The sequence below is a fragment of the Cataglyphis hispanica genome, chromosome 9, assembly GCF_021464435.1.
Source record: "Cataglyphis hispanica isolate Lineage 1 chromosome 9, ULB_Chis1_1.0, whole genome shotgun sequence".
Classification (NCBI taxonomy): domain Eukaryota; kingdom Metazoa; phylum Arthropoda; class Insecta; order Hymenoptera; family Formicidae; genus Cataglyphis; species Cataglyphis hispanica.
In genome coordinates this window covers 131,435-203,523 of record NC_065962.1, presented here as the reverse complement: position 1 = coordinate 203,523, position 72,089 = coordinate 131,435, and the positions used below count along the sequence as shown (strand labels likewise).

Genomic DNA, 72,089 nt, shown 5'->3' with positions numbered 1-72,089 from the left:
CCGAAGGTGGTGAATTCATCCCAGATTTTTGTTAAAGTGTTGCTATAGATTTTATTCAATGAATTTTTATCTAATAGATTTTGGAGAGAAACTGTGTCTGATTGGAATTCTTGACCTGTGAAGCCTCGAGCGATGGTATGTAATACTGCAATCTTTACTGCCGGAAACATTATGTGATCTCTTAAACTATCTAAATCTTGTTGCGTATATATTCTACTTGTGACTAAGATTTTAGAAGCTAGATATTTCCATGATAATTTGATCATTGGTTTAATTTCATGAGGGGGAATTTGCCATGGAAGAGGTAGGGTTAAACTGGAGCCAAGTACCATCTATGTTGTACAGGATCGGTAACAAAGGGTTGCAGTCTTTGAGTGTTCCGTGTCTAATTACTATGTGAGATTTTGGTGTCATGTGTGTTGACACCTCAATGAGGTGTTGCGAAATGTAATCGGCAACTCGATATAACATGTGTTAGTTTTCCTTAATGAGATCTTTATAGGAATACGTTTAACAATATGTATTCCTTCTCTAGACGTGACGGCCATATAGCCGGGCGATTTCGTGATCCGATAAGCTAATTCATCTGATAGTATTGCTGCGAGGGACAAGGTATTTTGAATTATTTGCTTTTAAAGTTCACATTTTTGCATTATTATGTCCTTATATAATGATGTGATCTGATTTCTAATATACCTCTCCACGTACACAAACTTAGAGTTTACATAGGTGAAGAGATTCAAATTTGTCACTGCAGTTTTCGTTTTTTCCTTAAAAATATTTCCTTTTTGGGTCTCAAAGATAAACAGCTTTGGGTGTTCGATGCTATACAGTGTGTATCCGCAGATGGTATGTCTGCGTGTAAGTGTGAGAGAGAAAGTAGTATCTTGGGATTCTAAGGTAAAAATAGTGGTATTTTGGGAATTTAGGAAACCTTGGAATTTTGTTGCTGTGCCTTCGCACAATACGTCATAGTTATTAAATTCACAAGCAGTGTTTGGCATGCTATTCCAGAAAGTGTAACCATCATTCGAGTCTACACAAGTTTCATCAATAAGATTGCAAACCGTTCCCGATTTTAATATTATTTTTCCTGTATTTAGATTTATTGGTACATAAGAGGATCTCAAAGATATTTTTGCAGTTGTTTGTACTATGACTTCGTCCCATGTACCATAGTAATCAGAATACTGTATGCCCTTACACGTACCATCTACATTTATTCTTCCAGCGAGGGTAAAGCTCCTATAATATGTATGATTCGGTTGTAGTCCGTCTATTATTTTGGACTCCCCGATTTTTAGTAATCCTTTATGCATTTGCAAGCATCTAAGGCGTGACGTTTCTTGCAAATAGCTTGCATATCCGTTTTGTACTGCCGATGTGAGTGCATACCACAATAGCTAACTGTTCTCATAATTTCTATCTTGCATTGAATTACTTCCGTGTGTGTATATGTTGACAATTGTAATAATTGAATATAGGTGTTAGTGACGATTGGGGTTTCAATGCTCAAATCGCATTCTCTGGAGCGCAAAAGTGAAACTGTTGTTATGTTGAGGTAAGTTCCTCCACAATCGTATGCAATAATCGCTGTCGTGCTAGAAAGTAATGTAGTGAATATCAGTATGTGATAAACCTACTAACATAAAAATACATAATTAAAACTTATGCTACATATAATGTCATGAGATGTAACGGTTTTCTTTGTTAGCGTTCAATTAATACTTAAAGTTTGTCAGTGTATGAATGTGTAAAATAAGTTTACATATATATATATATATATATATATATATATATATATATAATATAACTTAATAATCTAACGTAATTCTAATCTACCGGATCCAGGGGTCCAGGTCAGGTTACAATGCAATGTGGTTCCACTTTCCTTCATCCTGGGTCCATTTGTAGTGGTGTTTTTACGTGTTTTAACTTATTCACATGCACCATTCTAGGCTTTCCTTTGAAATTTAGTTTGACATTATTCATAGGTAAGGTTTCAATTATTGTGTAAGGACCTGAATATTGATCTCTAAATTTTCTTTTAAATGGTTCTTTTAGTAAAAGGACTTTATCTCCTACTTCAAATCTATTAATATTTATTTTTTTGTCATAGTATTTTTTTGATTTTTCTTTTGCTTTAATTAAATTTTGTCTAGCTAAACTTTGAGATATTTTAAATATGTCGAAGAGTTTTGTTAAGTAATCCTGATATGGTTGTTCAGTAGATAGTTAGATAGATATATATAGATAGATATAAATTTATTGACTCCCTTTAGGGTTACAATTTCTTACATTTAACACTTACCACTATCTTAACTCTAGCTTACTACTACTTATCTCTACCTTATCTTAACTTAATCCCTATCAATTCCTAACCTACCTACACACACACAACGCTATTACCCTACTCTTATTTGGGACCTCCGCTTTCGGTTCATATCATGTTTCTCCTCCTCTCATACATCTCAATCCCACATCCACAACACTCCTCTCCCACTCGCTCACTCTCTCTCTCTCTCTCCCTCTCTCACTCCTCCTTCCTTCCCTTCCATCTCCTCTCATTCTCCATTCTCCATTCCCTCCTCCATTCCCTCCATTTCCTATCCTTCCATCCCATCTTTCCATTTCCTCCATTCCATTCCTTCCATTCCATCCTACCTTCCATTCCATTCCTTCCATCTCCATTTCCCCATTCATTCTTCAAGTACTCTGGAATCCCACTCTCCTTGATTTTTCCATAGTACCTATTGTATCTCGACCTTTCTATCCTTTCCCATCGTTCCTTCCTATCCCTCTCTATATCCTTCTCCACAACTCACTCCTTCCTCCTTTCTCCTTCCTCCCTCATTCCCTACCTCTATCTTCCATTCCACATCTTTCCTCTTCCCTTCATCATCCCTCTCTCTTCGCTCCTCTCCCTCACTCTTCCCCACTTCCTCCATCCACTTTCTCCCTACCTTCCTCCTACCTTCTCTGCAATTCCTTCCTCACCATATCCACTGACGTTCCATTCCTTCTACCCATCTTAGATATCTTTCCTGTAACCCCTAAAACTTCTTCCTCTCTCTCCATCCCCAAATTTCTACCCCATACCACATCACCATCCACACCAATTTATCGAAGAGCCATAATCTTCTTCCCCAATCGTTCTTAAATTTCCTTTTTCCCAATCTCCATACCTGACCCATTACAGCCGCCCATACTCCTCATCCCGTTCTCCTCCTTCGCTATCAAAACCACATCATCCGCGTATGCCAAGGTAAAAATCTTCATCCCCCTAAATTGACCCCTCCCCACCCTCCTCTTCTCATTACATCCTCCAAATCGGCCGTTACCAAATTGAATAGGTAAGGGCTCAGTGGCCATCCCTGCCTTACTCCTCTCCCTGTCCAAAAACCTGTTCCTAAATCCTCTCCCCTCCTCACTTTGTTCCTAGTCTCCCTTAAAACATCCTCGCTCCTTCTGACCAGTCCTTCCTTCACCCCCCTCTCCCTCATCGCTTCCATCAATTTCCTCCTATCTACCGAGTCAAATCTATGCTTTCAAATCTATAAAAAATGCCACCAGTTTCCCTTTTTTTTTCCCTAACTGTCTATTCACTAAATAGTTTAGTATGAAAATGTTGTCCATTGTCCCTAACCCTTTCCTAAACCCAGTCTGATTCTGCGGTACCAAACTCTTCTTCTCCACCTCCTCACTTAGTCTACTTGCCAGCACCGAAGCATACACCTTATAGAGCGTCGAGGTCAACGACACCCCCCTATATTCTTCCACTCTTTCCCCCTCTCCCTTCTTTAATATCGGCACAATTGCTCCCTCACTCCATTCCTCTATCCATCCTTCTCCCTTCCAAACCCTATTGCATATTTTCCATACCCATTCCTCCAGGCCCTCTCCTCCATATTTCCACCTCCGCCGAAATTCCAGACCTACCGCTTTATTATCCTTCAATCTTCCTATCGCTGATCTTATCTCATTTCTATGTCCATCTCCTCATCTATCCAAGGTCCTGCTCTCTGCCCCATTACCACTCTGCCATCTACCCCCATCTGACTTCTTCCATTCCACTCTTCCATTCTTCTTCCCTTCCTTCTCCTTCTTCCCTTCCATTCTTCATTTCTTCCATTCTCTCCATCTTTCCTCTCTTCTTTCTTTTCTCCTCTATCAACTTTATATTTCCTTTCCTTCTCTGTCTATCTCATCCCCTTCCCTCCATCTCCTCCTCTCTTCCACCCTATTCTTTCCTCCTTCACTCTATCCATCCACCTCCTTCTATCTTGTCTCATATTTCCATACCTCCATCTTCATCCATTTCCTTCCATTCCCTCTTCATCCATCTCTGTCCATCTTCCTCCTTCTTTCTTTCTCCTTTTGTCCATACTATGATTGGATGGTGATCCAGTCCATTATCCACCCACTTATCACATCTTCACCTCTTCGTCCTCCATCCACATCCATCCATTCCCTCCATGTCCCCATTGCATCCATTCCACTGTCCATCCACTTCCATCCATCCTTCCTTTCCTCCTTATTCATTCTCATCCTTGACCTTCTCCCAATCCCTCCCCTTCCCTTACTTAATCCCCCTCCTCCATTCTCTGTCCCCAATCCATGTTCTATCATTTTCTCCTATTTCCATCCATTCCATTCCACTTCCTCTCCATTCCATTCCATTCTCCTCTATTCCATTCCATTTCCATTCCATTCCTTCCATTCCTATCCCATTCCTTCCATTGCCCTCCCTCCTTATTCTTCTTCTCCCTATTACCTCCCATTCTATCCTTCTCATTCCATTCCTCCATCCATCCATGTTTCCATCCATTTCCACTCCATTCCATCCATTTCCTCATTCCATCCACTCCATTCCACTCCTCATCCTCTCCTTATCTCTTCCCCCTTTTTCACATTTCCATTTCCATCCTTTAACACTTCTTCCTCCTCATCCCATCTCCACCATTTTCCATCTATCATTATCTTCCCATACCCTATCCACACCTTCCTTCCCTTCTTCTCCTCCTCCTTTGCTATCCTTTCTAAACTCCATCTCATTCTCCTTTCCTTCCACGTCCAATCCTCCAAAATTCTTTCCTTCCTACCTTTCAACAGTTTCTTTTTATTCCAAACCTCCCATCTTTGCTCCTCATTTTTCAGCTCAACTACCATTTCCCTTCCTCCCTCCACCTCCACCTATCCTTCTTACTTCTTCGATCTCTCCTTGCTCCAATTCTTCACTACCATCCTTCCTTCTATCCTTCCTTCCTTCCTCTCTCCTTTCCATTCCTCCTTCCATTCCTCCATTCCATTCCCTTCCATTCCTTCCATTCCATTCTTTCCATCTTTCCATTTCCCTCCTTCCATTCCATTTCTCTTCCATCTTTCCATCCTTCCTTCCTTCTACCTCCTCCATCCATTCCATGCTCCTCCTTCCATCCTTCCTCCTCCATTTCCAATCTCTTCCCTCCACCCCTCCCTTCCTCCTTCCATCCTTCCATCCTTCCTCCATCCTTCCACTCCTTCCATTTCTATTCCAACCTTCACCTTCTTTGCTCCCCTTCTCCTTCTATCCATCCTAACCCTACCTCTTTCATTAATCCTGACTTTTTCCTGCTTCTTAACAGCTCTTCTTCCTCCTTCCCTAGAATCGACTCCTCTCTCTTCCTTTTCATGAGCTCCTCCACATTCCCGTAACTCCCTCTCCTTTCTTTACCTTCTTTACAGGCGAACTGTGCCATCTTAATTCCCCGCGCCCTCTATGCCGACTCCTGTCACATCTCACTAGTCCGCTCTACGCTCTCCGATATCTATATTCTATGGCCTAATTGCCACTGCTCCACACCCCCCTTTATGCTCTTATATCCGCCCTTACACCGCGCCTCCACTTTTGCTCTTCACTTTCCCGCGCTCTCTCTCACAGACGCTTTCCCACCAACACACTCACTCCTCTTTCCCTCCTCACTCTAACTCCTTACTACCTAAGATACACACGTCAACAACTTCTCCACACGCCACTCGACACCGGAAACGGAAGTTCTATGGTTGTACAGTAGTTTCTTCGATTATAGGAATTGAGGATGGGATTCGAGGAAGATGTCCGAAGACAAGGGAATAAGGAGTATAACTGATACCCTCGTGAACCAAAGTATTATACGCGAACATGGCTGGTTTAATGGTTTGCCCCATTCGCTGGTACTAGTGATGTGCATTTTTAAGTATTCCGTTAGGACATGGTGCGAACGTTCAATAGAGCCGTTAGATTGAGGGTAATAAGCAGTGGTTTTATATTGTCTGATTTTAAAATATGAGGCAATAGTTTTCATTAATGAAGTAAAGAAGGTCGGAGCTTGATAAGTTAATATGGCTCTTGGAGCGCCATAAATGCAGATAAATTCTTTGATGAAAGCTTCGGCAATAGAGAGAGAGTCAGCGATTTGCATAGGTACCGCTACAAAATATTTTGTCAAAAGGTCTTGGATAGTTAATATATAAGAGTTATTACTTTTTGTTATGGGTAATGGTCCTACAACATCTATTGATACTTTATCAAAAACAGCTCCAGGCGTATCAGTGATAAGCATGGGCTGTTTAGTCTTTACTCTTGTTAATTTTTTTTATTTGGCAATTTTGACAAGTTTTTATATTAGGTTGTCCCATAAGTTTCTTCCCTTTTTTTGATGCGAAATGAATACACGATATTTGTTGTTTGAGGTTGATTTATTGTGTTATATATGAACCGTTCTGTTCTATAACCTTCTTCCATCTCTCAGGAAGCCTCATTATGCCCTCTTTCCAAAATTGTTGAGGCTTACTTGCAAAATATTCATCTGTGTGCGTTTTTATTTCGCTTATGGATTTGAAAGATTTACCACGGAGAGAATTTTTAAGGAGAGGAACAAGTAATAATCGGAAGGAGCAAGGTCTGGGGAGTACGGAGGATGAGGTAGAACGTCCCAATCGAACTGTAATAATTTTTGTCTCACGACCATTGCAACATGCGGTCTTGCGTTGTCGTGATGGAAAACGACTCCTCGTCGGTTCGCCAGTTCTGGCCGTTTCTCTGCTATGGCGGCTTTCAGTTGATCAAGTTGATTACAATATTTGTCAGCATTGATCGTTTCACCTTGAGGAAGGAGCTCGTAGTACACTACACCTTTCCAGTCCCACCAAATGGATAAAAGAACCTTCTTCGGATGAAGTCCAGACTTCGCAACAGTTGAAGGTCTATTTTCCTTGGACCAAGTGCGTTTTCGAGAAACATTTTGATACAAAATCCAAGTCTCGTCTCCAGTGACAAGATTCTTTAAGAAAGGATTTCTTTCATGTCGCTGAAGAAGCAAATCGCACGTAGAGACGCGGTTCATAAGGCCGATATCCGTCAATAGGTGTGGAACCCAAACTTCATACCGATTTGCATATCCCATCTTGATCAAATGCTTATGTACCGTTGTCTTGGGAATGTTAGTGTCATCCACTATCTCGCGCACACTATATCGCGGATTTTCAGCGAGCACAGTCTTGATAAGGTCCGCATCCGTCGTTACTGGGCGGCCGCTGCGGTCTTCATCTTGCAAATCGAAATTGCCGGCTCTAAATTTCTTAAACCAATTGCGGACGGTCCTAATGGTCGTAGTACCACTCCCGTAAACGGTGCAAATCTCGTCTACAGTGTCCTTTGCACTATTGCCTTTTTAAAGCAATGAAGCATAACATGCCGTAAATGCTTCTTTTGGTTCTCCATATTGAACAGGGCAGAAAAAATTTAAAAGAGACTTTGTCACCAACGAAACGTACTTTGAAAGAGCTCTGGGACGACTGAAACCGATGCCATAAACGGCTAAGAGATAAGCCTGCATGTTTATATAAACATAGCTAGTCAGACTCATTCATAGCGTGGCGCGGAAGAAACTTATGGGACACCCTTATATATTCTTGTATATCCCTTTCCATTGTGGGCCAGTAAAAGTTTTGTCTTAGCCTGTTATACGTCTTATTAACTCCTTTATGTCCTCCGATTTTTGTTGCATGCTTTTCATATATTAATTGAGCTCTTTCCTCAGGGTTTGGATTTCGCACTAGGGATTTGAAAATAGTCAATTTCAAAGGTAAGTCTGAAAGAAATCTTTTCAAATTTTTGTACAGGAAGTTCCACGATATAGTATCATAGGAATCATTTTGAGACATGCTAATTGAGGTTATTCTAAGTTCTATTATTACATCTCGTAAAGATCTTATGCTATTCATTACATCGTCGGATCTAATTAAAGTCTTTTCATCTTGTTTAATAGATATGGAGATTGAAATTTTTTGTTGTTTATCCTCGATATCCGTGCTCTAGTAAAGGTAAAGTCAGTGTATTGGGGTAGTTTGTTTTCTTTTTGGTAATCTTTAGCGCCTTTATCTATTGGTGTTCCGTTTAAGTCGATGAAAATGAGGTGATGATCTTTTTTAGCTAATAAGGATTCTCGAGTTTCATTCAAATTAAAAGAAATATCGTCCTCTAATTGTAGACTGACTGAAGCATTATCCGATTCATTTCCTAAGCTCTCATCTATTGATTCATTTTCGCTAAAATCTTCCATGTCAACTTCGTTTAGGTTTTGGTTTGTTCCGTCATTATTACCTGGGCTTGTTGGTTCAGTGTTTTCAATGAACGTGAATCTTTGTTCATTATCATTGTCGATAACTGGTGGTGTTAATAGAGCGTCTTCGGTTAAATTTTGGATTGCTGCTTTAAAATTCACTGAGTTTGTTTCGTCAGTAAAGGAGGTTATAGGGAGATGCGACTGTTGGGTTGCTGTTTGATATGAAAACAGGGATTCGTCAGAGTTTCCGTCAGAAATGGTTAGCGGTAATAAGGTAACGCAAGGAGGGTTTCTAGATAAAGCATCAGTTACGAGGTTAGTTTTTCCTGATTGATAGCGGATTTCAAAATCATACTCTAATATTTTCAGCCTCCATTTCCATAATCGGGAGCTTGGATCCTTGATAGAATGTAGCCAAAGGTAACCAGAGGTTTGTGGTCCGTTTGTATTATAAACCGTCGTCCATATAAATAGTGTCTAAACTGAGTTATTCCATTTACGATAGTGTTACGTCTCAACGTTAGTACACAATAAAAAAATTATTTCTATTAAAATGAATTATATTATTTTATCTTTGCTTTAATAGTTATTATGTTTACTTTTGGGTCACTCTGCCTTCACCGAGTTTACTCTGGGATTCAGAAGGATTCTCAAGCAGTCAGATCATTAGATATTTAAAAATAAATGTATTAACTTACGTAAGATTTATTTTACTTAATATTTAGTCCTTTCTCCTTAGTTCCTTAGCTTCAAGGTTCCCGTGCGGGATGTGGAATCCAGATGGATATTAACAAAATAGTAATACACTTAATAATTGATTATAAAAATCGTTTATTACTATTTAATGTAACTTATACAATGAAAAGACACCTTGCGCGTGCCTTATAAAATCAGAGTTTGTTAAGCTACAATGAATAATTCTAAGACCTTATTGGTCGTAATGCAGAGTAGAAAATTCTAAGTCTTTAATGACTTTAAAGTTTGACGACGCGAACGCCGGATTACTATGTTCAAAGTAGAAAATTATAAGACCGCTCAGGCCGGAGACTCTACTAGTTAGCTTATGACCACTCTGATCGAAGAATCGCACAGTAATGAATGCTGCTGCTGCTGCATCGGACTCCCTCGGTATTGCCGGGAGTCGGTTGGGGTATCCAGCGTGGAGAAATTCTCCGTTGTGGGGACGTTGCATGGGCCTTAGCTGTATTGCATCAAGCTCTTTGTTCTGCTTGACTCACGCCTTTGTCTCCGGGCTGGGTCTTATCAGCGGGTGGATAAAAGTATTGATCGGCGCGCTCGCCTGACTTTTACAATGTATAGGGTGTGTCGTTCCGAAATAATTATTATAATAATGAATAAAATATTATAAGTCTAAATCCTTAATCTTATATATATATATATATATATATATATATATATATATATATGTGTGTGTGTGTGTGTGTGTGTGTGTGTGTGTATACATAATAATGATAATTTGTTAATAGCTTTCCACACCCAAGGTGTTCCACACCCACTATTATCGATGCGTTTTTTTTTAGGTGGTTTCTCCAGTAGGCCTATTCCATTAAAAGATTTTGAAAATTATTAAATATGCAAGGGGTATTGATATCTTCGAAGCTGTTAATCAAACTCTTAATAAATTTGATGTAGATTTCTCAAAATGTTCAGCTATCGTAACTGATGGCGCAAGAGCAATGATAGGGTCAAAAATGGATTCTTTGGTCAGTTAAAGCAGCGAGATTTAAAGATCCCTGTCATTCATTGCGTTATTCATCAAAAAGCGTTATATAGGAAAGTTATTTATATTAATAATTTTTGTGACGTTTTGCATTGCTGTGCATAGTTGTGGAACTCAAAAATTATTGTCGTCACAAAAATTATTAATATAATTAAAGGCGGTCAAAAATTTCTTTCTAATTGAAAGTTTTTACTCTTTCTCGAAGAACATAACACAACTTATACAGATATGCTTCTGTATTGTGAAGTTCGGTAGCTCAGTGCAGGAAAATGTTTAGAAAAGTTCTTTGCAATAAGAAAAGAGATCTTCCTTTTCTTGCAAGAACAATTTTTTTGCAAAATATGATGAATTTAAATTTTTTTTCGAAGATTTAGACTCGCTTTGTGAGTTTGCTCTAGTAAATGATATAACAAATCATTTAAATATTTTAAATTTAAAGCTACAAAAGACCAATCAAGTTATTTCACAATTAATTAGTCATGTCAATTCTTTTTGTAGGAAACTGCAATTGTTTAAAAATCATTTAGAAAATAACATTTTTCATTTTTTCTTCTCAGATTTTTTTTGAAGAATACAGCATAAATTGTCAAAAACAAATTAATATTATTGATTCTTTAATAAATCAATTTAATTCGCATTTCAGAGATTTCGAAACGCTACGAAAAGATTTAATACTTTTCGAGAATTTTCGAGAAAAAACTGTCACAGTATAAATCGAGGAACAAAGCTTAAAACTTCAGGCTAAACTTTGCGATTTGCAATGTCATCTTTCTTTAAAGACACGACTAGAAAAGGGAGTTGAATTCTTTAAAATTTTAAATGTATCGTGTTATCCAAATGTATCGTGTTATCTTACAAATTTCAGTCTTCAAATTTTCTCCATGTTTGGGTCCACAAATTTATGTGAATGTTCTTTTTCAAAAATGAAATTTATCAAAACAGAAAAACGTTCTTCCTTAAACGATACATCATTATCCTCGCTGATGCGAGTTAATTCATCGAAAATTTCTGTGGATATATTATTCCTAGTAGAATCGTACAAACGACCCAGAATATCAAATAAAAATTTTGATATAAATTAATTTTCAGAATTTTTTTCTGCTTTTTTATTTTAATTTAATATCTTATGTTTAAAAATATTATTTTTTTGTCGCGCCACATATTTAATAATTTTCAAAATCTTTTAGTGGAATAGGCCTACTGGAGAAACCACCTAAAAAAAATGCATCGATAATAGTGGGTGTGGAACACCTCATGTGGAAGACTATTAACAAATTATCATTATTATGTACACACACACACACACACACACACACACACACATATATATATATATATATATATATATATATATATATATATATATATGTCAATTGACTATTTTGACGACAGCAAAAAACTTAACATTTTATTGTATACATAAGAGTACATTGATGCTCTGACATATACATTATTTTTAATTTTGTGATAAAATGCGCAGGTACGTATGTATAAGGAATTAAGTATAGATCGGTTAGTACAGTGACAGTACAAAACTATGTACAATACATTATACTATTCGGCTATTATGGCGACACCACTATTTTTCATAAGACGGTTATTTTAATGACATTCCAAAAATAAATAAGGAAATTTTTCTTTTGAATAGCGGTTGTTTATTGAATAAACAGACAATTAAGAGGAAAAATCTAAAAATATTTATTTTGAAAATCCAATCAAATGAATGAGTTTTACTAAAAAAAAATTATTTATTTATTGCTGTAGCAGTATTGATTAGAAAAAGAAAACGAATAATCAAAACAAACAACAACAATAAATAACGCGTTTTTTGCTTCTTCTTCTTCATTTCATTTGCTCTGGAGATTTACCGGAGATGTAAGATGGGAATTCTGGAGATTCAAGATGGGGGAGTTACATGGAGCATACGGCATACCGTACAGGATGTAGATGTAAAGTCCTTAAAAGTCAGAAACTGACATATGTTCTAGTTTGTCCAAAATATACTATATATACTTACTACTATATTTGTATTTACCAATACTCATGTACTTGACATAAATTATTGGTTAATTTTTTAAAACATCATCACTGATTGGTGCCATCATTTCATATCAAGCCAATCAAAACATTGGACAACATATACCAGATTCTTTTACTTTTAGTCCAAATAAAAGATTTTCTACTTTAGTATATCAAATTGTCTTTCTTTTTCTAGATTGTATTAGATTACATAAATGTACATATCACAAATATATAAGTATATTTATATAGATATACGTAAATAAAAATAATTACATAAGTTATATAATAAATATAGATAGTATATATTATTAAAGTTCTATCTAAATTTTATTAAATATTTCTTTTCTAATATATTATAAATTACATAAAAATAATCAGAAAAAATTATATTAAAACTATAAATAAACTATAAACAAAGTGTTAAATGCTTTCCTGTTTCAAAATTTTATTTTGGATGTGGCTATGCCTAAAGGCTCTCTTCTCTCACTTTAAAAAAGATAACTTAAATACAACTTTTCTGATATATACATATAAATATATCTCTATTCCAGATTGCAATTTTTAAAGACTATGATGTAATGATTCTGATAAATTGTAAATGTATTATTAATATCAACTCAATATAGTATTCTAGTAAACATTATTTATTATAAAGAGATTATTAGATTACCTATTAGAAGCTTATATTATAAGAAAGAATTTTTCTATATTAAATTCAGTTTCATCAAGCACACAATAGTCATTTCTGGAAATACAGATGCTATACGATTCAAGGAAAGCTTTGTGAAGGCGTTCAACTCAAAATTAATGGATCTGTATTAATGCATCTGTGAATCATCTCATCATATGTCTAATAGCTAGAAAACCTGTACAATTAAAATGTGAATTATTTACTTTAAAACATAAAAAGTATTATTATTAGAAAACTATGTTATATATACTTTATATATCTTATAGACCTTATATATTTATCATACTTTTATATTTATTTTTTTATTTATTATTGAAAGGCCGGTTTTACAGTAAGTTGTATGTCATTAGTCGTAAACAAATTGATCAACCACAGTCAACTTTTTTAAATTATTGACTTAATTAATTGAGATTTATTTAAAAACACATGTATTGGATAAACTAAAGATAATCACTGACAAAGAAAGAAAAGATGTAATAATATTTTTCTCTTAGGCCAATTCTACAATAAGTTGTCATTAGTCGTAAACAAATTGATCAACCACAGTCAATAATTTAAAAAAAAGTTGATTGTGGTTGATCAATTTGTTTACGACTAACGACAACTTATTGTAGAATTGGCCTAAGAGAAAAATATTATTACATTTTTTTCTTTTTTTTCTTTGTCAGTGATTATCTTTTAGTTTATCCAATACATGTGTTTTTTTTAAATAAATCTCAATTAATTTCGATTGTGTATATGTCACATGAATATATTAGTTTATATATTCATCTTTATTTAGATAGTCTAATAAGAAATTTATTCTAAAAAAAAATATATATTTTATTATAACTATTTTTTAATATACTTTATATTAATAAAAATAAATTTAAATAAGTGTATACTCACAGTACATAATATATAATATTGGTACATATCCTTGAGACGCATAAAATAAACAATTTTCCTTTTTTTCTTTCTGTTACCTTCTTCGTTTCTGATACTGGATGGCTAGTACGATCCATTCAGATGGCCATAAACTGATTTAAACCAATCGCATTGCTTAATTCGGCTCTTCATAACAACGCGACAGCCAAATTAAGCAATGCGATTGATCGAATCCTTATGTCACGGTTACGATTATGGAAAATGTGTTTGATCGGCTTTTCTTTATATTTTCGATTGTTGGGAAACCTCTTGCATAATGCGAGGTGATAACGGTAGGAACAAGGGAATAACGATAAACAATATCCAATGAGAACACTGCATTTTCAAAAAAGCAGATCTCTCAATGGATATCGTCTAACCTAATCTAATCAAAGGTGGTGAAATTAGCCCTAAATCAGATATAAACTACGCACTACTGCAAGGACTTTTTGTCACTAGATTTTCAAGATATCTTACGGCACATTCGAATGAATGCGTTAATCCAATTTGAATCAATTAATCACTATATTTTATTAGGAATTTAAGCTTTTTATTGGCAGAGACAATGTAATGATGTCATTAATCGACATATATGTAATACTACTATACTGGCCTAGTTTACACCGATAAACTTTAAGACGTATTAAATACTGCACGGACCAATAGTCATTGCTCTAAAGAATGGAATAATTACGATTGGTCGGTATAGTATTTAGTACATATTAAAATATATCGGTGTAAACTAGGCCATTGCTAGTCAGTATCTTCCAAATAAACGGCATTAGCGAAAACATTACGGTGAAGATGTATATCAACTTCTCTCTTCTACAATTTGCGTACTGGACAATGCGCATGCGTGAATTTCGTTCAATCGAGCCAATAGTATAATGGCCTTTACGTATGCTAGCGCATGCGCATTACGTCAAGTACGCAAATTGTGGAAGCGAGAGTTTGCTACATATCTGCACCTTAATGTTTTCGCTAATGCCATTCATTGGAAAGATATGTGACTAGCAATATAGTATTATTACATGTATGAGTATTACATATATGTAGTTTCAGCCAGTTCAGCTATAAAGAACAAAACTCTAACATTTAGATATATCATAAATGTAATCCCAACAATCTAACTATAAATTTTATATGAAAATCTGCTTTGTTTCCTAATAAATATTAAGAAGAGGAGAAAGTAATATATAAATAATAACAATAATGAAATTGATACATACAATCCTATCTCTGATTGTTGAGATTACATTTGTGAATCTTGAATCTCAATCTTTAATGTGTAGTCTGATATGGGTTTTACGGATATCAATTTTAATATATACCGGGTGTCCGGCGTCAATCGCATCACCCGTCGTATGCAAATAGAGGTAAAGGAGAAAAGTCATATATCATTTTTTTTATAATGCTTAATAAGAGAGTTATTATTGAGTAAAGTCTGGCCAATCATTATCGATCTTTAGATCAGACGCACGTCAGTGAGGTGCTGTAAACAGCTGAGCGCTCACGCACACATGCCAGGCGCGCGGCTCTTTGACGTGCGTCCAGCTAAAGGTCGGTGTTGAATTGCCAGACTTCACTCAATAATAACTCTTTTATTAAGAGTTATCGAAAAAAATGGTACAGGACTTTTCTTCTCAGTTTTGCCTACTCTACCTGCACACGACGGGCGATTGACGCCGGACACCCTATATATTTATACTTGATTGAGTATAGATTTTTTTTCTCGAGATATAAACACATTTATATTAATAATTATATCCATATTTTTTAATAATTATATCTAAAAATTCCATCCATATACTCATGTATATTTACGTCAAACTTAATTTAAACAAAATCTACCGTTTAATATATTAAAAGATCTCTGATACGTTTAAATATTCATTGTCAGTAAAAAAGAAACAAATGTCTCTCATAGAACATTTTGCTGTACATTAAATTGATATTTGCGACGTAAAATCAAGAACAAAACTAGTCTTTTTTGTCATTTTGACCTGAATCCTCTCTGTTGTTTAAGCAAAAAATCATTACATCAAATTAGAAAGTTTACGTCATTATGACATTGGAAAATAAAATAATAATCTCGTGAAATTTCAATGCACGTTTTTAACAACAAATTTCAAAAGATTCCATAAACGTTACAAGTAAACGGATAATCTAGATAGAAAACAGAAACATAGTAGTAAATAGTTTTTCTTATTTATTTCCAATTTATGATGATTTACTATACGAGTTTCAATAATACAAGCTTCTTTTTCTTATAATAGTTCTATAACTCTTTCTATAATAATAGTTCATTTTTAAAAAATATATCTTATTTATATTTTTAACATATCTCTAACATTTTATATCTAACAAGTACGTGCATATAATTAGAAATAAAAATTTAATTTTATCTTTCAACTTTAATTTTACTGCCCCAGGAAAGCTTAGTGAAAACACAACTTAGAATTAAAATTAATTCAATTAATACAATTATATTCAATTAATTCAATTAATACATTTGAATTAAAATTAATTCAAATTAATAGAATTACATAAAATTTTATTGAAATCAAAGAGAATGTACGTATTTCACATATTTACTATCTTTTGTAATATTTGTATATATGAATTATTGTTGTTCCATTATTTAATTATATGTACATATATATGTGTATATAAATTATCTAATAAACATTATATACGTCTAATAAATTATATACACAAAAAATTACACTGTAAAATGTGTATATATAATTACAGGATAATCCAATAAATATTTGTTTCCTATGTTTTAAAATAAACATTTTACAGTTTAATTTTTTATGTATATTATTTATTAGATTATATAATATTTACTAGACAATGTATAAAAACATACATATATAAATTTAATAAGATAATACAACAACAATAATTTATACATACAAATATTATTATAAAAGAAAGAAATATGCAATATACTTACTTTCTCCTCGATTTCAATAAAATTTTATGTTACACATCTGTAATATACATTTCAATATGTGAGACAAGAAAATGATAATTAAAATCGTTGCTTACTGCTGTAAGGTATATTATATAATTTGTTTAAAATATTGATTTATTCAAACATTTTTATGACAATACAGAATTTGATATTTTTTATTTCCAGTGTTATAAACAAGCAAGCTTCATATATGATTCCAGAAAAATAAAAGTACTTTAATACATCAATCATATTTGGCTTCAATTAAATTCGCAAAATTTTGAAACTTAAATTAAATCTCTAAATTTTTAACGCTATTATAAATGATAAAAAACAATCAATAAACTAATACAACATATCAATATAGCATAATATAAGAGTTATAATAAAATGTTTTGTATAAAATTATAAAATCTTACACTATTTTTGAAAGTTTTTTTGTTTATTATGCAGCCACGTTTTGATTTGCGGCGATGTACGACGAGCAAGAGAAATATATTTTTTCCTAACTTCTTGAATCTCTCTTAGAGATGGCAATGTATGATTATCCATATGTTGTGCAAACGCATGAAGCACTGCTTCTTTCTCGTCTTCTGTCCATCGTACTCTTTTTGTTTTTTCATAAGGAGATGCTAGAAGAGCATAAAGGATATTATTGAAATAATTTAATTAGCATGAAAATATAATACTAGTTTATAAATTTAACATAAGAACATGTTAATTGTTATAATCAAACATTCTCATTCCATATTTAATACGTAACCATATTAACATTACATATTTAACGATCAAGATTTTTTAAATAGTAATGACAATTTACTATATTTAATCCTTTTTAATCTTGCGTCATATTTGTATCTATGTTTAGCATTAAATAATTAATATTAAATAAATAATTAATATAAAAAACAATTACGTTATTAATTTACATATGCAAATTCAGTGAAAAAGAAACGATACAATTATATGCACGTACTTATTAAATATGAATTTAAAATTATATTGAAAATATAAATAGGATATATTTTTAAGAATGAACTGTTATTATAGAATAAAATAAAGAAACTTGTATTATTGAAACTATACAGTTATAAATTGAAAACATAAGAAAAATTACTTACTACTGCGTTTCCGCTTTCCATCTTGTTTATCCGTTTGCTTGTAACAATTTATGGAATCCTTTGACATGTTACACAATGATACATCTAAAATAAACATGCAAACATTATAACTTTTATGTGTAATATAATAAAAATACTTCTATATAAATTACGCAAACATTAATATAACATAAAACATTCTAATTTAAATAATGTGAACATTAATATTATAAATTTCACTTTCATATACTTATATAATGATTTAAATGTAATTCAAATAACATTACCTATTTCATCAGAATTATATATATTATTATTGTTCTCTTCGTTTAAGTTATTTTCCTTTTCAGAATCGCTGTCCGATGCCGATTCGTTACTTGTATCTTGTGCATTTTCTTCTAATACAGCTTCTAAATATTGAGAAATTTTAAGAATATCTCTGCTTGCTATTGGTTGCCTATAATGGTCTCTATGTATTTTATCAGCATGACCCATAAATGTGGCAAGATCCGAAACATCAGTATCATTGAGATTGAGTTGAATGCAATGTGTTGCTATATGTTTTCGTAACGTTGTACCATATAAAGTAGTTGAATGACTTGCGTTACATTCTTGTGCAAATTTACGTATTAAAAGACAGGCTCTTAGATATCGATATCTGTCTTTGTTGATACTAGGTAATCCAAGAATATAAGGATTTTTCTGTGGTATATTAGCTTCTTTACGATATTTCAAAATCAAAGTAACACAATCAAAAAGATCGTTTGACAGTAAAACAGGTACTGTATGTCCTAATTTTCCTCTGATACAAAATCGGACATATTTTTCAGCAATTTTTTTATCGTTCGTGGATAATGATTTATAAATATCACTGTACATATTTTTATTTACTCTTTCATAGTTTTTAAAATCTTCGATATGTGCTCTTTCCATTTCTCCTGCTCGTCGTCTATTAAAAACGTGCATTGAAGTTAATGTTACTTCTGCTAAAGAAATCCATTTTTTATATGAAAAAGATTCCTTTAATGCTACATAAGCTTCAGTTCTCTTTCTTGCCAAATGTGTATGCAACTTTTTAATATCTTCTATTGACGGAAGTCTTATTTTCTTACGTCTTTTATGAGCCGATTGCGTTTCGAGAACAGTTTTATTGATACTTGTACCAACATCCACAATTAATAATTTTAAAAAATCTTTAATTAATTTTTTTTTTCTCTTCGTTTTGATTCTTGATGCATTCCATAATGAGGAGATTTCCTATATGTTTTATGAGGGTTGACAAATTAGCCGCTACTGCGGGAGTTTTATAAAGTTGTTCCTCATCGTTATATCCTGCAACTATATTAATAGCAGAAATACAATCATCATATATTTGGGGATGATACAATGACTGAAAATCTTCTATATTCTTATTTATATTTTTCAATGCTAAAAGGAAACGGCCTAGAACACGCAATCGTGCACGTATCATGTCATGTTGATGTTGTGATTTATATTTAATGCACAGCTTATTAGCATATAAAATCAGTAATTTATCATATCTCACAATACGTGTTATTTCGTCATCTTGCATAACAGGAAACACTGTTTTTCTTAATGTCTCACTTGCCACTGAATGTATTCTGCCGGTAATTTTTCTACCCATAATCATAATATTTTTACATTTTCGAAAATCTTTTTTCAGACAAGATCGAGAATGATGACGTATTGTGTTTTTTGCAAAAAAACCTTTACATTTTATGCAGGCAATAAAATCTTTAGCAGTCTTAACAATTTTTTCATTCGGACGCCTGCATACTATTAATTGTCCAGTATTAAGTTCTGAGTCTGTGTTAAATTTGAAGTTACCCATCTTTCGAATAGCATCTATTAATTTTTTCCTTTCCGGATTTTTTTTAGGCAGAACGGCAAATTTTTTTACTTCGGGCTTGTCACGGTGTACCGTTTCCAAATGTCATGCAAGCTGTGATTGCAACTTCATACAAAAAGCGCAATAATTTTGTTTCGTTGATTTCACATTAGACTTTTGAACATACATAACTTCGTCGTTACATGCTGACGTACCAACGACATTTATATTAGAAGTATCATAACTAGAAATGGAAGATGTAGTCTTATCAACAATTGACACATGATCTTGTGGAGATTGATTTTGTAAAGAACTATGTTCTGAAGGTATATATTCTGAATCTTCATTATAATCTTCATCATTATCATTATCTAGTGTCAAAAACAAAGATATTAGATATCAATGTAAACAAGGGCTATAACTTCCATGTTGTTAAAGAACTATAATACAAACTATAATATACAGAACAATAATACAGACTATAATATACAGAACTATAATACAGAACTATAATATATATATATATATATATATATATATATATATATATATATATATCTCAATATATACATTATCATAAATGTACAAAGATGTACATGAAAGAAAAAAAATATAATGTATCAATGTAATGATAATGAAATTTGTGTTTACTATAATTTTAATGTTAATTTTGATGTATCAAACATCAAGAATCAAACATAAACACCAAACATAAAAACACAACATTACATATAGTAACATTAACATTATGAGTACCATGTCCATTATATGTATATATGTATATATTATATGTATATATTATATCAATAACATCAATCCAATTTATTGATTAAAAACGTATTTCAAAAATTATCTACAAATAATAAGAAAATTATGTATACCATGAGATACTGGAACATCAAAATCAACAATTTCTGGATTATCAAGACAAATAGGAAGTACGCATACGTGTTCTGCATCTTCTGATGATTTTTCTAAACATAAAATAATACATAAATATAATTAAATGCAGTATACAGTAACAAGGAAAAAAAGAATTAGATATCTCTCAGAAAAACTAGATGCTAAATTAATATAAATGTCAAAGATGTTAGAGTTAATCGACTATTTGCAAAGAAAAAACAGAATAAATAAAAAATATTTTATTATTAATGAAAACTATTATAAATATTATTTTAAGGAAGAAATATTATAGTGTTACTTTCTAATAAATTTTGAATGTAAAATACGTTAAAGAGTAATTTTGATAATGTATACTATTTTTAATATTACTACAAAATTTTTATATATGCTCATATTATGCTTGATATTTTCATACCAATAGTGTTAAATGTCAATCGCTTCACAGCTTTTTTCACATCCCTAAAGTCACAGTTACTAAATATAGCTGTAAAAACAATAAACATATATACCATTAAAACTATCTACATTTAAACAGCATCAGTTGTACTTCTGTAGTTTATGAAGTAAAATGTCTATTATGTCTTTCGCTTCAACATGCATGAAATTGGCACATTTTAATATACATCACATGCAACATTCAATAAAATATTTCGTGAAAATTACTTACAAGGAACTGAGACTTCTATTTGTTCGTTTTTTGCATCATTATTTTTCTGGTTTGTTAGGTCAGACATGTCAGTTGCTGCGTTAACATCTGAAATTAAAAAATATACTAAAATTTCTTTGTATTTATAATAAATAATATTTACTAAAGTACTTATCAACCTTATTAATATACTTACACGTTATCGGAATCATCACATCATAATCGTCTTGAAAATCATAGTTAATTATTTTCTCAGTATCTACTGAAAATATAAAAAAGATTAGCATATAATGTTTACAATAATCTGTATTTATAAGATACTCATAATAAGACTTACCATGAGATAAAGATAAATCAACATATAGCGTATAACTGTGATCTTTATTAATATCAGTCTCATTATCATTTGTGTTCATATTATCACAATCCATTGTTACATTAATATTTTCTAGATAAATAGAATAGATTTACATATAACATTTGTAGAAATTTAAGAAATGCTTGTAGTTAAGCATATACTCACTATTAAATGCAGGCACAAGAATATTATTCTGACAATCAATGTCTGGAGAGTCAAAATCAGTCTCATCGTTTCTATTTTCATCATGATAATTTATCAATTCTTCAGTATTTACTAAAAATACAAATAGAGATTAACATATAATGTTAATACTAATTTGTACTTACATAGTTACTTCTAAACAAGACTTACCGCAAGATAAAGATGCATCAACATTTCTCGTACAATTATGACTTTTATTTAAGATATCAGTCTCATTAATGTTTGTATTCATATTATCACAGTCCATTGTTACATTAATATTTCCTAGATAAATAGAATAGATTTACATATAACATTTGTAGAAATTTAAGAAATGCTTGTAGTTAAGCATATACTCACTATTAAATGCAGGTACAAGAATATTATTCTGACAATCTATGTTTAGAGAATCAAAATCAGTCTCATCGTTTCTATTTTCATCGTGACAATTTATGGTTTCTTCAGTATTTACTGAAAATATAAATAAAGATTGACATATAATGTCAACACTAATCTGTATTTATATAATTACTTCTACTAAGACTTACCGCAAGATAAAGATGTAGCAATATTTCTCGTACAACTATCTCGTACAACTATCTCGCAGTCTCTATTAAAGATATCAGTATCATCATTATTTGCCCTCATATTATTATGGTCCACCCTGACATTCATATTTCCTAAACAAATAGAATATATTTCCATATAATAATATGTATAGAAATTCGTATTTTGCTTATAATATATACTCACTATTAAATGCAGACACAAAAATATTCCTCTGACATTCAACATCTGTTGGAGAGTCGAAATCAGTCTCATCATCTGTAATATTTTCATCGTGAAAACTTATTGTTTCTTTAATATTTACTAAAAATGTAAATAGATATTAACATGTCTATAATAATCTAACTTATATTTATAGAATACTTCAGTACAGTCTTACCATGAGATAAAGGCATTTTAATATTTTTCTTATAGCTAACATCTTGATTGGTGATACTAGTTTTATTATTTACAGTTACATAATCTAAAGATATCGGTTTAGTAATATCTGTAATATAATATATTATATTACAGCAAATATAAATATAATCTAATACAGTATAATATAAATCACACGGTATAATATTTATAGCAAAATTACGTAGTTTAGAAATCGAAATTTATGCATGTGAAGTAAGAAAACATACCACAAAATGCAGGCTTGATAGCAATTCTTTGAGCATTGTGGTTTGTTATTTGTGCATTAAAATTATCACATCCATGTCGCTTAGAAACTCTATTACATAGTACATAAGGTATATTTCTATTAATATTTGTAACTATTATCTGCAACAGCTTCTTATCATCTGTTATAATGAAAAAGTTTTTTTTGTATAGTGTTTAAGTTATTTTTTTTTAACAGAAGATAAAGATTATATGACTTTTGAGTGAGATTTAAAAATATAATTTTTAATCAGAGAAGCACATTTTATATATAGTATGCATATAATTTTAATAATATAAATGAGGCCCTTCTAAATATAAAATTTTAATGGAAAGAGGGCTAATAAGAGCCAGACGCAAAAATTACGCACAATAATTTTATTGTTAAAATCTTCTTTATATTTAATTTATTCAAATTCATCATTTAGGAATTCATCATTTAGCAATGAAAAACTATCGAATAAACACACTTTTATTAAAATGTGCGACATGCCCGTTGTTTTGAACATTATCCGGTTTTATACATAAAGCAACTTTTTAAAGTAACGTTTTAACTTACTGTTTTTTGCCACAATGGTTGCGGGATATCTATATCCATCACTATACTTTGCTTTTGTTATATTTTTAGTAGTATAAATACAACTAGTTAGGCGTAATACACATCATCATAAAATTTAACTATTGCATACATATTAAATCAATCACAGGATTAAAGTAATGAAAATGATTAATGAAACTTTAAAGAACCACTTAATAGAACAAAGAGAATTTCAAAATTATATAAAACATGCACAGAAGACCGAAGCGAACTATTCAGATTAATCCCTCTCACTGAGCATCCACACATGTACTGTCCACTATATATGAGTGCGTTTAGAAAACAACTGCTGAGCACTGTCTTGTTAACACTCGACATTGATTTGTTGGTTGTAGAAGTAAGAACCAATCACATTCGATTGATATCCAACGGTTGTGTTTTCTGAACGTATCCTATGTCGATGAATGTAACGATCACTTGAGATATTTTTCTGCGCATGTTTAATAATACTACGTACTTTGTTAGCTGGTACTATATGTACAATTACCCCGTAAATCTTTAAAGCAGCAAAATACGTAGTACTTGCATAAAAAATGCTTGCATATAAAAATTGCTCACATATAAAAAATCAATTCTTTATTAATTTTAAATGAATTTTTCTTTTAATATAATTTATATACTACGTCAATATCGCTAATATAAGAAAGCGTTATGTATTTATTGAATAGGTTTATTGACAAATAGATTTTTGAAAAATTGTATTAGTATAAAATTAGGATTAATTAAATGCTAATTTTATTATATATTCTTCCTTTGTCTCTAATACATTTTATATATTTTACAATAAGTTATAATTAACATATTGTAAAATATATAAAATGTATTAGAGACAAAGGAAGAATATATAATAAAATTAGCATTTAATCAATCTTAATTTTATACTAATATAATTTTTCAAAAATCTATTTGTCAATAAACCTATTCAATAAATACATAACGCTTTCTTATATTGGCGATATTGACGTAGTATATAAATTATATTAAAAAAAATCATTTAAAATTATCAATAGGATATGAAGTAAAAATATTTAAAAACTAAAAAAACTAATAATACATTAAATTCTTTCTTGTGTTTTATTGGTATTTTTTTCTATTATAATAACATACTTTAAAAAAACAAATTTGTATCTTATTTTTATCCTTAATTAAGAATAATTCTGATTATTTTACTATACTATATATTTAGAGATTGAAAGATATTTAGAGATCTGTTGAATTATTCAAATTTTGTAAATGTTTTAATAAATATAAAAATAGAGACATTTTTATATATTTGATCATTTTAATTTATTTAAAAAAACTTTAATATCAATTTAACTTCTATATCTATTTAAAAAATAATAAGATATGAGGAAACATTTTTAACTTGTGTTCTATTGATAATTTTAAATCAATATAATGGCATTTTCGGATGGACGGATTTTAACTCGGATCATGAATTCATCATGTTATCAATTCTTTTATTGACATAGACAATGCAATGACGTCATTATACTTGCATTGTCTTTGCTAGTAAAAAGACCATGAATTCATGATCCAAGTTAGATAATCCATCCATCCAAAAACGCCATAAAAGTTAAAATTTATCTTCTATTATATACTTAGTATATATTACATTAATATATTTCTAATATATATAAAAAGGAAATTGCATTATATTTGTTGAATTCAATTATTGACAAATATTGATTTTTGATTAGGTCAGTATATAAGTATAAAAAAATGTAATATTGATTAAATGACAGCTCTGTTATACACTTTTTCTTTATTTTTAATATATTTTATGTTTTACAATAAGTTATAATAAAGAACATTGATTTTGTATATATATCTTATAAATCTTTTAAATAACAAAGTACGTAACCTAACACATGCGCAGAAAAATATCTCAAGTGACCGTTACATTTGCCGACACAGGCTGCGGTCGGGAAAATCCTAAAAATGCTTCAAATCATTTGATTGACCAATCAGGACAAAAAGATCAAAGATTTCTTTATTCTGTTTAGTTAATGTAATGCTTCGAAGCATTTCTAGCGTCTTCTCGACCGCAGCTATAAGGATATGTTCAGAAAACCATTGGGCAGCAATCGAACGTGATTGGTTTTTACTTTTAGAATCAACAAATCAATGTCGAGTGTTGACAAGATGATGCTCAGCGGTTGTAATTTTTGAACCCATACATAATGGATAACACATGTGTGTGGAGATGCTCAGTGAAAAGGATTATTAATCCACTTCTGTCTTCTATGCGTGTTTTATACAATTTTGAAATTTTATCTAAACTTTCATTCTATTAGGTGTTTCTTTAAAGTTTTATTTAAGTTTCATTATCATTATTTCAATCCTAATTAATTTAATGTCTATGCGTATATGTATAGTAAAATTTTATGTATATTGTGTATGCCTAACCAGTTGTATTTATACTAAAAATAATAAAATAAAAGCAATGTACAATGATGGACGCAAATATAACGCAATCATTGTGGCAAAAAAAAAGTAAGTTAAAATACTTTATGTATAAAACCGGGTAAATGTTTAAAACACCAGGCATGTCGCATATTTTAATAAAAGTATGTTTATTCAATAGTTTTTATTTCTAAATGATGCATCTGAAAAAGTCATAAAGGAATAATCCGAAAGAATTATATATAAATCTGAGAAAAAGGGTAATAAGAGCCACGGAAATTAGGCGCAACAATCTTGTTAAAATCTTCTATTTAATTTGAACACCTTTTATTTCATTTCAACAAATTAAATATAAAGAAGATTTAATAACAAAATTATTGGGCGTAATTTCTGCATCTGGCTCTTATTAGCTCTTTTTCCATTAGAATTTTATATTTATAGAAGGACCTTGTTTATTAAAATTAAAATTATATGCATACTATATAGAAAATGTGCTTTTCTAATTAAAAATTATATTTTTAAATTTCACTCGAAAATCATATACTCTCTTTCTTCAGTAAAAAAAACCTAAACACCATACAAAAAACTTTTTCATTATTACAGATGATAGTGCAGATAAGAGTTACAAATATTAATAGAAATATATCACATGTGTAACAGAGTTTCTAAGTAAAATGAATGTTATAATATTAATGGACAAATTATGAACCATAATGCTCAAAAAATTTCTATCATGCCTGCATTTTGTGGTATGTTTTTTTCTCATCTATATATTTCTATTTCTAAATTGTAATTTTGCTATAAATATTATATCGTGTTATTTATATTATACTATATTGGATTATATATATTATATATATTATTTATATTATATATATTATTTTATATTATATTATATTATATATTATATATATTATATGGATTATATATATTATATTTGCTACAGATATTTCCAAACCGATAACTTTAGATTATATAAATGTAAATAATAAAACTAGTGTCGCTAATCAAGATGCTATAAGAAAAATGTTAAAATGTCTTTATCGCAAGACTTGCCTTTATGGTAAGACTATAATCTGAAGTATTCTATAAATATAGATTATTATAGACATACTAATATCTGTTTACATTTTTAGTAGATATTAAAGAAATGATAAAAGATTGTTACGATGAAAATATTACAAATGATGAGACTGATTTGGCCTCTCCAGCAGACATTGAATGTCAGAAGAATATTTTTGTGTCTACATTTAATAGTGAGTATATATTATAAGCACTTCTTAAATACAAATTTCTATACATATTATATGGAAATATATATGGAAACGTATTCTATTTGTTTAGAAAATATTAATGTAAAGATAAACTGTAATAAGTGTAAATAATGATGATACTGATATTTTTAATAGAGACTATAGTTGTACAGGAAATATTGCCACGTCCTTATCTTATGGTAAGTTTTGTTAAAAGTAATCCTATAAATACATATTATTATAGACATTATATCTTAATCTCTGTTTATATTTTCAGTAAATATTAAAAAATGATAAATTGTCACGATGAAAATAGAAACGATGAGACTGATTTTGACTCTTCAAACATTGATTGCCAGAATAATATTCTTGTGCCTGCATTTAATAGTGAGTATATACTTAACTACAAGCATTTCTTAAATTTCTACAAATGTTATGTATGTTATGTTATGTATTTAACATAGTAAAAATATATTTATTGGAGGATTCTGTAATTATATATACACATTTTACAGTCTAATTTTTTGTGTATATTATTTATTAGACGTGTACAGTATTTATTCGATGACTTATATATAAATATGTATGTAAATATAATTAGATAATAGTGCAACAATTCAATAGTGCAATAATTCACATATACAAATATTATTACAAAATGAAGTTAGTATGCGAAATAAGTACATTCTCCTTAATTTCAATAAAATTTTATTAATAAAATGAGTATTAATATATGGGTATAACATATATACATAAAACATATGAGTATGAGATTTTAATATGTAATACAAAAAACTCTGATAATTATAAAAAATGATAATTAAAATCGTTGCTTTGTCCTATAAATGAAAGTGTTGAATCGTTAAAAGTAAACACAGATTGAAAGTTTTGTTATATCAACTGAAGTAGTCTCGTGAGTGACTTTACCTTGACAGATTTATTTGAAAAGCTACAAAATATAACAAAGATTTGTATCATTATATAATATTTGCAGATATGATCGAGATATTGCTATAGAGATTCTTCCATTGAGGATTTCTGCCATGGATAAAATAGAAAAATACTTCATTTTTTCTATTTCGAATTTAACAAATTGAGCTCCCCAAGCATTTAGAGAACGGCCAATAAAAGGAAATCTTTTGTACAGTTGAATATCTTTAGAAATATATCTTTTTATAAATTTCATCTGTACTGAATTTGCATCGTCAATCTATTCTGACCATTTCTCATCGTTGGGTATAGCAGTGTTCAGATTTTCTGGTTATTGAACATATCCAGTGTATTCGATGACCCACAAGTGTTTTCAACATTAATTCTTTCACAAAGCCTTCCTAGAAAGTGGCCGTGAAATTAAAGTCAAAAGATTGTATGACATTTATATTTCTAATGACATGCACTCATTTATTATACATGAAATATTAGAATTATATTGAAAATATAAATAAGATTCCTTATTTAAGAATAAACTATTATTATAGGATGAGATAAAGAAGCTTGTATTTTATTGAATTAAAATTTTATTGATTAAACTCGTATAATCATAAATTGGAAATAGATAAGAAAAATTACTTTTACGTTTTTGTTTTTCATCTTGTTTATTCGTTTGCTTGTAATTATTTATAAAATCTTTTGACGTGTTACACAATGAATATATCTACAATATATATTATAACTTTTATGAATAATACAGTAAGAATAACTTTCTGTATAAATCATCAATGCAACATAAAACATAATATAAATAATAAATATTAATGTTATAAGTTTCAATTATATATTCTTATATAACGATTTAAACGTAATTCAAATAACATTACCTATTTTATTAGAATTATATATATATATATATATATATATATATATATATATATATTATTATTGTTCTCTTCGCTTAAGTTATTTTCCTTTTCAGAATCGCTATCCGATGCCGGTTCCTTATTTGTATCTTGTGCATTTTCTCTAAATGCTGTGTAAATGTTGAGAAATTTTAAGAATATCTCTGCTTGCTATTGGTTGCCTATAATGGTCTCTATGTATTTTATCAGCATGACCCATAAATGTGGCAAGATCCGAAACATCAGTATCATTAAGATTGAGTTGAATGCAATGTGTTGCTATAGGTTTTCATAACGTTGTACCACGTAAAGTAGTAGAATGATTTGCGTTACATTCTCGTGCAAATTTACGCATTAAAATACATAAAAATTACGCATTAAGATATCGGTATCTGTCTTTGTTGATACTAGGTAATCCAAAAATATAAGGATTTTTTTGTGGGTACATTAGCTTCTTTACGATATTTCACAATCAAAGTATGTGTTATTGAATGCAATGTGTTGCTATATGTTGGTTGCCGTAATATTCTCTTTATAATTTATATAAAAAATTTTATATAATATTATGATAAAAATATAAATTTTATATAATTTTATATAATAAATAAACTTTGTTAAGTTTTTTTTTAAAGTTTTATTTCAACCCTTAAAATTTATTTCAATCCTTATTATATATAATCGGTAAGCAATAGTCAAATTTTATAATAATATTCATTATGTATGCAGCTTTAGTTATATTACTAATAGAAATCGTATATATAATTATATTATTTTAAGTTATATAAAAGCATATTACTCAGGAAGCATATAATTCATGTTTTTGCAATTATATATATGCTGTAAACAATTTCTTGCAAATAAATTCCAATACATTTTTCTAAAACAACATAAAATCTAAAAGATTTAAATTAAAACAAACAAAATTATCTTTTATTGAAATGTAAATCTAGATATAAATATAAAATCTGTGAATAAGTATAATATAAAATTACTTTTAAAAGAATCAAAATTTTACAATTAGAACTGTCATCGTTTTTTCACAAAAAAAATCTTGTATACATTTATTCATTACCGGCTGATCGAGGAAACCTCTCTATTAATAATCAATTCACGCGATCGACATGTGTTAAAAATCATTTTAAATTCTTAATAAAAAAGACAATATATCTTATCATATTTTTTATTATTTTTTTTTTGACAAATTTTACTGTCGCCGAAATCATCAAAAAATATATATAATGTCGTCAAAATATACAGTGTCGTCAAATTAGTTAATTCTTTGTTCCGGGATAGTTTGACGACGTCGTCAAAGTATACGATATATCGGTAAAATTTTGACGACTGTCGTCAAAATAGCCAGAAGTCGTCAAAATAGCCACACTGTACTAGAAATCGTCGTCAAAATAAGCGATTGACATACATATATGTGTGTATCCTATGTGTGTGTATATAGTCATAAGTGTAAATTTTGCTTTTTGGTTATATGTTTATAATGATTAATTTTATAACTTGTTAAATATCCTTATTCTTATAGCGGATGTCTTAAAATTACTTATTAATATCCTAATACTAATTCTAGATGAATAAATTTCAAAGTCCTGTGCATTTGTCATATAAGCGAGAGCTTATACACTAAGTGTATGTATACCGGGTGTCCAAAAGTAATCATTGATTTATTCTTTAATCTTATATATGAGTTAAAAAACAATGTTTATTGCATATGTTACTATTCTTTATATGTATTTAGCGGAAAAATCAAAAATGTGCGGGGACGTCACAATAGCTAGACACTCCTTTTCGATAGTTGAATATTTTCCTTTATATGATTTTAGTATATTATAATAATACGGTTAATATATAATGTATATATATATATATATATATATATATAGTAACTTATGGTTCTTCTACATTGATTTCCACATGTATAATTACTGTTTCTTCATCGGAATAGAGTATTTCAATAGATTTGGGATCCTGGCAACGATCACAATTAATGGCAACCGTTAGGCCATTGACTGCTAGACAATGTTTAAAGACCCTGTGCCAATCTCCTCTGTCCATTGCCCAGCCACAATCTTCCGTCTCGATGATCCAATTGAAACAGGATTCGCAAATTATAGATTGACGACCGAGATTAAAATGTGCGTTTAGTTTTTGACAAAAATAAACTTGGAATGGTTCTTCGATATTATCAATTGCATACAGAGGGGTAAGAGGTCCTTGTGGATCTAAAGGGCACATAAGTACAATAAAATTATTTTTATTTCATTATTGTTATAAATATAGTAAATAATATAGCAATTAATGTAATATTACAAAAGTAATTATGTGAAACAAGAGAATGTGTATTGTTATAGAATAGATATATATTTTTAAGAAAGATAAATGTGTAATATGCGTTTAAGAAATCAATAGAGAAATTTGTTCGTCCTTAATTTTTCATCTTTATTCGCTGGGAAATCTCTGAATGGATTTCCAAATAATGTATGCGTCTTGGATCATCCTCTGGAATATTAAACAATAATGGTGCACGATATTCAATAGTAATTGGGATTAATTTATAAGTAAAAGGAGGATCTTTATTCGCCGAAGTTTTCTTAAACTTCCCGTTGCTTCCTTTACGGTTGGAATGCTTTGTAAACCACGAAAAATTGTGCGACTAAACGCCTTAATCTGGCTTTCCTTCTTGCACGGCGAAATTTTGGCATTTCCTCTTAAAATTTACATATTGGTTACTATATTGCGTCCACAGTTCTCACTGTGCAGGTGTTATAGCACTAGCAAGAATTTTGCTTTAGCTATAGCAGCGAGCGGAGTGTATCAGCTCGAAGCCACTATCACAGCACCAACTTAATTTTTCTCAAAATCGTCGGCAATAACGAGCAAGCCGTATGCTCAAGCCACTACGTCGGATGAGTTAAATTCTTTGACAACGACGAGCCGTTACACCAGCTCAAAACCGCTATCTCAGAATATGCTATTTGCCACTTTAAGTTAATAATTTTAAAATATCTCGTACAAGTAGGTATTGTTAAATAAAAGTAGAATAATTAAAATAAAATTAGAAAAATCAAAGCAATAAAATAATAAATCAAAATGGAATAAGCACTCCCGTAATTATAAAAAAAAGACAAAGGTTCAATATTAGAGATTAAATATATTATATCTTTTAAGGAATCAAATATGAATGTCATGCGTACAATCCTGAAAGAAAGCTTAAATTAAATCAATTCAATGACAGGTTGATTTCTGACATCCCATCGCTGCCACCAAAATTATATGTTATGTCCCGACGTTATTAGGGAAGAAAAAAAAATTATAAAATAAAATATATTATATTATATATATATATATATATATATATATATTGGTTATAATTTTATATTTTGGGTCACTCTGCTTACACTGAGTTTACTCGGGACTCAGAAGATTTTCAATCTGTCAATCGATACGTTATAATATAAAGATATATATATATATATATATATATATATATATATATATATATTTATTAACTCACCAAAAGTTAATTACAATTTATGATAGAAATTTGCTCTTTACTTCCTTCTATGTTTATTGAATAGTCTCAGGATCCTCACCCGGGATTTTGATATTGCCTGGATATTAACGAGACAGTAGTTCTGGATAACTGAACTTAAACTTTTATTAATATAACTCTTAACTCGAAAGATACTTTACGCGTATCTATACAATAAGAAAATTCAGAGTCTTAAAGACTATACAAATATGAGCTTGTCGACGCGGATGCCGGATCACTATCTCGTCAGTTCGGAGGTTGAAATAGTAATGATCATGAAGGCTGGCTGTTTCTCCTGGCTCGGCTTTGCATGTCAACGGTGGTGGTGGTAGCCAGTGTGGGGATATGCCAAGGCCTGGCCCGTATTGCGTCAGTTTCTTTGTTCGAGCGTCAGACTCGCGACTGCATTCCTGAGCCTTGTCTTATCGGGCGGGATAAGAATATCGAGCGTTCGACTTGCTTCATGAAGTACATTTTAAGATTCTTATAAAATTTTACATGCTAAATAAAATATTACAAATTTAGAACCTAAATCCTATTCTATATATATATGTTTATTCTACTCTATATATAAGTACGAAATCTATGCAATAATTATTATACGCTGTACTTAGTTATTATAATTATTAATAAAACTTCTACCCAGATAACGGATGTCTTAAAATTAATCATCTATTAGCTTAACATTATTCTCTTCTTAAATGAATAAATTTCAGTGACTTAGCAAATAGTCATATAAGCGAGAGCTTATATGTTAAATCTATACATTGGGTGTCCATAAAATACTTATCAATTTTTAATTTGAATTTTCATTTGAATTTTTAAAGGCATTTATTATATATCCTATGATTCTTTATGCACGTTTGTCATTAATTATTAGAATTTAAAATGTGCGGGGACGTTACATGGGCAAATGAGCGATATCCAAACAAACGGTGAGCAAGTGAACTGTGTCCAAATGAAGCGTGGACAAATGAACGGTGTCCAAACAAACGGTGGGCAAATAAACGGTGTCCAAATGAACGGTACGCGTCTTTATGTGTTCAAACGAACGGTGTCCAAATAAATGGTGTCCAAATGAACAGTGTCCAAGTAAACGATGCGTATTTTCCTACGTGTCCAAAAGCTACTGTGTCCAAAATTATTGTGTCTAAATGCACTGTGTCCAATTAAACCGTGTGCAAAATCTTGTGTCTATTTGTAACGTGTCCATTTGCATTGTGTCCAACTGTACTGTGTCCAAGTGCGCCGCTCCCTATGAAACTCGCCCACAGATAATTGTTCATTTTTCAGGCGTTCAGAAAACTTATTTATTATTTAAGTCTTTCACAGTAAATTTATGCAAATTACACCATACAAATCGGACACATATTTGAGGACATAATCTGATACAAAGACTTTCCGCACTCTCTGCAATATGATCCCAGAATTAATTCATAGATTGCACTTTCGTATTGGAGCACAACATGAATATTGGGAAACAAGTCCGAAATACGGATAAAACACGCAAAACATGTGCAAAATTTCATGTGACCTTCATTTGTAATAATAAATGTATATGCAACACATTTTCGTTGCATCTAAACTATTTATCTCCACGCGATTTAACATCCGTTGATTGATGTCTGTGAAATCACTGCAGTCACTATCATAATCAGAATCCTCAAAAAATATGCGGTCTTCATCAGATGAATCGTCCAAAAAATTGTCAATGTCTATTAATCCGGTTATCTTGATCGGCATCAGATGATTGTCAAAATTATTGTCTTTAATGAATATGACGTCGTCGTCATCTTCAATGATAATAATATTTTCCTCATCCATAGTGTATAATGTCAAGAACGTAGTAAAAAAGTTGACAGAAGATATTACGCACTCCTCTCAATTATATATTTTAATTTCATATCTTTGTCTCCCTCTAACTGGAGTATCGTGTTTCATTTACACTACATCATCATTTTTCTACATCTCTAGCAGAGTGTGTCAAGAAAAAAATTAAAATTTTGTCGACTATGCATACGTTGTTATAAAAGATGGGAGAAATAATTAAAAGCAGATAAATATTTAATAGATAAATATTAAAATAATTTATTACAAGCATCACAAAGAATGGGGTGTGTGAAGTTGGCACCCCTATGTTACGATACTATAGTTCTGTTTAGAGTTCTGAATTATTTCGAACAAAAGAAAGAGTTCTTGATAATTTTTATAAAGAGTTCTGTCCATTATAACAATAAAAGCAGAGTTTGAAAAATAGGGGTGCCAACTTCACGTTTTTGGACATATCAAAATTAAATAGTTCTGAGCATAGTTCTGATGTTTTTTTGAATAGTTATATAGTTCCTAATACTTTTTTGCAAGAGTTCTGCAGTTTTTAGTTTTAAAAATTAACTTCAAACATCAGAGATATATTTTCGAAATTTCGAGTTCTGATCAAAAATATCGAAGTTCTGAATTATATTCGATAAAACAAATATAATCGCGAAAACCGCATGATCTTAGCTATTATAGTTACCGAAATACCGATTTTTTAAAATTAATATACTTTTGTAAAAAATTTTGGAAATCTCGAGTTCCGACCGAAAACATCAGAGTTCTAAATTACATTCGATAAGACAAATATAATCGTGAAAACCGCATGATTTTAACTATTATAGTTACCGAAATATCGATTTTTTAAAATTAATATACTTTTGTAAAAAATTTTGGAAATCTCGAGTTCCGACCGAAAACATCAGAGTTCTAAATTACATTCGATAAGACAAATATAATCGTGAAAACCGCATGATTTTAACTATTATAGTTACCGAAATATCGATTTTTTAAAATTAATATACTTTTGTAAAAAAATTTTGGAAATCTCGAGTTCCGACCGAAAACATCAGAGTTCTAAATTACATTCGATAAGACAAATATAATCGCGAAAACCGCATGGTCCTAGCTATCATAATTACCAAAATAATGATTTTTTTAAATTAATTACTTTTATAAAAATTTTGGAAATCTCGAGTTCTGACCGAAAACGTCGGAGTTCTAAATTACATTCGATAAGATAAGTATAATCGTGAAAACCGCATGGTCTTAATTATTATAATTGTCAAGATAGCGATTTTTTAAAATTAATATACTTTTATAAAAAAATTTTGAAAATCACGAGTTCTGACTGAAAACAATAAAAACAATAAAACAATAAAATTCTATATTACATTTAATAAGATAAGTATAATCGCGAAAACCGCATGGTCTTAATTATTATAATTGGCAAGATAGCGATTTTTTAAAATTAATATATTTTAACGAAAAATTGTAGTAAATACAAGTTCTAGTAAGAAATCTTATATTCGATTAACGTTGCCCTCTCTTCACATTCTGACACAGTATTATGTGATTTCCTCGGATATCGCCAAGATGTAATTCTACAAAGAAGGTCCCACGATGATTCCAATATGCAAGTATTTATAAGCTGTGCGCGTCAATCTGTGTATCAAAATACATGGTCTATAACGAGATTTATCATGTTTGAAAAAAAGAATAGAATTAAATATTTACTAATGAAGAACACAATATTTTTACCTGATATTATATTCCTTCTTTTTTTCCTGCTATATATCTCTCTCACTCTCTCTCTCTCTCTCTCTCTCTCTCTCTCTCTCTCCCCCCCTCACTTATCTCTCTATTCTTCTGCAATTTATAATTAAGATTCTTTCTTTTCTTCTTTTCTCTCTCTTTCTTTTTTTCTCTCTTTTTTGTTTATTCTTCCTTTTGCAAACTTATAAAAAAGATTTTTTTTTTTCTTCTTTTTTTCTTTCTTCTTCTTTTAAAATTAAATGATATATAATATTAATAATATTTAATAGTATTTATTAATAATATTTAACAATATATTTAATAATATTATTACCTAATATTTTTTTTCCTTCTAACTCTATTTCTGTGTTCTCATTTGTTTATTCTTTTTTTCCTTTAAAATTAAGCTTTCTGTTACTTCCTTTCTCTCTCTTGTTCTCTTACTTTCTCTTTTGCTTACTCTCTCTCTTTCTCTCTTTTCTCTTTTTCTCCCTCTCTCTCTCTCTCTTCTCTTCTCTTCTTTTTTAATATTTAATGTTTCCTTTCTTCGCCTTTTTTCTTTCTTTCTCTTTCTTTTAAAATTAAATAATATATACTGTTTAAGATTGTATAAAATATCGTTAAATTCATAATTTATCTTTAAGTTGCGACAAAATTTACAATCTTATTTCAAAGTCGAAAAATAGCGATAATTCCGATAATATTTTCCACAGTTACCACAGTATACCACAGTTTTTGTATTATTATTGAAGCCCATGTCGCAAACAAAAAGCGACAACCAATCTTAACGGTTAGCCACTTGATGTACAGTAACCGTCTCGCGCGAATACATGAAGTAGACAATGACGTATAACTCGTCAGCTTATTGCTCGCGCGATTTTTGATCTCGCGCCGAAATTTACACAAATTTAAGAGTGGCGGCCAATAAAATCGACGCCGTTTCAGATATTCGAATCACCGTTATCGACTCGAATTTATTGGCAAAGAGCAACGACGAAGATCGTTAATAAATATATAAGCCTGTTCTTGAGGAGCGGCGACAATCGCTCGAAATGCGTAATCGGAGTAATCGATTATGTATAACCGCTTCATTGAGAAACCGCATTTGTGAAACCGCTTTATAAACGCTTTCTATTTGAAACCGAATTTTCTCTATCATTTTAGACTATTTATTAAAGATTATGTTTGTTAAATTTTTTATTACTTTGTTGTATTATTATTCAAATTATTAAAACTTGAAGTAATATAAAAACGTGAGTGTTTTATTGTCGAGTCCTGTTCGTCCACGCATATTTCAATTTCCTGTGATTAAAACTACGACGCACGCGAACATTTTGATCCTTCGAGCCGGATTTTTTTCTTCCCTTTCGGCATCCGCTATCGAAAGTGTCATCGTCGATCAATCAGTACGAATATCTGAAAAGTAGAACTCCATTAGCAGGCGAAGTTTGAGGCTCAGCATGAACTTTGCAGCAACTACAAGGATAGATATAGTGAGAGTGAGTACGCTACCGAATTCTTTGATACTGTAGAAAATATGTACGTACAATAGCGAAGCAGGCTAGCTGAGTATGCCGAATGCTATAAGATCGTCCCAATTACATCAGTTTCATCGGGCGAAGAACAATCAGACGATCTCACTCCCGCGCTGCCTAGAATTAAGGGCTTCCCGCACTTCTCAGGCGCGTACGCAGACTGGCTTTCGTTTCGAGTTTTCTTTCTGTCCGTCATCGGCGATGATTCTTCAATTTCCAATGTTGAGCGGTTCCTCCAATCGTATGCAAGGACCTACCGAAAAATTAAAACGACCATTAGCTGTGACGGATGATAATTACAACTGTGCTTAGGAATTATTGTCGAAACATTATGAGAACAAATGAAAGTTAATCCGTTTCAACTTCGCTACGTTCACCGAAGTGACCAAAATGAAGGACGACTGCAGAAGAGCTCAACCGGATTTTTCATGCCGTCACTTGCCATGAATGCTGCTGACTTTCGGGAGACTTATCGACTCACGTGGCATGGACCTTTTCAATTATTTAGTAATCGAACTTTTCGACTCACGCACTCGACTCGAACGGAAGTCGTCCACGTTCGATTTCGTCGATCCATCAACTCACGATATGTGCGCGAAAGTTATGTGTGAATGTACGAGCGAGCGTGCTCCGAAAAGACAAGCGCGAAATGAGAAGGCCGACGGACAAACGCACTCGCGAGTATCGAGACGCGCTTGATTCTAAGACGAATAGAATCTGTACATTTTTTACAAGATTAAATACACGTGTCATACGACTGTAATTCGCACGTGGCGGATGAACAGCGATAAATCGTCTGTCTCGGAAGAACTCCGATAGTCACACAACGGCACTGAAATATACGACTATTTCTATAAACAAAACCAAGTTTCTATTACCATTCGGGTAGCGTGTACGCGTCGATTATTTTTAGCAGACTGCGCCGAGCTCGGTTGTCGGCTCGCTTTTATCAGATCGTCACCTTCTAGAAGGATCCAAAAGGTTCCCGAAATTCGCTCACTTCCGTCGACAGTTTTTATGTGACTTGTCACAATTTCATCTTAGATCCTTTAAGAAGGGCGACGGTGTTTATTGATGCCGCGCGTTTTCGCTCGGTCGCAGAAACGCTACCTCGCATCGCGCGCGCGGCGATGACGCGGTCGCGCGGCAACATGCGAAGTTCGAGATTGCAGCAATCTCGAACACGATACGTTACTGAACTTCATCTCTAAATGCATTCTCACGTTGAATGTGGCGAAATTCAAGATCGCTACCAAGGTAACAGATTCATCACGAGCAAAGACGCATCTTGCCAAACGTAATCCCAATGCGCATTCTGCAAGGAAAGGCATTCAATAATGCAGTGTCGCGAATTCAGGGCGAAGTCGGTAAGCGAAAGGAAATCCATTGTTGAAAACGGCAAATTGTGCTTTAAATTGCCTAGGAAATTACCTAGTATCCAAGTGCTAATCCATCAAAAGCTGTTTTACTTGCAAATCTCGGCACCACATTCTATTTCATGATGCTTATATTTCAAAACTCGAGGAAGTCAGCGCACTTTCCTCTGTACGAGAAAGAACAGACCGCAAAGTATCTTCTTGCAACTGCCAGAATTGATGTCTTCGACCGTTACGGCAACCCGCAGCTCAACATGAACACTGATAGATCAGAGCTCAGAAGTATCTGTCATTTGAGAAACCATGGCTTAGCGTTTACGCTTGACGCGAACTCGCTCTGCTATCCATCATCGGCATAAAAGGCGCGGGAAGATCAGATATTGATTTCTTTGAGAACAATCGGAATCAACCGGAAAACGTATGATTGGACACCGTACGATTAAATACCGCACGATTGGACACCATACGATTGAACACCGTATGATTGAACATCGCATTTTAGGTTAGAAAATGAGGTTTTACCATAGATTTTACAACTTTCCATGCGAAGTGAGATTTCACATGGGTTTACAATTTTTCACGCAAAGCGAAGTTCAAGGCAAACCTATATCTAATTTTAATGGTAGTGGAGCCCCCATAAGGAGGCAGAACGTACTGCCTCTACGCATATATTTTTCAATGCGAAATGAGGTTCCACATGAGTTTACAACTTTGTTCAATTGTGCGGTGTTCAATCGTGCGGTGTTCAATCATGCAATGTACGTATCAATCGTGTAGTGTCCGATCATTACGTGTCCAAATGGGATACGCCCGAAGAACTCTCCATTTCAAATGCACAAACGCACTTTCGAGAGGTGTTACATGATGCGACTTCCGTTTCCCGGGCCTCCCATCAACCGACATCCGCCAAATTATTGTTGTTAGCTGCGTATTTTTGATGATTTTTCTTTCCATGTTCATAATATGTCATATTAGTGCACAATTAAAAATTTAATATTTTCAAAATTTGTTTGCAGTTTCTTTGAGCAATTAATTAGCAATAAATTCTAGTATATTTGTTTTTCGATTTGCAACTAATTATATGTGTTTTTTGGAAGTGGGGGTGCTAGCTTAATGGCAAGTCAGCACCTCCACCTTTAATATCGTTTTCCTGCTCATGGGTAGAAACAATAAATTCGGGCTTAGGGCAATAAATTAGCAACAAATTAGCACTTAATTATGCACTATAGCCGAACCCTATTTTTTGTAGTGGAGATGCTAAATTAATATGGATAGGGAATACGAGGATCTGAAACATATGGAGCCTGTAATTGCATCATCTAATAAGGATAGTTATTGTAAAGGACACCACCCCGTGAGGCAGAACCCTGTGCTCTATTACCCATACAGATACAAAACCACTCCACTATCTATTGGAACTGCCTTGAGACGGGAGATGGAAAAATACAGCAGCGCCTACGGGATCTCATGCGCAGGCTGGACAGTTGGCCGTGCCTGTAAGCCCATCATTCTTCCTAAGGGCCGCTTAGTCCGCCGATCCACACATTCGCATCTTCCGACTCAGCGATCCGTTGCAAACGTGCCCACGGGGAACCACGGGGAAATCTGTCCATTGTATCCCTACTCGGATACACGCCCTGACCGTTGTTATGGGCGGAAGTTTGGTAGGAACATTTGGAAAGGTAGAGTAGGGAGGAGATGACTCAAGAGCCATTGGACATAAGGTTATTGGACTTATCTATTAATCTCTAACTTAAAACTACAAGACGCGAGATCATTCGAAAGTGCAGCTTCTCCGAGAAAATTACGGGACCACACCTTTATGGCCGAAGACTCCGACTTCTCCAGCTGAACAATCTTTCCCTTCACAAGGACTACGACTACGATTCGAATCCCTTCAACCAAAGGGACTTGCGGCAAAAATCAGCGAATGCTACAAAAGCCTCTAAACTCGACACAAAGAAGTGTGCCGCCTCCGGCTATTGCCATTCGCTTTATAGAATCAAATCTCGTAGAGCCTCCCTCTGTGTGTCAAAGAGCGGACAGTCCAACAAGAAGTGTTGAACCGTGTCTATTCCAATCTCGCATATGCACGCATCATTGTCCAAGACCAAGCAACTCGAGTCGGGCCCGGAAGTTTTCGTGTCCAGTGAGGTCTTACGTGCTCCAAAACTTTGCTTCAAAGGACCATGCAGCCAATCTGTGGCGTATATTCTTGAAGAAGGCGAAAGTGATACGACCCTAGCTGGAAGAAGACTATTTGGTCTACCACATATTTATCGCCTCATCCCTGATTTCTTCAAACACGTTCCCTTTCCCTATTTCGGCGGAAACTTCTACATTTCCTATCTTGGCGTTTTTTCCTATTCTAATTTAGTATCACGCGATATTCTCCCGGAGTAATATATCGACTGACATCGCTCTCGCGGAATATATCGACTGACATCGCTCACACAGAACGAGTCCCACGAAGCCGTGTGATATGCGCCGGTCATCGAAATCAAGACGCGGCACTGCAGGATTTTTAAGATCCTAATATCACTCTCTGTACACAGATAGGCCCACCCCGCAGCGACATAAGCTACTGTCGGAGCAAGCACGCCCCGGTAGATTGTACAGAGTGCCCTAAAACGCAAGTCCCATTCAGCTCTTGTGTAATCTACCTAATTTTTGGAAAAGCAACCCGACTGCTATTTAAATTATTACAATGAATTCTAACTCTCACAAATTTATCTAAATTAACGCCAAGATATTTAACTGTTTGTTTAAACCCTATTTTTGTATCTTTAATTTTTATTATCGGCGGCCTTCTTTCGAAATTCGCGACCTTTTTATTACTTTTGCGCTTCTTATCCGTCATGTTCTTCCCCATCTATTTACTGGATTTCGCGTCGCTTGTTAATATTATCGCTTTGGTTTCCGTTCGGAGATTTGAAGTTTCGCGGACTCGCACCAATTTATGATTGCATCGACCACTCGTTGGCCTTCCGTTTGATTTCTCTACGCGAATTTACCGTTTATAACGACGATGAGATCATCCGCGTACGCGGCAAACCGGTTTTCAATCATGCTCTCCAGAAGCCGCAGGAGACCGTCGAACATAAGGTTCCAGCAGGCCGGACCGAGGATAGATCCTTGCGAGCATCCCCTCGTAGCCCGCTTGGACATCGTGGAACCGAACATAATTCTAATTCTTCGATTATCAAAGTAACTCCGGAGTACTTCAAATATATTTCGCGGGCAATTCCGTTTTTTTAACCAATACAAGGGGCCACCAAACATTGTCAAAGGCCCCGGAGATGTCAAAAAGAAGCGCGACAGCGTATCTCTTTTCGGAGGCCAAAACCATACACAACTTTACAATAGCATCCTCCGTTGACTTTTCGGGCATAAACCCGAATTGTCGATCGGAGATCCTATCCGGCGCCAGTGACCATGATGCGTGTTTTGAGAAGTTTCTCGAAAAGCTTCACTATCACGGAGAGGAGACAGATGGGTCTATAGGATTTCGGGTCCTTCTCGTCCATATCCTTGCCCTTCAAAAGGATTCGAAGTGAAACCTCTTTCCAAGTAGAACGAAAGACGCCCCACTGGAGGCACGGTTGAAAAGCTTGATAAACTGACCGGGAATTAAGCTATAAGCGACCTTCAATACCGTGACCTCAACAAGGTCCAATCCTGGCGCCTTATTATTTTTGAAAGTTTTAACCGCTCCAGCCATTTCTGCCGCCGTGAAGAGTAAGGCGTCGGCTGTATTTGGGGAAATTTTCGAGAAGAGACGAATTTCACGCTGCTCGGGCGAATCATTTTCCCGATCGTCTGGAGTATGCATATCCAGGAGATAGCTGGCGGTCTCTTCTTATGTCTTTGTGGAATATTCGCCACACCGTAATGTGCTAAGTACCTCCTCAACTCAGAGTTTCTTCGCCTATTGTATATATGTATATTGTATATAAATGAAATCCCAAGGCTCCGAGTTACCATGCGATGTGAATTCGATAAGGACAATAAGCGTAAATGTTACTTACTCTACCACGGTGTGCTTCAAGACTCGAGTGCGTCTACAAAGCTGCGAATCATCTTTAATAGTTCGCAGAAAACCAAATCGGCAAATCGTTAAACTCACAGCTGCTTGTTGGCGCGAACCTTTTACCATCACTAACAGATGTCTTATTACGCTAGCGTCAACACCGCTACGTTTTCATCACGGACATGGAAAAAATGTACCGTCACATACGCGTCCATCCTGACAATCGCAATTTTCAGAGCATTCTGTAGCATATACAACACAACTGATTATGTGCGCGAATTCAAATTAAACTGTCACATACGGTCTCGCGTGCGCACCCTTTCTCGCGATCCGGACGCTTCACCAACTTGCGAACGATGAAGGCGCGACATATCCCCGCGGGGCGACCGTATTCCGGAGAGATTGTTACGTTGATGACATCGTCACTGGAACAGACACACTATCGGACGCAAGCGTTCTACAAGCAAAATTTCGCAATCTCTGCACGGCGGACGGATTTCCACTACGTAAATAAGCTCCTAACTGCGAGAAGGCGGAAATCTCTTTCGAACATCGGCTCATTAAAACCCCGCACTTGTGGAAAGATGACGCTTATTCCACTTTAAGGCTACGATGGCATGCGGCTGAGGACCACTTCACTTTCGCACTTCATCCGCGTACTGTCACCAACCTTACGAAGAGTCGCGTCCTCACCGAAACCGCGTGTCTTTTTGACTTACAGAGCTGGCTAGCCCCAGTGATTATCCGAGCAAAGATTCAATCCGCCTGGTTGCAACAATTAGACGAGGATGCACCACTGCCTGCGTCAGACGCGCTCCGCTGGAGACAATTCTTCTAGGAACTCTCTTTGCTAAAAGGGGAATTCGCCGCTGGCTAGGTACCGGTCCCGCGATCATGAGCTCGGAAATTCAAGGTTTTGAAGATGCGTTTGAACGAGGATACGATATAACCATATATCTTTGCGTTTCCCAGAAAGTCATCATATCGCTCCATTTATTGACAAAAAGCAAGGTGGCTTCCGTGAAGCAAGTACCTTTGCCACGTTTGGAGATATGCGCCACCGCTTTGCTCTCAAAATTGACACTTTATATTCGTGCTTGCTTAAGTCTGTCCACAACCCCGATATATTTTTGGACTGATTCCACGGTCACCCTACACTGGATCCGCATTACAATGAAAAACACATGCATCACAAATGAAAACATACATGACAAACCGTGTTTTGTTCATTTAACAACAGCTCCAGAAGCTCTATGGCGACATGTTTCTAGACTGAACAACCTTGCCGACTGAGCTTCTCGAGGCATCTCACCTAGCGAACTTGTTAATCATTTGCCATGGTGAAACAGGCCCGTTTAGCTCAGAGGAAGCGCGTCTGTCCAAAGGAATGGGCTGAACTTCATGACGACGAGCTTCCTGAGAAAAGAGTTACCGCACAGTCTAATGCTAGTCTTTAAACAGAACCTGAGCTCCCTTCTGTTTCTCATCATTATATCGATTCCAACAGATTACCGCCTGATGCCTTCGATGGCGACGCGCTGCTGCATCTCGTCCTGCGAGGACTTCCAGAAATGCCAACTCAACTTTTCTAGCAGACGAGTTCGACATCGAACTCTCATGATGGCTGCACATCGTACAAGGAGTGCACTATCCCGACGAGATCGTGGTCATCTCCGCACACCGCCCTGTGCCACCCAGGAGAAACTCGCAAAACTGAGTCTGTTCTTGGATGAAAACGGCATACTGCAAGTCAGGGAGCGCCTGAAACACGCAATACTTTCGCATGACAAGCGCCACTCCATGATTGCACCGGCTTCTTCATGGCTCACTAGTTATTGATAGAAGCGTTTCATCGTCGAACCCTCCACGGAAGAGTACAACTCACGCTCGGTCTGCTCCGCTTTAAATTTTGGATTCCACAAGGCCGGTCAATCATAAAGCAGCTGCACCGCTGCGTCGTCTGCATCCGATGGCGAGGAGTCTCACCACAACCAATGATGGGAAATTTGTCCCATGAACGAGCAATTCCAGCCCATCCATTTCTTTGAACGAGCGTGGACTACGTTTGTTTGGATGAAGATCGGCCCGAACAAACAAGAGCCGAGAAAGCTCAAAAGATTTATCGCCATTTCTGTTTGTCTGTTTGTGCACCAACGTGATACATCTGGAGGTTTCAGACTATACAACGGAAGCATTCTTAGCGGTATTTTATCACTTCATCTCTCGTCGAAATCTTTGTGAGGAAATGCATTCCGATTGCGGCACAAATTTTATTGGAGCAGATGGACAACCAACTTCAAAAACTCTTACTCGTTTCCTCGCCCGCTAATCGCTGCATTATCCACGCCACCGCAACAGAAGGGATCAAATAGCAGTTTATTCCACCCGCCGCACCGCACTTCGAAGGACTCTGAGAGACCTCGATTAAGTCCGTAAAACCATTTGCGTCGCGTTATCGGAGAAACCACACTAACCTTGGAGGAAATAACCTTTTTTAATTTTCCTCGCTCAGGTTAAGGCGTGCCTCAATTCACGGCCGCTGAGAGGATTATCCAATGACCCGGACGGAGTTTCCGCTTTGACACCAGGTCATTTTTTAATAAAGGCTTTTCTTTTAGCCGTTCCGGAACCATCGCTCATTGATGTGGTCCACAACATGCTTTCTCGACGGCATTTGTTTAAGATCGCGCTAAACCATATAGAAATTCTTTTTATAACGATAAGCCCGTTACTACGACTTTATGTAAATATATATGTAAATATATAGCATGTCCTACACATGGCTTCATTCATTGTATCCCGCTCACTTTATTCCTCTGTCTCGCTCTCCTGTCATCTCTCTCTCGTGACGTTTTACGCACTACCGGCCTCCCCATAATAACCGCGTAGTGAGGGATCCGGCCGGGTATATAAGGCCGTTCGGCCGGAGCAACGAGACCGGATTCCATCCTGTGATCCTAATCAACATACCGATCTGCTCACTACTCCGGACTAAGGTTTCGCTTAGTTCAACTGAGTTTTGCCGACTTCTAGCACCTCTAAGAAACCAGGCTTCTCTTCATCTGATCGGATTTCACCAGTGCCTTTTCCGTTGTTGCAAGGACCGACTTAACTCGGCCTTACTGCTTACTTGCCTCGTATCTAAAATAGACGCAGCCTATTATAACATAAGCACCGAGCCGATAGAAATAGGTCACTAGGATAAGCACCGCGCCGATAGATATAAGTCACTAGCACAATCACTGCACTAATAGCGATAGGTCACTCGTATAAGCACCGCACCGATTGATCTAAGTCTTTTGCATAAGCACCGCGTCGATAAGTCACTAGTCTAGTAGCGTAAGAGTAAGACTTATGCTCTCTATATTGGAAAGAAAAAGATAAACTCTGAACTAATGCAGCCAGTTTAGCTAAAATGAACAGACCCCTTATCTCGCTGCTGTACATTTTTCTGGTAATAAATTTATTCACTATATATATTCACATTACGAGTTTTTGCAAGCTTGAGTCTCCCCTTTCCGCTGGATTCCGACGAGCCGATTCGAGCGTGAGAAAAGACGACCGCGATATATGGCGCCCGAACAGGTAGTAGCCTAGTAGAGACTCCAACTTGCATGATCACTCCGATAAAATTGTCTTGGATTTATGACCTTACAAAGGTACAATTTGTGACGCTCGGGCGCTACAGCAGTGGCTAATTCGTTCTGGACGACCCTGAACAGTACAAGGAATCTCCTGTCGACGTCATGCCTTCAGAGGGCCAGACGTCAGACCGATTGGAGTCACCACGATCGGACGCAGTCCTGGACCGTATACGCAAGTGGGGCATTTCGAGGGCAAGGATCCGTTTGCTTTCCTCGAGCGCTTAGCGGAACTCAAGCGAGCATATCGCTACCCAGTCGATCTCCTACTCCTGGAATTACTAGAATTGTGCGGTAACTCGTTGCTGTAGTACCGCAACAACTACGTGGGATGCATTTTGCCAAGCCTTTCGAAGGCAGCACCTGCCTCCGGGGTACCAAAATCAGTTGAAACGAGAAGTACAGGCCCGCCGACAAATGCCTGGATAGTCATTCGACCAGTACGCCACGGATTTTCTTATCCTCATGAGACTGGAGAGTACTCCGCTCAAGAGCGGAGCGAGCAGTTGTACGAAAACTTGCACTCCAGCTACCAACTCTACATCCGCCCCGCGGAAGCAACTAGCGTCGCCGCGCTAAGCGCAAGGGCGGCCGAATACGAAAAAGTCCTCCGACGGCAGAGCGAAGAACAGTCGTCCAGCAAGAGCAATCCTAGTCAGCTAGTAGCCGCCGCCAAATACCAAAAAGACGAATGCTGCTGGAAGTGTAAACAACAGGGTCATACCCGCCTCGACTGCAGACGACTCCCAAAAAAGTTTTGCTCCCGCTACGATAAGGATAGCGTCTTCACCCGCGACTGTCATCCACCAACGGAAAACACATTATGGGTAGGGGAGCCAGCGGCCGCCGCCAGCCCAGAAGGAACCAAATAAGGTTCAAACCCGCATCTGAAAATCCATATGCTCAGCCGATATGTGTGGGCTCTCTTGGACTCTGGTTCGGAAATCTCATTTAACAGAATGACACCGCCAAGCACGCTAAGCAACTTGGCCACCCAGTAGTAAACGTGAATCAGCAGGTCAACTTGGCCAATGGAGCTGCCGCCATCGCAGTCAATAGTCCTGTCCATATTCATCAATGACCAAATCACGAACCACAATTTCCAGGTTCTATCCGACCTCGACAGTCCTGTGCTAATCGGCATCGATCTATGGGCCAAATTAGAGATCATCATACCTGCACCACGGAGGAACGCCAATAGCAATCACCACAGGGTCGGAGAAATCTATGGAGGGATCACTTCCCAAACATCGGACGAGGACCAAAGACTGCAGGAATTCTTGAGTAGGGAACTAGTCGACGTGTAACATTCCAACGGCGAACCCGGCGCAACCAACAAAAAAGGGCTAATGTAAAAACAACTCGCGCCGCATTCCAGACTCGACCAAACGCGTATAAAAGCACACGCACGGACCAAATTGATAACCAGTTGATTGATAGCAATCATGAACAGCTCGAAGCACTTTTCGGCTCCTGGTCCGACGAGGACAGCCTATCGTCCCCGCCGGTGTCCGCGCTAGGCGACAGACTGCGGCGGCCACCGCTAAAAGTCGGGACATTAGTACAGAGGTCCGACAACACCAATCGGCAGAAGGCGATCATTTTAATGACTCCGCCGCCATCATCACTAGCCCGACGCTAATAGCGGATCCCGACGTTGATAGGCCGGACCACCAAACCAACGCCGACCACGTGTGCAGCAGACGTGCGCCCTGCTGGGCTCACACATGCACCAGACGGCCGCATTTCCGGTGGCAGCACTATGGTCGCGATGCGCGTCCACCGTGGCACTGCTCAATGCCATAGAGACACCCCGCCATCATCGGTCCCTGAAATCGCCCCCCGAGAAGATCATCTGGGTGCCACATCAGTTCACACATCACGCCGTTACCGTCTATGAACCCCTCAGGTTTTAAGAGTCAACCACGAGAGAAGCCTTCGAAACTGCCATCGATTATCACCGCCTCGATGACACTAAAATATCACATATCACATGTAGCCTTCTTCGGTACTGTGGCGTTATTGGGCACTAGAGATCCTTAAGCAGAAATCGGCCAATGCGCTGTCGTGGAGTAAAACAGGATATGATGTTTTTGACGTTTTTACATGTTTTTAACGAAGTTATGGCTAGGTCGGTTAGGTTAGCTATATATCTTTCTCTCTCTACTATATATATCTTTTCTCTCACACTTCCGATTTGACTCCAGGCGGAGCCAATCAGAAATTGTTAATGGTTTGACCGATCTTTAGTTAAGGATCTCTACTGGGCACTACGTGGTTGCCATATTGTTAGTTATGCAACTCGGTCATGCGCAAAGAACAACCATTAGCACAATTTTCAGCAGCGTGATCCTACTGTATTTACCCATACAGTGACGCAGCTACATAATATAAGCACCACGCCGATAGAGATAGGACACTAGCATAAGGACCGCGCCGATAAATCACTAGTCTAGTATCGCGCCGATAAGTCACTAGTCTAATATCGCGCTGATAGAGATAAGTCACTAGCCTAGTAGCGTAAGAGTAAGATTTAGGATTAAGAGACGAAGCTCACGTAACACCGCGCTCGCACTGCGTGCCGCATGCTTAAGGTACTTGCTATTTATCCCGGCCCTGGCTCGCTACTGTACATCTTTCTAGTAATAAACCTGCATTTATTCACATTACAATTTCTTGCAAGCTTGAGTCTCCCCTTTCTCCAAACTTGGATTCCGACGAGCCGATCTGAGTCGGGAAAGACGACCACGTTACAATTTTATTTTAAGAAAGATTTGCGACATGGGCTTAACATAATTATATTTCAAATCGGTTTATATTCGGTATTATTTATTTCTCATATCTCAATCCAAAGTCGAAAAACACTAAAAGAACAGCTAGTTTATTATTATTTTCGAAATTGTCATTTTCGATCGAGATTTTTCGGTACCAACAAAGCCCATGTCGCAAACAAATCTAATAACAAACAATTTTGACGGTTGGCCGTACGATAAAGGGCAGCCGGCACGCGCGAAGCGGTGACATAAGAGTCACCGGCCTATCGCTCGCGCTAACTTTTGTCTCGCGCAGAAATTTCGAGTGCCAATAAAGTTTTTCGACGGCCAATAAAGTTCGGCGCCGTTTCGAGAATTTGAACATGGGAGGTTCGAATTGATTAGCAGCGAGCGAGTAAAGATCAAGTATATAAGGGCCAACTTACGGGGAACGCACTCGCTTCACACGCGTAGAGTTATTGCAGTTGATACACCGCATTATACAACCGCTTTTCTCACTGTTAAATCCGTTTATGACAGCCGCTATTATACAATCTTTTTATTGTACAATCGATTATAACACAACCGCTTATTTTTCTTCTCGAACTACGCTTTTCTTAAATATTTGAGACTTTGTGTGAAAGACTTTTGAATTGTGAATTTAATTGTGTTAGTTTATTTAGTTAGTTTATTTAGTTATAATTAAAGATATTTTGTAACAATACGTGAGTGATTTATTTCGTTGTTTTCTCGTGCAAAATCCGTGTGTATCGTTGCGCTCAAAATTTCGCTCTCAGCATTACTTACAAAAAATGCGCGATCATTTTTGGGATCGATGATCTCATGAATATACAATTCACTTTAAAATCAAAGTGGCTTGCTTCGAAGGACGCATCTAAGATTGGAGCGTTATGCCTCATCCGCTTCGAAGTTACTTCACCAAGCCGATGGCCCCTCGCCAGAATAGTCAAAATTTATCCTGAAGAGGACGGCGTCGTTCGAGTTGTGACAGCCCGAACATCCGCATTCGAACTTGTTAGACTTCTGGTAAAAATCTCCTCCCAGGAAGTACCGACGCAACAACAACGGATCCTGAGGATCCTCTGAGACAAATTTAATCGAATCATTAAATATAATTATCATCATTAATCACTTTATCTGAATCCTGTCAGCTGCATCACAGCATCCGCGCCTCAATATTATCCAGTATCTGCATTTTTTCGTTACTTATTCGTTACTTTTTCACATGCGTTTCACTGCTAATTACAAAATCACTTATTTCATTACACGATTTTCTTGTATACACAACACTAACCTAACTTGATTCGCGCTCACCACGTGCGACAACGAAGCTGCTACTTTCCATTCATTGCAATAGCGACCCAACGCTCAAATCACGATCATCGATAAGTAATCACGATAATCGATAAGTAATCGAAACCACCACGACACCTACTCAAGTCTTTAGCGTACTAACTTATTTTGTAGTGCCGAGGCAAGTGGCATATTTGAGAATAAAATATCGTTAAATTCATAATTTATCTTCGTTGTGACATGGACAAAATTTACAATTTTATATTTCCATTTCAAAGTCCAAAAATAGCGACAATTTCGATAATATTTTTGTATACCACAGTTTTTTGTATTATTATCGAAGCCCATGTTGCAAACAAGAAACGACAAACAACTTTGAGGGTTGCCTGCTCGATGTATAGTAACCGTCTCGCGCGAATACACGTAGGCAATGACGTTAGCAATAGCTCGTCAGCCTATCGCTCGTGCGATTTTTGATCTCGCGTCGAAATTTACACAAATTTACGAGTGGCGGCCAATAAAATTGGTGCCGCTTCAGGTATTCGAACCGCAGTGATCGGCTCGAATTTATTAGCAGAGAGCAACGACGAGGATCGTTGCTCCGCAAATATATAAGGACTCGTTCTTGAGGAGCGGCTCGAAATGCGTGGAGTAATCGATTATGTATAGCCGCTTCGTTGAGAAATCGTATTTGTGAATTGTCGCCTTATAAACGACTGCTCTCTATTTGAAATTTTCTCTATCATTTTAGACTGTTTGTTAAAGATTGTGTTTATTAAATTCTGTATTACTTTGTTGACTGTATTATTATTTAAATTATTAAAACTTGAAGTAATATAAAAACGTAAGTGCTTTGTTGTCGAGTCCTATTCGTCCACGAAAATTTCAGTTTCCGCTGTGATTAAAACTACAACGTTCGTGAACATATACAATATTAATAATATTTAATAATATTTATTAATAATATTTAACAACATATTTAATAATATTGAGAATAATATTATTATCTAATATATTATTTCTCTTTTTTTTTTGCTTTCTATCTCTCTCAACTCTCTTTTGCTTATTCTTTTTTTCCGTTAATTTTAAAGAACGTTTTTTTTCTCCTTCTTCCTCTCTTTTTTCTCTCTTAAAATTAAATGATATATATAATATTAATAATATTTAATGATATTTATTAACAATATTTAACAACATATTTAACAACATATTTAATAATATTGAACAATATTATTACCTAATATTGTTTCTTCTGCTTTTTTTTCCTTCTATTTCTCTCTTTCTTTCTTCCTTTTTTTGTCATTCTCTCTTTTTTCTGCTTATTCTTTTTTTTCTTTTAGTTTAAATAAAGTTTTCTTTCTTTTTTCTTCTATCTCTTTCTCTTCTTTTTTGCTTATTCTTCCTGTTTTTTAAATTTAATTAAGTTTCCTTTTTTCTTCTTTTTTTTCCTTAAAATTAAATGACATAAATAATATTAATAATATTTTATATTATTCAATGATATTACCTAATAGATAGATAGATATTTATTGAATCCCCTTGGGGTTACAATCTCTACATTGAACACTTACAACTATCTTAACTCTAGCTTACAACTACTTATCTCTAATTTATCTTAGCTTAATCTCTATCAATTCCTAACCTACCTATACACACATACAACGCTATTACCCTACTCTAATTTGGGACCTCCGCTTCCGGTTCATATCGTGTTTTCCTTCCTCTCATACATCTCATTCACACATCCCACATCAATCCTCTCCTTCTCGCCCACTCTTTCTCTCTCTCTCTCTCTCTCTCTCTCTCTCTCTCTGTCTCTCTCCTCTCTCTCTCTTCCTGACTCTACTCTCATTCCATTCTCATTCCTCTCATCTCCATGTCTCCATCTCTGTTCCTCTCCACTCCATCCTCCTCCATCTCCTGTCTCCATTCCATCTTTCCCACATGCTCCATGATTCCTCCTCCCTTCCATATCCATTTTCTCTTCATCCTTCCATCATTTCTCTCATTCCATTCCCCAACCTATACCTTGCCAACCTTTGTCCATCTACTTTCCCCCCAAACTCTTCATGTACTCTGATATCCCACTCCCCTTGATTTTTCCATAGTACCTATTGTATCTTGATCTTTCTATCCTTTCCTAACGTTCCTTCCTATCTCTCTCTATATCCTTCTCCACAAAAATAATCGAAATCTAGCACTCCTTCCTTTTCTCCTCTATCTCCATCATATGCCTCATCTCTTCCTAACTTTCCTCGTCATCTCCATCTTCCATCCCTCCTTCTTCCACCTCTCTACCTTCCTCTGCCTCTCCCTCCTCCCTTCCTATATCCAGTTCCCATTCCACTCCTAACTTCCATCTTAGATACCTTTCCTGTAGCCTCCTTCCATCTCCATCCATTTCCACCATACCCATCACCGTCCACCAATTTATCGAGCCATATCTTCTTCCCAATCGTTCTTCATTCCTTTCCCAATCCCCATATCTGACCCATTACAGCTGCACCCTTCTTTAACCTATCTCTTATCTGCACCTCCTGTCCTCCATTCCTCTGCATTACACATACCCCAGATAAGCGAATTCTTTTATCTCTATCATCTTCCCCTTCCACCTCCACTTTACCATCCTTTCTCCCCCTCCTCCTTTCCTAAAACTTAATATTTTTGACTTTCCTACATTTAGCTCTAACCCCTTTTTTTCCAGATAGCCCTCTAATCTTCCAATCATACTCCTCAACTCGTCCTCCTCCTCCGCAATCAAAACCACATCATCCGCGTATGCCAAGGTAAAAATCTTCATCCCCCTAAATTGACCCCTCCCCATCCTTCTCTTCTCATTACCTCCTCCAAATTCGCCGTTACCAAATTGAACAGGTGAGGGCTCAGTGGGCATCCCTGCCTTACTCCTCGCCCTGTCCAAAAACCTGTTCCTAAATCCTTTCCCTTCCTCACTCTGTTTCTAGTCTCCCTTAGAATATCCTCGCTCCTTCTAACCAGCCCTTCCCTCACCCCCCTCTCTCTCATCGCTTCCATCAATTTCCTCCTATCTACCGAGTCAAACGCTGCTTTTAAATCTATAAAAAATACCACTAATTTCCCTTTTTCTTTCCTAGCTGTCTATTCACTAAATTGTTCAGTATGAATATGTTGTCCATTGTTCCTAACCCTTTCCTAAACCCAGTCTGATTCTGCGGTACCAAACCCTTCTTCTCCACCTCCTCACTTAGTCTACTTGCCAGCACCGAAGCATACACCTTATAGAGCGTCGAAGTCAACGACACCCCCCTCTTCCACTCTCTCCCCCTCCCCCTTCTTTAATATCGGCACAATTGCCTCCTCACTCCATCCTTCTCCCCTCCAAACTCTATTACATATTCTCCATACCCATTCCTCCAGGCCCTCTCCTCCATATTTCCACACCTCCGCCAGGATTCCATCCAGACCTATCGCTTTGTTATCCTTCAATCTTCCTATCGCTGATCTTATCTCATTCCTACCTCCGATGCCGTTTTCGCTTTGCTGGTCCTTCGAGCCGGATATCGCTATCCGGCGCCTGGGTGCAGTGAGTGCAATATCTGTGGTGATTTTCGTCGGAACTTCTTCGGTCATCACATCCTAAAAGATAAAGAAAATGAGTAAAGACACGGACTCAACCATACGGACGCAATTGGAGCTGTACGGGTGTATTGCACGATCGTACGAGAACTTGCGAAAGTCGGGGTCCGCCAATATTTCTGTCGGGCTGGTGGAGGCACGACTCCAAGCCCTGGAAACCAACTGGGCGAAATTCGAATTCAACCACGATAAACTCGGCACATCCTGGGAGGCCCTACGCGACTACGTCAAGAAGGACATGCTAGCGCTAACCAAGGAAGCTTACCTCACACAGAAGGGCATGTTCCTGGATGCGCTCCGCCGTCTCAAATCCTCGGAGAGAACCGAGGCTTCCGCTGCTGGCACACCAATATCACAGCCGCCGCGAACGACCTTGCCGAGGATACAACTTCCTCAGTTCTCCGGGTTGTATGAGGACCGGCCGTCCTTCCGAGATCTCTTTCATTCCCTCATTGGGAAGAATGCCTCGACTACCAACGTCGAGAAACTTCATTATCTCAAGGCGTGCCTGAAGGGAGAAGCGGAATTTCCGCAGTCTGGCCACCACAGGGGAGAATTTTGATCGCGCGTGGAAGGTTCTCACGGACTATTATGAGAACAAGCGCCCTTGTGCGATCGTACATCGCGAGGCGATTCCTGGCGATTCAACGGGTAAAGGGCGAGCACAGATTTGCGTAATCTTTACCACGACGTCTTGAGCACCGTCGGCTCCCTCGAGAGCATCGGTCGACCGATAACGAGCGGCGAGGACTTGTTTGTCCATCTCGTTGTTGATCTCATGGACTCCCGATCCCGAGAATGGGAGAATGCGATAGGTGACACGACGGATTCGTCGTCGTACGCGGAGTTGATTCGGTTTCTCGACCGACGGCTGCACACGGTTGAATCATTGCAACCGTCCAAGTCAGAACCAAGTGACGCAAAACCGGGTGCGACTTCCGGACATTCGTCGCGAGTGCTTCATGTGCGGAAACTGGAAAGCAATCGCGACCGATGCTCCCTGTGTCACCAAGAACACTACATAATGTTTTGTGACGCGTACAAAGCGAAAACGGCATCGGAGCAACGGCAGCACGTAGAGAGACATCAGTTGTGCTTCAATTGTCTCGGGAAGCACAAAGTGAGTGATTGCCCGTCAAAGAAGACGTGCTCGATGTGCGATGCGCGTCATCACTCGACGCACTACGACGCGTGCGAGTCCACCGAAGTCGACAGACCGTCACTTTCTGCGAGCTTCAAAAGCCGCATCGGCGATGCTTCTCGCAACGGCGCGCGTCCGCGTTGCCGACAAGTTCGGCGTTCTTCACACCGCTCGAGCCCTCATCGACTAGGGCTCCGATGTGTCGATCATCGCCGAGTCACTGGTTCAGCGACTGCAACTGGCCCTCGACATCTAATATTGACATTGGCGGTCAACCTACTGACGCACGGGGCCGAGTCGAGGTCGAGCTCACGCCGCTGCGCGACGGTCCGCCACTGCGGGTCTCGGTTCTCGTCCTCAAACAGCTCACGCTGTATAACGGTGGCATCCGGGCGAGTTGGTAGGCACGCACCACATCGACGGACTGGAGCTCGCCGACCCGGACTTCTTTGCGGCCGACCCAGTGGAGCTTCTTCTCGGTGCCGACCTCTGTGCATACGTCCTGCAACCAGGCTTGCGACGCGGAGAACACCGCCAACCTGTGGCACAAAGAACAACGCTGGGTTGGATATTGTCAGGTTCCGTCGGCATTTCAGCTGCAACCCGGTCCGCCCAGACTCACCACTCTGCGACAACTCGCCGACGACGAGGAGGCCCACTTCACCCATGGATCAGCGGTTCTGCGCCGGGATGTTTACGTGAACGACATCGTCACGGGCGCACCCTCCATCGAGGAAGCCATGAATCTCCAGCGGCAGCTGACAAAGCTAGGCACGGCGGACGAGTTTCCGCTGAGAAAGTGGTCGGCCAACGACCCCCGCCTGCTAGCGCATATTGCGTCGGAGCATAGGACACAACGCGATTTGCTGTTTTGGACGCCGCAGGAAAGTCACGCTATTCTCGGTCTCCACTGGCACCCGAGCGGGGACTGCCTTCTCTTCTCCACCAGGTCCATCACTGTATCAGCTTACACAGAGCGGTCCGTCCTCTCGCTGACGGCTCGCCTCTTCGATCCACTGGGCTGGCTGGCTCCAACTGTCACAAGAGCAAAGATCCAGGTCCAGTCCACGTAGCTGCGAGGCTCGGACTGGGACACTCCATTGGACGAGGCAGACACGCCACAATGGAGCAGGTTCCAAGCCGACTTCCCTCGCCTGGAGAAATTTCGCGTCCCGCGTCGCGGACCGATCAGCGAAGCAGACGCCTGAGTCGAGCTGCATGGCTTCGGGGACGCATTCGAACGGGCCTACACTGCCGTTGTCTACGCGTGGACGGAGAACCGTGTTACGTCTCGGCGACGCTCTTTTTGTCTCTATACCTTAGTTAGTGTGAAAAAGATTGCTCTCTACTTTTCCTTTCTTTTTCAATTCTTGATATAACTCTTAAACCTAGTTGCCGAGCGCTGATCAAAGTGCCCTGGCGGCGTTTTCTATCGATTTAAAAAAAAAACCTCCCACAAGAAATGACAGCAGGAGATTAAATTGAAATCTAATTTATTATCTAATTTTCTGAACACAACCCAATCTTTGAACCTAGTTGCCGAGCGCTGATTACGGTGCCCTGGCGACGTTACCTATTCTCCCTAAGATTCCATCGTTGCCGAGCGCTTATTACGGTGCCCCTGGCGACATTCGACACCTTTCTAAACCTTCTCTTTCTATAAGAAATTTAGAGTCATAATATTATATAATCAAGTATTGATAATAAAAGACTTTATTCCTTAGACAATTCTCATAATAAATTAATTCGATCTAACTAATATATATATATATATATATATATATATATATATATATATATATATCTTAAGTAACAAGCCTCTTGTATATGGTGAAAAGGCAATACAAGCAGACTTACCATAAAACGCAACCATAATCGATATCTTTCTTTTATTATAATATTAAAATTCTATTCTTTAAACCTGATTAACCTTCGAATTACATATACTTAGTTGCGCCCATATCCCTAAAATACCTAGTGAAACTTCCTAGTAACCAACTAGTTCGAGCTACATCAATCCCCTAGATCCACTAGATTAGTCCTAGCTCTCGGCGTCCCTGGGGTATAGCCGGTGAAAGCAGGTTGCCCTATAAAAGTAGAGAGCAATCTTTTCCTCACTAACTTAGGTATAGAGAGAAAAAGAGCGTCGCTGAGACGTAACAGATACCTATTATCTATGGTCTAACTGCCACTGCTCCACACCTTTATGCTCTTCTATTCGCCCTTGCACCTCGCCTCCACTTTTACCCTTCGCCTCTCCGCGCTCTTTCACACACGCTTCCACACCAACACACTTATTCCTCTTTCACTCCTCACTCTAAAGCGGGGAGCACACACTTTTGCATAAGTGCATAACAATAAGCATAAGGAAATTGATTGGTTCATTTTCTTATGCATACATTTGTGGACCAATCAATTTCATTATGTTTATGATTATGAGCTTATGCAAAAATGTGTGCTCCCCGCTTAACTCCTTACTGCTCACAAGACACACACGTCAACAACCTCGACACACACTACTCGACACCGGAAACGGAAGTCGATATTACCTAATATTATATTCCTTTTCCTGATTTTTTTTAACTCTTTTTTTCTCCCTTTTTTGCTTATTTTTCTTCTTCTGTAATTTTAGATAAAGCTTTCTTCTCTCTCTCCCTCCCTCCCCTCTCCCCTCACCCGTTTGCTCTCCCTCTCTCTCATCCTTGTCTCCCTACCCCCCTCTCACACTCTCTCTCTCTCCGAACTATTCTTCATTTTCTCTTTAATTTTAAATAAAATGTTTAAATTTACGTTTTATACGCAATATACATTGGAATATAAATTTATAACGTATAAAAAAATTTTTATATTTTTTATAATAATAAAATAACGAGAAATTGATATAAAATATTTGCATCTTTCATCGACAATCAGACGTGCGGAAAAGTGGCAACAATACGTTAGATACATTTCGATTCCAAAGTGCACTTCTTGGTACAAATGATTTATTTTGTATAGTACTAACACGCAGCGCGCGCTTTGCGTTAAATAATATAAATAATATTAGTAATATTTAATAATATCTATTTCTAATATTTAATAATATTGAATTATATTATTACCAAACATAATATTCTTTTGTTACGTCTCAGCGACGCTCTTTTTTTCTCTATACCTCAGTTAGTGAGAAAAAGATTGCTCTCTACTTTTATAGAGCAACCTGCTTCCACCGGCTATTTAAATGACAACAGTAGAGTGTATATTTTTCATGGATAATTTATAAATCTTACTTAGTATTGATATTATGAGGGTATTTCAAATAATAATAGAATAATAGATTAAAGTTGACTGACTGAAAACTGTTACCAACTTGCTGATGCTTGACAGGGGATTTCTTATTATTTAGAAGATGAAAAGGTAATTAAATGATATTAAGGGTTGTCAGTCAATTGAAATAAAGTTTTTAATATTTATGGAAAGACGGGGGTTTATAGTAATTGTAAATACTTACCGTAATGTGGCAGGAAAATCCTTCCTTCTGCTCAAGTTTTGATCATACTTTGTTAGGCCCTTCTCTCGTCCTTTAAGATCTTGGTGGTGGATGAGGTAGGCCGAATAAAAGTACATAAACGTATGCCTAAAGTCTTTTATTATTTCCTTAATTTTTACACAATTTATACACTGAATTGACAGTAATAGCAATTAATGTGGTAATCGAAATTGTATAGCGAATAGTAACGAATACACGAACAATGACCAGATGCAGAGCGGATGAATGATTCGAAAATGAGTTCGAGAGTTTAATAATGAATGAATAATACAGAGCAAATACTTGAACAATAATGTACGAAATAATAATGAAATAGTAATGAATCGGAGGAGTGAAATAGTAATGAAGCGCGGCTACTGAATGCTGCGTGAAATACTGCGCTATAATGCTGACTATGAATGCTTGAATGCTTGAATGCAAGAATGAATGAGGTTCGAAATCGCCGGTTTATATACTGTCGAAACGAAGGGTTTTTGGACCGTGTGCAGATCACGCGTTGCGTTCTGGAATGTTTAGGATGATTCAGTGGAGAACTTCGGAAAAGAAAGATTTTTAGCAACAATTCTTCTGAGAATTGTCGATCAATATGCTTATCTGCCATTTAAGTTTCGGCGCTCGTGGTCATAGCCGTCGCGAATCCGTTCGATTTATCGCTCGCAATATCAGGAATCACCGATATGAGGCTTTTTATGCGCATTCTTTTCAGCTTAATTAATATTTTATAATGTAAAATCCTTAATAATATGGTTAATTCTTAATAATATTTATGCTGATTAATTTATGGAATCATTTGTTCTATTTATTTCAGTTCTGGTAATGAGTTGGAAATTATAAAGTTATAGCATTCTATAATTTAGAAAATAATTATTTAGTTTTAGATAACTATTATATGTAATGTATATAATTTATGATTCCATAGAATATAAACATCTTAAATTTATATTTATGGTCGCTTGATCGATACTACAATAAAGCATATTAATTTTATAAAGATAATTTTTTATGGAAATATTATATAATAACCTGTTTTAATTATTATCAGTTTAATTATTTATAAAGTTAAATTGTATTGAATATAGTATTAAAAAGTTTTGTATGTGATGTTTTGGATAAAAGAATTATAAATATTTTCAACAAGTTATTATTATATACTTTTTATAATTCCATAAAGTGCGGCGCATTTATTCCTCAATTTAAGAGTGAATAATTATTATGTATTTGTCTGTATGATTAAATATTAAAATCTTAAACGTTAGATATTAATATCAATAGTATCGAATATGAAGCTCGTTCGCAAGTCCGTTCTTAAAATAATCAGCAGATTAGTTCTAGAAAGTCATTGCTGTACAGCTATCTAGTTCTAAATAATGCTTCCTGATTCGTCGATCTAAGGAATGTCCAATTCCTGCGCCATCGATTATTATTACTAAAAGAATTAAAATATATTTGGTTTTTAAGTTAAATAACTATATGGAACTAAAACGATAAGTGATTAATGAAATTAGTTAACAATTGAAATAAAAGCAAATGGATTAAATAAGTGTTCTATATTCCATAAGTATTTTGCAGGTATAAAAGCGGTACTTAATTACTAGCTAAAATATAGTTTTTAAAATTGGCAGGACGTTACACTTTCTTTACTTTTTTCTTCTACATTTTACTTTCTCCTTTTTTTGTTTATTCTTTTTCTTCTTTAATTTTAAATTAAGCTTTCTTCTTTTCTCTTTTCCTCTTTCTTTTTTTCTTTTTCTTGAAATATTTTCTTAAATAATATCAATAATATTAATAATACCTAATATTTATTAGTAATATTTAAATAATATGTATTAATAATATTTAAAATTTTGTCATTCGATTTTATATTTTTTTCAAAACTTTTCAAGACTCAGTGATACGCAATCAAAAACAAGAAGTCTTTTTAGAGGTTTAACAGATTTAAAATTGTCAAGATGCGAACGTCATTCCGCTAAGGCGGGCGGCAGATTCAATATGTCAAACCACGTGTCGATACTGGTCGTGATTTTCGTTTATGTTGTTAATCATGATGTGCGCTTTTGTTGTTCGATGCAAATTGATGTATCAATTATTTATATCACCCAAAAGTGATCACATTTTCATGTTTGTTCTAGCACCATCGGCAATAACCCCGTGAATCATCGCTCCACATTGTTCCAAGTAGGGAATAGCTTTTACAATAATTTTTGCAAGCTCTTCTCCTTTTACAGGATTTTTTGCAAACACTGCAATCTGTGTATATACATCAGCAAGGGGCTGGAATATTACTAGACCATGTGTTGCCTGCTCGTTTATGTCTGTGGATTTTTGCCCGACATCGCCTAAGTCCATTAATCCCAGGTAAATTAAATTTTTCGAACAAACTGTTACAGACTTCCTGAGATTTATTTTATCGAGCAGCAAGACACCGTGACGCTGCAGTGAAGTTTTCGAAGCAAAATATTTCTCGAGGAGTTTCGCAAAATGTTCATCGAAGCCGCACTTTGCTTTAATTAAGGAGAAATAACTGCATATTGTTCGAGATTGTCATTCCATCTCGAACTCAGCATGTAGTTGCTGCGCGACCGCGTCGTCGCCGCGCGCGCGATGCGAGGCGGCGTTTTTGCGACCGAGCGAAAACGCGCGGCATCAATAAACACCGTCGCTCTTCTCGAAGGATCCAAGATAAAATTGTGACAAACAAGTCGCATAAAAACGATCGGCGGAAATGAGCAAATTTCGAGAGCCTTCTGGATCCTTCGAGAAGGCGGTGACTTTATAAAAGTGAGCCGGCGGCCGCAGTCCGCTAAGAACAATCGACGTGTGCACGCTATCCTAGTGATAACAGAAATTCGGATTCGTGGAGAAATATTCATATATTTCAGTGCCGTTGTGTGACTACCGGAGTTATTCCGAGACAGACGATTTATCGCTGTTCATCCGCCGCGTGCGAATTACGATTGCAGTCGTGTGACACGCGTAATCTGTCGTGCGATTAGTGTACACACATAGTGTGCATCGTTCTGAACATAATCGCATTGCGATACTCGCGGATGTGTCTGTCCGTTATCCGTCTCACTTCGCGCTTAACTTTCCGCGGCACGCTCGCTCGCGCGTCCACATTACATTCGCGCACATTTGCTGGTCCTTCGAGCCGGATCTCGCTGTCCGGTGCCTGTGGGTGCAGTGAGTGCAGTGCCTGTGCTCTTCGTCGGAGCTTCTCCGGTCATCTCATCCTAAAAGACGAAGATGAGTAAGGACACGGACTCAATAACTCGAATGCAGCTGGACCTATACGGGCGCATTGCACGCTCGTATGACAACTTGCGGAAGATGGGGTCCGGCAATATAACGGTCGGACTGGTGGAGTCGCGCCTCCAAGCTCTGGAGGTCAACTGGGCGAAATTTGAGCACAACCACGACAAGCTCCTCGCTACCGGAGAGTTCCTGCGCGAGAGTGACTATGTCAAAAAGGACATACAAGCGGTGGCAGAGGAAGCTTACATTGCACAGAGGGGAATGTTCTTGGACACACTTCACCGTCTCAGATCCCCGGAGAAAACCGAGGCTTCCGCTGCTAGAACACCTTCGTCACAGCCGCCGCGAACGACTCTGCCGAAGATACAACTTCCTCAGTTTTCCGGGCTGTATGAGGACTGGCCGTCGTTCCGAGACTTCTTTCATTCTCTCATTGGGAAGGATGTCTCGGCCGCCAACGTCGAGAAGCTTCATTACCTCAAGGCGTGTCTGAAGGGAGAAGCGGAACTCCTCATTCGCAATCTGCCCACGACAGGCGAAAATTTTGATCGAGCGTTGAAGGTTCTCACGGACTATTATGAGAACAAGCGTCTGCTTGTGCGATCGTACATCGCGAGGTTCCTGGCGATTCAACGGGTAAAGGGCGAGCACAGATTTGCGTAATCTTTACCACGGCGTCTTGAGTACTATCGGCTCACTCGAGAGCATCGGTCGACCGATAACGAGCGGCGAGGACCTGTTTGTCCACCTCGTTGTCGATCTCATAGACTCCCGATCCCGCCGAGAGTGGGAGAGTGCGATCAACGATACGACGGATCCGCCGTCATATCGTACGCGGAGTTGATTCAGTTCCTAGACCGACGGCTGCACACAGTCGAGTCATTGCAACCGTCCAAGCCGGAACCGAGTGCCACGAAACCGGGCACGACTTCCGGACATTCGTCGCGAGTGTTTTATGTGCGGAAACCGGAAAACAATCGCGGTCGATGCTCCTTGTGTCACCAAGAACACTACATAATGTTCTGTGACGCGTACAAAGCGAAAACGGCATCGGAGCGATGGCAGTACATAAAGAGACACCAGTTGTGCTTCAATTGTCTCGGGAAGCACAAAGTGAGTGACTGTCCGTCGAAGAAGACGTGTTCGACGTGCGGTGCGCGTCATCACTCGACGCTCCACGACGCGTGCAAGCCCACCGAAGTCGCCAGACCATCATTTTCTGCGAACCGAGCTTCGAAAGCCGCATCGGCGGTGCTTCTCGCGACGGCGCGCGTCCGCGTTGCTGACAAGTTCGGCGTTCTTCACACCGCTCGAGTCCTCATCGACCAGAGATCCGAGGTATCGACCATCGCCGAGTCGCTGGCCCAGCGACAGCAACTCGCCCGGACTCCTACCTCGACATCCATTGTCGGTGTCGGCGGTCAACCTACGGGCGCATGCGGCCAAGTCGAGCTCGCGCTCACGTCGCTGCGCGACGGTCCGCCGCTGCGGATCTCGGCTCTCGTCCTCAAACAGCTCACGCTGTACAACGGTGGCATCCGGGCGAGTCGGCAGGCATGGCACCACATCGACGGACTGGAACTCGCCGACCCGGACTTCTTTGCGGCCGACCCAGTGGAGCTTCTTCTCAGTGCCAACGTCTGTACATACGTCCTGCAGCCAAGCTTGCAACGCGGAGAATACCGCCAACCTGTGGCACAAAGAACAACGCTGGGTTGGATATCATCGGGTTCCGTCGGCATTACAGTCGTAACCCGGTCCGCCCAGGCTCACCACTCTGCGACAACTCGCCGACGAGGAGGCCCACTTCCTCCATGGATCAGCGGTTCTGCGCCGGGATGTCTCCGTAGACGACATCCTCATGGGCGCACCCTCCATCGAGGAAACCATGGATCTCCAGCGGCAGCTGACAGAGCTGGGCACGGCGGGCGGATTTCCGCTGAGAAAGTGGTCGGCCAACGATCCCCGTCTGCTAGCGTACATCGCGCCGGAGCACAGGACACAACGGGACCTGCTGTCTTGATGCTGCAGAAGAGTCACGCTACTCTGGGCCTCCACTGGCACCCCAGCGGGGACTGCTTTTCTTTCTCCACCAGATCCATCACTGTGTCAGCTTACACAAAGTGGTCCGTCCTCTCGCTGACGGCCCGCGTCTTCGATCCACTAGGCTGGCTGGCTCCGACCGCTCATAAGGGCAAGGATCCAGTTCCAGTCCACGTGGCTGCGAGGCTTAGATTGGGATTCTCCATTGGACGAAGCCGACGCGCTACAAATGCAAATATATTGCTTTTTTCTACCATTCTCCATCTTACTTTTCTTTCTTCTATTGTTAGCTCCTCATCTATTCCTATTTTTCATCTTTGCTTTATCTCGACTCTGAGCTCTTTCTTTCCTCCTTTTTTTATTTTTTCTGATAATTCTTTGATCTTAGCCTTCTTTTCTAGGATCATCTCTCTTATCGCACTCTTTCTCCTGACTCCTATCTTTCCATTTCTATTATTTTCTCCCAGGTCCATTCCGCTATGTTTATGTTTATTTCCTCTTTTCTTTTTCCTCTCGTCCTCATGCCAGATTCTTCTCTCCTTATTCTCTCTTTTTTTCCTCTCACCAATCTTTGTTTTTCCTTCTTTGTCTCTTCTCTTTTCTCCTTCTACTTGTTCTACCTTTTTTCTCTTTTCTTTTCTTTCATCTCTTTCCTTTGATTCTGATTCTTCTTCTCCTTCGCTTCTTTTTCCCCTCTCTTCGCTCACTTCGTCTCTCCTTATTCTTTTTACCTCTTCTCCATCATCTCTATTTTCAATTGTTTCATCTCTCTCCTTGCTCCTCTCATTTCCTCCTTAATTCAGCTTTTTCTCTTCAACACGTGCGGACTCCCTCTGGCCATTTCTCCCTCGGAAATGGAAATCCCTGCATATGAAGTATCTTTTTTTTTGATATTTTCATTACAATAAAAATAAAATTAGTATAATAATTTATTCTTGTTTTAGGGATAATAAGAACCAAGAACTATGGCGTATTGAACACACGCACACAAGCATGCATGCATCTAAAAAATAAATTTTTCAGAAGCCATTTATTTATAAATAATAACAAAGTAAAAATAAGGTGTAAAACTGCTAAATAAGTTTTAAAACTGCTGTTGATGTTACATTTTGTTACTTTAAAAAATTTTAATAAAGAAAATAATGAAAAATAGTTTACAGTAAATAGAAATAAATAAATTTTGATATATTGACTTAAATTACTATGCATTATATTATTTTTTGTTTATTTTTATTCCTAATGCACGTTATAAGTTTGTTTCAATAGTCTCTTTTTCTTAATCATTGATCAAAGTTCGATACGTTTGATATGCACGTGTCGCGATACGCGCCATGGGACGGCACCTTTAAAAGCTCTTTTTCAAAAAAGCAATTCTCTTATTGAATATTGCCTATCGCTATCGCTATTTCCTTATTCCTATCGCTATTGCCTCGTATTGTGCAAGGGCCTTTAGGACATGTTTGAAAATGCCACCCGTGTGCATACGAGCATCGTTCTATCTTTGTTCAACTTTCAGACGACGTTCGTGTGCACATCGTAGTAGTATTTCCGCAGCCTAAATGTAATCATATAGTTACTCACGTTTGCTGATTTCAAGAGATGAAGGCACTTTGAAAACCTCCTGAAGAACCAACAAATCTGCTACCGGAGAGCAGTCGATTCACAACTCGATATTTCCATGGGCGAAAACGATATGCTGATATCTGTGCCAATGTCTGAAACATGTGTGGTGTTTGTAATATAAATAAAATAAATATATGTATGTTTTAATTATTTATATTCTATCATTTTTTTATCAACAATGTAATTAATACTTTTTGTTTCAAAAAACTCATTGACCAAGGTACTGATTATTTGAGTTTTATCATATTAAGGTCGTTCTACATTAGTCGCAAATAATCAATCATATATTCATATTGTCGCAAGTCACAAAAGTCTTGCAGTTAGCATCGCGCGCGCGGCGACGACATGTCGCGCGACAACCGCACGCCGACTTTGAGAATGCGGATGTTTGCATTCTCAAAAATGCTTAAAGCTAAAATAATATTAATGTAAACAGGTTTAAATATTTTAATAGTATAAATAGTATAAATAGTATAATATAAATAATATAAATTCTATTTTATTAAGCTATTAATATTTTATATGCATTGCATTATTTTCCAAAATATATAATACAAGATTTAATTTTTTTTAAGCATTGAGTTATTTTATATATCTGTTTTTATACGCAGTTAAGTATTTTATTTTACATTGAAATTTGAAACATTGAATACAATGTCTGTTTTTTCGATGCATTGGAATATTTTAAATTAAAATGTTTGTTTCCTTACGTACTATAATATTTTGCATGAATCTATATGTTACTTTTATATGCACTGAAGTATTTTGCATTAATTTCTACAAGCGTTAAATGTGTGTATATTGTGCATTTAGTTAACTATAAAATAAGTCTACTTTAGCTATTCCCCTTATTACTTTAATTACATTTTCATTTATTAAATATAATTTAATAAATATATTAAATATAATCTAAAAATTTATTAAATATAATCTTTTTTAATATTGGAAATAATAAAATAAAAAAATTTTATTACATAAATTTTTATTCAGTTAGCACAATTTTTCAATATAATTATTTTTCTTTATTAAAACAATTTTGTATAATAATTTTTTTAGTTAAAATGTTTTTATTTAAATAATAACAAAAGAAATAAATTTTATAGCATAAATTCTTATTTATTTAGCGCAATTTTATACATTATTATTTTTGTAGAATCTATTTATACAACTATTTATTTATACAACTATTTTTGTTAGAAAAATAATATATATTTTTATAAGATTTTATTTTCAATAATTTAACATTGTTTTATAAATGCATATAACAGTTTTTCACAACTGGCGTGTGTACTTGACCCCTTTTTTTACTTTTTTTTAAATATTACTAGAATGCTAACTTCTTATGTATAAAGTGTCTCCATTTCGATAAAACTTAGAAGATTAAGGGCGACCTCACCGATTTCAACGACCTTGATATATGTTGTCAAAGACATAATTCTGAGTAATTTTTTCTTCTAATTTAATCGCCGCTCGTTGTTTACTACAAAGTTATGAGCAATTAAAGATAGTGACTGACTGATGCTTGGGACATAAAACTACGCACATTTTCTCATGAATTATCAACTTTTACATAAAAAAAAAAACGAAAAAAAATGATAGAGAATTACAAAGAATTAACTGGGTTTATATATTTCAGTCAGTATTATTCAGATATTTGATACATAGTTGCTATAATATTGAAAAAAACTTTTATTTATTCACAATAATTGTAACGTTGAAAAAATAAAAATTCTGCTAAATACCCTACATAATGTTCTTTTCGAGTTCCATACCGTGAAATATTTGCACGTGCTTCACGCTAACAACGTTCAATATTTTGTGTGTGCATCATTCTCAGGATCAACAAAATTCATTTTATGATTCACATTAAATATATATAGCCTTCGTTAGACACTGATAAGATTTCAACAACTTGATAAAATTGTCGTTTTTGGTTTTATCCATTTCTTAATAATACTGAGTAATGTGCTAGCAGATCAATCAGGTACTGGCTTGATAAATAATTGTTTAGTTGAACTCTCAATTCCATCAAATATCCATTGCCCTTCTACGATTCATCCTTTGTTATACTTTCTTTTTCCTACTTTAGTCTCATCAATTTTAACTATTTCTCCTTTTCCTCCTATCATTTCGGAATTTGATTCCATTCACTGAATACATAACTATCGAAAAATGCACAAACAGTAACAAAAGTTCATAATAATATTAAAAATAAAAAAAGAAATATTGATCAATTACCTCAGAATTACGACAAAAATTCGATCAGTCAATACTGCGTTCAGAAATTTCAAGTTCATTTATGAAAAAAGTATGATGTGGTGGTTTAATATGAAGAAAATATGCGATGAATTGGCAGACTGTTTGTAAATCCAAACGACTTTCTGCGAACTACGTATGAAAAATATTAAACTTCATACTAAACTTACACTTCTTCTTGAATTGTTTTTTATGACAGTTATGAGTATACTCCACATTGTAACATCGAAACAATAAAGAGTTGCGATCAAAATCTATGGAATTGTTACATCAAAGACAACACGCAGAACTTTTTATTAGATAATTAAATAAATTTACTTTCATCATCACATATTCCCAAAAACTTATAAAGCTTCATTTTAAGTCTTGCAACAACGATTGAAAAAGATGACTGATAGACTATGGTACAAACACGCAAAATAGATCGAATATTACAGAATGTAAATAATCAAGATTAGAAACTGGTAACTTGCTCGTAATTTTGTTTATTTACATTCTGTACATGCATAGATAGAAAACGCGCGCGTGCATACACACACACGCACGGGCGGGGGGGTGGTGTGCAAGAGGGACCTTCGGCCCCCCTCCCGCGCCCATCCCACCAACAAGCAGAGTGAACCTCGCTTTACAACTTACAAAGTACATTTAATGATGCATTTAATGATGCATACACTATATACACACATTCGCACATACATACACACGTATACAACACATACACACATTTGATATACATAACATATGATCAAGCGGCATTTTAGTATCTCATCCGAAAAATAGAAATTTATTAAAAAAAAATATATATATATAAATATAAATTTGAAATATTCAAAAAAATGATATATTCATAAGAAATCTAATTCAACAATAATTAATTTAACACTAAATATATTATAAAATTTTATTATAGACTTTTTTTTTAAATGATCAAAGGACACATGACAACCTTACAACATATAATTTTACATTTTTATTTAATAATATTAAAAAAGAAATTTATTATCATTATTTTTATTTCTATTGTAAGTAGTATAGGGGCCACTATAGCGAGACAGGAATGCCCCCCCTTTTCCCCCTTGGCGCCAGCCCCCCGCTGTGATCCCTTCCCCCCCTGTCCCCCTGGGCAGGTACCTGAGAAAAAAAGAGTGGGGACTCGTGGACGTCCACGAGGCGATTTTTAATTTTAAAATTTTTAAGAGTGGGGAGTCGTGGACGTGCACGAGGCAGTTTTTTATTTTTTATTTTTCCTGGGCTGGAAATACTCGGGCTGGAACCTGGGTCTTCTGCTTTTCTGGTCGGGGTCCTAGTGCGGTGGGCTAACTGAAATCTTACAAGAGTGAGAGTTAGATGTGGCATTTAAGCGAAGAGTAGGTCTCTCCGGCCCGGGGACCGAGCGCTCCGATTGATTTGTCCTATAGTGGCCGGCTGTTTGATTGGTTCCGACGAGCTGGAAAAACGAGAGAGAAAATAGAGTGAGAGAGAGAGAAAGTCGACAAGATGTCCGAGGTGTCAGCAGCCGGTAAAATATCGGCCGCCGAAGACAGCAGAGATGTCCCATTGCATTCCCCTCCTCCTCCTCCTCCTCCTTCTCCCCAGCCCTGTGGAAAATCGAAAAATATCGCATGACATACGGCATCTCTCGCCTTCGAGCGTCCTTACGGAAAAACTTCGAACTGCAGCGAGCGCGTCGCCTGCGTCTCTCCTTCTTGCTGAAAAAAGAAAAATCGTCTAGTGCGGAATTATCTGATATCAAGGTATACAAACGAAATACGAAGCGTTCATGATCGGACATGATTGTCCGCGCCGGTCGAGTCATGCAACGCAGGTAGACGCGATGTCGTCATCGGAGGCGATACGCTATCGGAGATTGAAAGAGCTATGGCGCCGCAGAGTCTAGGAAGGAAAGAAGGAAGGAGAGAAAAGGAAAAAATTGAACGTTTTCAGGTAATATTTAAAATTAATATTTTAACATTTACATTAAATTTAACATTTTTATTTACGCTACAGAAATGTTTTGTACAATTTTCTTACATTTAAATATAATATTTATAACATTTACAAAAAGATGTTAACTCTTAATGGATGGAAAATATGGGAATTCGTTGTTTTTTCAATTATTTAGCTGCATATTTTTCCCCCTCTTTTCCTTATATTTCAGTATATAAGTAAGGCGAGAAAACGCGGAACTTTATTCATTTGAGTTTGTTCGAAATCTTCATTTCGGCTTCGGTACAAGTATTCGTCGTTGTTGTGACCAGTGTTCAACTAGTTCTCGGTAAAAAAGTGATAAAAATGGCCGCCACAAAAAAAGTATCCAGTGAACGGAAAAAGCTAACCGATTTTGTTAAATCTACTCACGTTTGTGATATTAACAAATCGGGCCTCAAGACCGACTTCGATAGAAGAAACGATCAGCGATATTTATTATTATCGACGACGTACGGGCTTAACGCATCGTATACTAAGAAGATTCGCGTGGGATTGCAGGCGACGAGCGAAAATTGCTTTGTACCGATTGTAAAATTAACAGGCAATTATGCAGATGTAATATGTCTCGACACCGACACCTGGCAGCAATTTCAAATCAGCATGGAGCAGATGAAGCAGTATTTGTGCGAGAATCAAAAATCCAAACCAAGTCCGATTATTATCAACAATATTTCCATAGGCTTCACAACCGCTTACGGAACAAGGGCAGTGATAGTGAGTTATAAGGAAAATGCGGGACAACCGGCGAATAATAACGAGACGGAGGAGCAGCCCCGTTGAAGAAGCAAAAACGTACAGCGTCGCCATTGTGATGCAGAAAACTACTTTTGTCGGCCTGGAAGATATCGCAAGATGTGTGGACGCTCATTTGGCACGGTTAATTCCCATTACCGACACCGTCAACGCGTGCTCCAAATACCTGATTAACGAAGTAGAATTAAAACTTCCCTCGTCTTACATAGATTGTGAAATTATAAAACTTACAGTTAGAGGTAATTTTGAAAAAATCGAGCGCGATGTACGAACACAAATAAATAATTTACCATTTTTAGACGTATATTTTAATATTGTATTCGAAGAATTGCTTTCGCTAGGTTTTAATGAAATTGTACGTATAATTTTACTAAAGCGCAATTGTTAGTTTTATAAAAAGAAAAATTTTATTTTCAATAAATAGAATGTTTTAACCTTAAAAACTTAAATATATTTTCTTTTACCCCACTTCTTTCCTATCAATCACCCCTCCCTCTTCCTCGCTTCTTTACTATTAACATAAAAATTTTACCGCATAGTAATATTGCGCGATAGCCGCGCGTTAGACGAACATCTTATTTTTAGCATAAGCATGCATAGAGCACCGCGTACAAGCTCGTAAGCAGCGGTGCTCAAAAACGCCTTGACGCGGCTCGCGCTCGCGGTGTGCGGCACGCCGTTCGTTATTGTCGGCGCGGGCATGCGGTAGCGCGGTGGGTTTGGACTGCCAGTGCAATATTCCTCGCATACACGAGCAATATTAAAGCAATAGGATGTGCGTATTTTTGCGGCCGGCATTGAAATTGTCATCGGCTGCGCATATTTGCTTGAGAAACATTGCTGGAAATCATGGTTCGTTTTTCACCAAAATGGAGCATACGATAAAC

At 36.2% G+C, this 72,089-nt stretch overlaps 4 protein-coding genes and 1 long non-coding RNA gene across 7 annotated transcripts; 1 reads left to right on the top strand and 4 right to left on the bottom strand.

Annotated features, from left to right (window-relative positions):
* Positions 1 to 6,848: 6,848 nt before the first annotated feature.
* On the bottom strand, positions 6,849 to 8,027 carry LOC126852131 (histone-lysine N-methyltransferase SETMAR-like). The gene is made up of 2 exons (XM_050596618.1): positions 7,988 to 8,027; positions 6,849 to 7,687 (listed from the first exon to the last, which is right to left on the bottom strand). Exons 1-2 carry the CDS (start codon positions 8,025 to 8,027, stop codon positions 6,849 to 6,851), a joined length of 879 nt encoding a protein of 292 aa, XP_050452575.1.
* A 4,953-nt stretch (positions 8,028 to 12,980) lies between these two features.
* On the bottom strand, positions 12,981 to 14,545 carry LOC126852082 (uncharacterized). The gene is made up of 2 exons (XR_007687784.1): positions 13,928 to 14,545; positions 12,981 to 13,214 (listed from the first exon to the last, which is right to left on the bottom strand). It is a non-coding gene; the product is annotated as an uncharacterized LOC126852082 (long non-coding RNA).
* A 2,485-nt stretch (positions 14,546 to 17,030) lies between these two features.
* On the bottom strand, positions 17,031 to 19,195 carry LOC126852008 (uncharacterized). Its single transcript, XM_050596451.1, has 3 exons — positions 18,292 to 19,195; positions 18,026 to 18,109; positions 17,031 to 17,536 (listed from the first exon to the last, which is right to left on the bottom strand). The coding sequence occupies exons 1-3, from the start codon at positions 18,968 to 18,970 to the stop codon at positions 17,325 to 17,327; spliced, it is 975 nt and encodes a 324-aa protein (XP_050452408.1). The 5' UTR covers positions 18,971 to 19,195; the 3' UTR covers positions 17,031 to 17,324.
* A 763-nt stretch (positions 19,196 to 19,958) lies between these two features.
* Positions 19,959 to 24,566, bottom strand: LOC126852130 (AP2/ERF domain-containing protein PFD0985w-like). The gene is made up of 12 exons (XM_050596617.1): positions 22,890 to 24,566; positions 22,697 to 22,768; positions 22,492 to 22,623; positions 22,304 to 22,414; positions 22,115 to 22,228; positions 21,926 to 22,036; positions 21,740 to 21,850; positions 21,599 to 21,664; positions 21,424 to 21,510; positions 21,172 to 21,240; positions 20,735 to 20,827; positions 19,959 to 20,224 (listed from the first exon to the last, which is right to left on the bottom strand). The coding sequence occupies exons 1-12, from the start codon at positions 22,903 to 22,905 to the stop codon at positions 19,959 to 19,961; spliced, it is 1,248 nt and encodes a 415-aa protein (XP_050452574.1). The 5' UTR covers positions 22,906 to 24,566.
* Positions 24,567 to 25,596: 1,030 nt separating this feature from the next.
* On the top strand, positions 25,597 to 28,175 carry LOC126852043 (uncharacterized). Of its 3 annotated transcripts, none has more exons than XM_050596523.1 (5): positions 25,597 to 26,246; positions 26,760 to 26,905; positions 27,103 to 27,219; positions 27,293 to 27,412; positions 27,566 to 28,175. In XM_050596523.1, the coding sequence occupies exons 2-5, from the start codon at positions 26,860 to 26,862 to the stop codon at positions 27,694 to 27,696; spliced, it is 414 nt and encodes a 137-aa protein (XP_050452480.1). In that variant the 5' UTR covers positions 25,597 to 26,246; positions 26,760 to 26,859; the 3' UTR covers positions 27,697 to 28,175. The 3 variants fall into 3 exon arrangements, with proteins under 3 accessions (XP_050452480.1, XP_050452481.1, XP_050452479.1); XM_050596524.1 differs by having other exon boundaries at positions 25,597 to 26,905; positions 27,566 to 27,609; positions 27,687 to 28,175; XM_050596522.1 differs by having other exon boundaries at positions 25,597 to 26,905.
* The last annotated feature ends 43,914 nt before the right edge of the window (positions 28,176 to 72,089 follow it).

What these genes read in the sequence shown, in the direction of transcription:
- LOC126852130 (XM_050596617.1), bottom strand. An exon ending in TGTGATGATTCCGATAACGT is followed by an intron (nt 21,511 to 21,598) that starts GTAAGTATATTA and finishes TTTTAATTTCAG; the next exon opens with ATGTTAACGCAGCAACTGAC. An exon ending in TGATGTTCCAGTATCTCATG is followed by an intron (nt 20,225 to 20,734) that starts GTATACATAATT and finishes TTTTGACACTAG; the next exon opens with ATAATGATAATGATGAAGAT.
- LOC126852131 (XM_050596618.1), bottom strand. Translation starts at nt 8,027, where the DNA reads ATGCAACAAAAATCGGAGGACATAAAGGAGTTAATAAGAC. An exon ending in CATAAAGGAGTTAATAAGAC is followed by an intron (nt 7,688 to 7,987) that starts GTATAACAGGCT and finishes TGCTTTAAAAAG; the next exon opens with GCAATAGTGCAAAGGACACT.
- LOC126852043 (XM_050596523.1), top strand. Translation starts at nt 26,860, where the DNA reads ATGAACCATAATGCTCAAAAAATTTCTATCATGCCTGCATTTTGTG. An exon ending in TATCATGCCTGCATTTTGTG is followed by an intron (nt 26,906 to 27,102) that starts GTATGTTTTTTT and finishes TATTTGCTACAG; the next exon opens with ATATTTCCAAACCGATAACT. An exon ending in TTTTGTGTCTACATTTAATA is followed by an intron (nt 27,413 to 27,565) that starts GTGAGTATATAT and finishes TATTTTTAATAG; the next exon opens with AGACTATAGTTGTACAGGAA.
- LOC126852008 (XM_050596451.1), bottom strand. Translation starts at nt 18,970, where the DNA reads ATGCACGTTTTTAATAGACGACGAGCAGGAGAAATGGAAAGAGCACAT. An exon ending in ATATAATTCTGATGAAATAG is followed by an intron (nt 18,110 to 18,291) that starts GTAATGTTATTT and finishes TGTTTATTTTAG; the next exon opens with ATGTATCATTGTGTAACATG. An exon ending in TGGAAAGCGGAAACGCAGTA is followed by an intron (nt 17,537 to 18,025) that starts GTAAGTAATTTT and finishes ATGCTCTTCTAG; the next exon opens with CATCTCCTTATGAAAAAACA.